General features: G+C 40.6%; 1 non-coding gene and 2 pseudogenes across 1 annotated transcript; 1 reads left to right on the top strand and 2 right to left on the bottom strand.

The window, feature by feature from the left end:
• Window positions 1–37,368: 37,368 nt before the first annotated feature.
• Window positions 37,369–39,089, bottom strand: LOC120295666 (annotated as a pseudogene).
• A 1,970-nt stretch (window positions 39,090–41,059) lies between these two features.
• Window positions 41,060–41,152, top strand: LOC120289069. The gene has a single exon (XR_005547018.1). It is a non-coding gene; the product is annotated as a small nucleolar RNA snoR117 (small nucleolar RNA).
• Window positions 41,153–60,508: 19,356 nt separating this feature from the next.
• On the bottom strand, window positions 60,509–61,942 carry LOC120295665 (annotated as a pseudogene).
• Window positions 61,943–72,089: the final 10,147 nt, after the last annotated feature.

Genomic DNA, 72,089 nt, shown 5'->3' with positions numbered 1-72,089 from the left:
AAAAATTTCTCCTTTTTAAAAAGGTGGAGCGGATCCGCGAAATAATTTTTGTTTGTCTTCCATTTTTTCCTAAATTCTAAGAGATCTTCACACTGTCATTTTCAAACATGTGATGCTCACCTTATATGTAATTGTTCTTCCCAAAAAGAACCTTCATATGTTTTCTAAACTATGTGAAACTCCACTTGAATAGATAAATTACTTATCGTCTTGTTTGGGATTGAGGCTAGTGTTGACAGGCGAGGATGGAGGAGTCCCCAGGGCTTGATGAATCCAGGTTGATTGGGGGGCCTTTGAGGATGAGGTTCTTGCAAGTGTGGTGGCCTCGGTATATGGTCCTGTAGACTGGCGGGTCATCCATCTCTTGGACCTGCTTGGTTGCTTGACATCCCTGGTCGATGTTGTGATCGCACCTGTAGGATTCACCGCAAGTGCCCCCAAACACAGCTTTAATCACAAGAAATAACACATTATTTGCTTAATTGTTCATCATGAGAGAAGCATAAATAATTTAGCCAAGTTGATAGATCAATGTGTTTCTTATTAAATTTGAAGACATAACTTACGGTAAAGATCCCCCATGATATTTGTTTTACACATCAAGCAAGAACTGATTTTTCTCTACTTTATCCAATATTTTTCTCAATATATGCATATATTCGAGATATTTTTTGAAAAAGGTATATTATTTTTGAAGTACCTGATGAATTCAGAGTTGAGAATCGTTTTTTGACCATATTTCCTCCATTGGTGCCCATCGTCAATCAAATTATGGTGTCCGTGTATCTAAAGTCTTTCTGTGCAAAAATGTGTAATTTTACATTTTATGTTAGAATTACATACACACACACACACACATATAATATTTAGCTCCATGTAAAATCATTTTGATGCTCTGCCCAATAACAAGATAAATGAAATAACAAATAAACGACTTATATTCTCTGCAAGTTAGACAAGCTCGTTATAATTCAATCATGATCTGTCAAGTTGTGTCCCAAAATCATATGAACTGTGAAACCATCTTTTCACGTCTTCTCATTATCCTAAATTCTAAGAGATCTTCACGCTATCATTTTCAAACATGTGATGCTCACCTTAAATGTGATCGTTCTTCCCAAAAAGAAACATGTAACGGTTCTTATTTCCTAATTCTCTCACCTTATCTCTCTCTCAATCGCCTTTCAGCTGAGCTCTCATCTGCAGCCCTCTATCACGGCATCACAGTCGCGGCATCAGCTCTGGCCCTCCCTCGCACTCACTGCCTCGTCAACCTGTTTGCCTTTCGCTTTCGGTTGCCTCCGGTTATGTAGTGATCGTTGTGTCCAATTTATGAACAGCAAAGCAATCTTTTCAAGTCTTTCTTCTTCCTAAGTTCTAAGAGATCTGTCCACTTACATGAAAAACACGAATTTCGGTGCTTAGTTACCTTTTATTGTAACATCCGCAGCGATCTCTGGGGACCGGGGTCTCGCTGCTCTCCTTAGAGTCCTCGGACTTGACGCAGGCCATGAGCGGGACCTGCGAGACCTCGTTGGGCTCGGCCTGGCTCAGCGGCAACAGGGTTTTGTTGAACGACTTGATGACATTGTTGAGCAGATCTTCGACGGACGCAGGGTGCCGGACGTCGCTGCCATCGCCAGCTTGAGAGAGGGCATTGAAGAGATCTTGGAGCTTCTTCGCAGATTTCTGGCCATGGAGGAGTTCTTTCATGGCATCCTTGCAGCTCGAGGGGTGGTTGTCAGGCCAAGAGGGACGATACATCGATGAGCGTGATTGTTGCAGTGATTCTGGTGTTATGTAGACCGATTTCGTGGGCCCATCCGGAAACTGAGAACTGCCCACTAAGGGCTGATTTCGGTTCCCGATCACCCCTAAGTGCACCTGCAGTAAGTTCCTGCTAATGCCCCAAACACAGCTTTAATCACATGCATTAACACATCATTAACTTAATTGTTCATCATGAGAAGCAAAATAATTTAGCCAAGTAGATAGAATGGACGTTTTTCTTACTAGTTTTGAAGACATAACTTATGGTAAAGATCCACGTAATATTTGTTTTAGACATTGAGCAAGAATTGATTTCTCTCTACTTTATAAAATATTTTTCTCAATATATGCATATACATGAAAGTTTATGAAAAGGTATATCATTTGTGAGTACCTAAGGAATCCAGGATCGAAAATCGAACTTTGACCATCTCCATGGATACCCGTCCACAATCAAATTCTAGTCCAAACTTGTCTTAGTATCCGAAGTCTTTTTGCGTAAAAATGAGTAATTTCCGTTTCATGTTAGAATTGCTTAGACCCATATGTATAATTTAGCTCTATCGAAAACCTATTTCATCCTTTGCCCAAAAACAAGATAAATAAAATAACAAAATAATAACTTATGTCAAACTTGTTAAAATGATTAATCAAATTGTGTCCCAAAATCATATGAACAGCGGAACAGTCTTTTCATGTCTTTTCTTTTCCTAAGAGATATTCACATCGTCATTTTCAAACTCACGATGCTCACATTACATGTAATTGTTCTTCCCAAAAGAAACTTCACGGGTTCTTTGAATAACGTAAAAATCCACTTAAAAAGATAAATTACTTTTCTTAAAAAGTGGGAAAAAAAAAAAAAAAAAAGAAGAATTTTGGCCCTTATTTACCTCGGGACTGGGGACTTGATGCTCTCACTTCCCCCCGGAGACCTCGGACCTGATACAGGCGTTGGTCGGGACCTGCAAGACCTCTTCGGACTGGGCGCTGCTCAATAGGGATAGGGTGCTGCCAAATGACCTGAGGACGTTGATGATCAGATCTTCCGCAAACAAGGGTTTTCCTGTGTTATCGCCAGTCTGAGAGTGAGCGTTGAAGAGATCTCCGGGCTTCTTCGTGGGATTCTGGGCACGAAGGAGCTCCTTGATCTCATGCTTGCGGCTTGAGGGAGGCTCTTAGGCCAAGTGGAACGCTCCATAAACGAGAGAGGCCTTGTGCTTGCTTCATGATGATGGAGTGAAGGTGGAGAGAGAGAGAGAGAGAGAGAGAGAGAGAGAGTTAAATTGGAGAGGGTAAAGCGAGAGAGATACAAGACAGACAGACAGAGTACAAAGCTCACCATCAATGCAAGAGGCCAGGAAGATACGTGGGAGGTGGTGCGAAAATACCATTTAGCCATCTAGCCACGAGGCACGTGGAAGTTTACAGTTAGGTTGATTGCAGATGATGTCATGATACATAGTAAATTCTTTTCTAATAAAAAAAAAACAAAGAATATCTTGTCTTATTAGTATTATTATTTTTATAATTTTTATTCCGTAATGATGGGAATTATGATTTCATTCTCTGAAATGTCATGTTATGCATGTAACTCAAGATTATAATTATGAAGCCTAAGGAGACCTTTATTTCATATTTGTTATTCTTTTTCTATTAATATTGTATAATTAAAAAATAATTAAGCGATTCTTCATAACTTTCATGATTCTCCACATTTTTTAGGATTGTGTATATATTTAACTATGCACACTTTATTTTTTACCTTAATTGATTGTAATTGATATTATAATATTATGTAATCTTAAATAGTCATATTGTAAACATGCTCTTCATTATTAAATATGCATAAATTACACAATCCTTTTTTCCACATATTTTTATCTTGGTATCAAAGCTCTTGTTGTCTAAGGAAGGTTCATTGAGTCTTTCTATATAGTGGTCATAGCCTAGGTAGCACTAACACGTGACACACGACACGATACGACACACAACACGTCATTTCTCAAAAAGTAGAGAATTCCAACACGTACCGACACGTTAAATATTAAATAAATATTTATATATATATACATGATTAATTAATTAATTCAAATTCATAAATAAATAAACAATTAAAAAGAGCCTATAATAAATCTATACTAATAACATTAATAAATTTATTCATAAAAAATTGGAAAGACATTTTTTTACTTTAACAAAAGTTATCAATGAAATAAATAACTAATGAAAGATTAGAGTCAAAATAAATTTATATTTTTCTACGATGATCAAAATTTATTATTATTTAATATCTAGTGCTTTTATTTTTCGAAGTAACTTTTTAACCCGTTTATTTATTTATTTTTTAGCCTTATCATGTATTAATAAAGTTATTTAATGTTCAATATTTATTTTTAGGGTTAAATGGGTCCCACCCATTTATTTCAGCACGCGTTTTCTTCCCCCACCCCCACTCATCCCTGCGCCTGTCACTTCCCTTGCACGAGGCTTTCTTTCCCGAGAAGCCATTGAGGCCTCGTCACTCTCCTTTCTCTTCTTCCTAAAACAGCCCAAAGGGCAAAAACCCTAGCAATCACCTTCTTTCTCCTCTCCCTTTGCTCGGTCTCCACCCCTCTCACCGCTACCTTGCCTCCGTTCTCCCCTTTGCCATCGTAGCCTCGTGTCCAGCCCTCCATCGCGGCATTGCGGTTTTCCATTTCAGCGTTGCAGTCGGCAGTCGCAGCTGACCAAGACGATCGAGAAGGCTTCTCGGCATAGTCGGTGGTCGCAGCCTTCTCCACATTGTAGTCGACATTGCAGTTGGCGGTCGCAGCCCTCCCTCGCCGTTGCTCACAGCATCACCTCGACTCCCTCACCCTTGCCTCCACCCTCCATCACCTTCTTCCCTTCGCACCTGCAGATCCACCCACAAACCTCCGGACACGCTCCGACGCGCGTGTCGGAAAGAGTTGACCACGTGTCGGAAACTCCGACATGTGTTGACCGGGTGTCCAAGCGTGTCCGACCGTGTCTGAGCGTGTCAGGGTGTTCGACACGACACGGAGGCCCTTTGAACATGTCCGTGCTTCCTTGGTCATAGGAAACCCTTGCTCTTGAGTGCTGTTCCGACACTTCTGATAACTTATTTTGAAAAACAAACCACCACCAATTCCCTGCCTTCAAATGAGTGAGATCTTGAAATTTCATCACAATCCACTGTCTCATGCATTTTCACACGCTACCACACAGCCTGACCTCTCGGATCCACGTGCCTAAACCTCCAGCACATTTATCATGAACGTCACCCATATGTCATCAACACATTGGCGTAAGTCAAGCCGTTTAGTCAGCGCACATGTCAGCCACCAAGCCAACGCCATGTAGCTGCCACATCATCGCCATCTCATATTGCCATGTCAGCGCCACGCCAGGTCAACTTTTGATGCATAGCCTGCATAGTCAGCCAGTTCTTCCTTTGCAGACCAAATTAATTCATCCTCCTAATTAGTTATTCAACTAGACTGCTCTCTTCCCTATTATTCGATTCAACCAGCTTTCAACCGATTCTTAATTCTAACGTGCTGAGTCTTTTTTATCTTTATTTTTTCTGTATCTGTCCTCTAAGGTGTCAGTTTTTTTCCATTTTCTTTATCATTTCTACCCTTTTCGCTAGTAAAGTGCACATAATGGATAAATTGGAAATTTCAGTATCCATTCATACTTGTGGCACCCCCGAATGCCCCCGATCCACTAAGGTGGCCACAGTCCACTTGCCTTTCTCTTGACTTGATAATATAATACTCTGATACCAAGGAATTTCATTATAATTCATAAATCTTGGGGGTTTAATATATTTTAAGTCGGTCTTTGTGCAGTTTATATAACGGAAGCGCATTCATCAACTTCCCTTCTTGTATTTAAAATGATGCACACGAACTAAACACATTTATAGGTAATATGCTGAACGCTTTTATTTACATAGACTTGATAGACATCATCAGTTACATAGACTTGATAGACATCATCAGTCGGTACACCAAGATGCCAAGGTTTTCTATACCCGGCTACATACCAAGAGATAACCGACTCCTTTTTCTTTTCTTTCCAAACAGTCATATACATAAGTCTATCAGTCGTGTCGGCGGTCCAAAAGTTCCTTCCTTTGCTATCCTCCTCCTCGCAATCATATCCAACCACTTGATCCATTTACTGGTGGCGGTGGCAGCAGAGGCATCTTATCTGGTCTAAAATGTTAGTCCCAACACGGGGTGAGTACAACTACTTAGCAGTAAAATATTCATTAAGTTATATCACGCAGTACCGGCAATATCTGGATTCATGCAAGATAGACAAAAATAAGTAATCCAGGAGTAAGTATGCATCAAAATCAAGAAATTCTTTAATGTGATGGCAAGTACAATTTCAAAACCCTCAAGATGCATCATGTCCAATTACACAAGTCTCGATCATAGGGCCAAACTGTAGTGACACGTCCCATTCCATGTTATACAATTTAGTCCTATAACCAGACCACACGCACACTTAGTAGAATCATCAGTTTTAATATTCAAAAGGGTTTCCATCCCCCAAAGGACCAACGTTTGCATCCTTCTGGGATTTCGCATCCACCTTGGCATTGCAAAAGCCTCCGGCATTCAGCCACATAGGGCCACCGGGCATCCAGAGCGTATGAAACCTCTAGGCATCTCGCACCCCACCTGGCATCACGAGGAAACCTCCGAGGCTCACCATGAGAATGGTTGCCCCGGCCCTCCGAATTTACTTACCAACTAGCATACAACCGGGCATCCCGAAGCTCCCGAGGAAAGACCTCCAACATTCAGCCACTTAGGGCCACTGGGCATCCACAAGGCATCGACTCACTCGATCCTTTGGGCATCCCAACTCCCAGGGCATCGTTGACCCGAGGGTCCAACGGCAACAATTAACATCTTAATTTCCAAAAATACTTTCAAATGCAATGACAAGATGTCCCAAGAATCCTTCATCAAATCTCAATATTGCATAATATTCCAATGCTAGTATTATCATGTCACATAACAATTCAAGATATATTCACCTTTGGGACAATTTGTGCAAATTCGAAACAAAACAGCTTGATCATTAAAATGCACAGTTCTGGTAAAAATTTCGGAATAATTCCCAAATGAACTCAGAAAATTATGAAATTTTGACATGTTATCAATAAGACCTAAAGGAAAAAGTTTCATGAATAACACAAAGTCAAATTCCTTATGTATCAAGAGTAATAATTTCCATATTCCTTGCTAACATTCTGTAATAACTTCCAGCTTTAGCATTTTCATAGAAAAATCGTGTCGGAAGTCATACCTTGTTAACTTATTCTAAATTTTTTATATGTTGTTCCTGAAGATGTGCCCTACAACTTTCATTAAGGATTTGAAGTCAAATTTTGGTTAGGATAATTACAGAAAAATCATGAAATCACTGAAGGTCATACTGTCTTTTGCAAAAACAGTTTACTGTCCTAAAGAGAACTATTCCTACTCTTTGAATCTCAGCATCCAACGTCCACAGCCAAGTGTTTACAAGTGTATTACACCACAATACAGCCTCTTCACTTACAAAAATCCACCATAGCTAGATCCTTGAGTTCTCATTTCAATTCAAAAACGAAATCCATCAACACATGCTCTGTTTTCTACTTAGTTTCTTGATCTAGTTCCATCTTATTTGTCCAAAATCAACATGCAGCTTTCAATTCCTCATTTTCTCACATCTACCAACCTCTCACTAGATAATAACAACAAGCAAAACATAGATCAATGAACTTCTACTTGCCTCAAGTCTTCCTACTTGGTTGCTAGCCAAAAACAGGGGCTCGGGGTCTCGGCTTGACTCAATCAGCGACGGGGACCGGCGGCGTCGACGGCGGCAGCTCGGACACGGCACAGGCAGAGGGTGGCCTTCCTTCTTTGCCCTCACATGCTCGGACCGCTCACTGCTCGCACTTCTCTCGCTCACAGCCCTCTCTCGACCACTCTCTCTCTCTACTCACAGCTCTACTCGGTTTACCCTCTCTCTGCTCCTCTATTCCGAATTTCCTTTTTGTTCTTTCATTAGTTAACTAATTAATTTTTGCATGCAGGTGACAAATGGCTTCAATGAAAGGACAAGTAGAAGGTGGCGTGGCCTTCCTTGTCCGGTTTCTCCCCCCCCCCCTTTTTTTTGGTCAACACATTACGGGCTTCATGGGCTGTTTGGGCCTGAAAAATTTGTGGCCAAAGGTCCAAATTAAATGGCCCATGATCTTCAAATTTAAGCCCATAATTTCTGTACAATTATTAAGCATTTGGTTTCCACATAAATCAATTTGATATCCCCATAGTCAATTTGCTTCATATACATGGATATAACCGAAATTCTTGCATGCAATCCAACTCCTCAAAATTTTATTCTTAAATTTCAGCATGCATGTTCCTCACACATGACCGAATTCCATCCTTTCGGTTCTAAAAAATAAAAATATTAATCAATCATAGTCCAAAGATTTTCTCTTGTTGCATGGTTGATCGATCCATTGTTAAACATACCATATCAATCCAACAAATAAACAAATATAGATGACTGCCCGTGTAATTGGTACCAATGCCATAGTTCGATGATACTTTTATCGATTGGTCATGACCGTCGGTGTCGGTTCAGAAATCAAGGTTCTTAATCGAATTTTGTGAAATTTTTTACGCAAAAGTCAAATTGGCATTAAAAGAAATATATTTATGCATTTTATTTATTTATTTATTATTATTTTTTTTTGTCAAAGGTTTGACCAAAAGTCAACCATTTAGTTTACCTTTCCTAAAAGGTTGATTTTTTGATCAAATCTTTGAATTTGAAAAAAATTGATTTGAAAAAAAATGAAATTAAAGCTAAGTGGAATTTTTGGGGTAAAAAGTCAATTTTTGACTCGGGGTTGACTTTTAGTTAAAGGATTGACCGAAAAGTCAGCCCAAAAGTCAATCATTTGACTTTTGGGTTTTTTTTTCTCTCGAAAACGAGCTAAAAACTACTTAAAACGACACTTTCTGGTTGAGAGATAAGGCTCCGTCGCGATCGTAAGCCTAAATCTTGATTTTTGTTACATTTTAATGATACGTCGACTAAAAATCAAATGTCAACAAATATTAATTTTTTAAAAAAATATAATTAAATCCAAAAACTTCTCAAATTTATGTGATCAAGCCCTTCATTAATTTCATCTATTTTGACGAAGGAAAAAGTACTGACCTAACTTTTTTTTTTTATCACTTTCTAAGGTATGTGCCTTGTTGGAAAACAAAAATTTAAGATTTAAAAAAAAGAATGATAAAAAGATAAAAAAAGAAAAAGAAATGATAAGAATTATAACAAAGTTATTTAAAAACGCTAAAAATATTAAAACCACCACTCTCGCCCACCGGCCACCGCCAGTTCTGGCCATGGCCACTCCAGGTTTCACTAAGCTCGTGGCCATGGTCGACATGGTGGCATGGCTGCTCGAGCATGGCTGCTCGAGTCTTCAAGCTCGGCTAAAGCCGCTTGAGTTTCGTCGAACTCGCCGGTATTAATCTCTAACCTGAGCGCCTCCAGGTCTGGGTCTGAAATGGCTGCACCATCTTTTTTCAACTCTCCGCGTTAACTCTCGTTTTTGCTTCTGCTTCAATTTATTTATTTATTTATTGCTTTTTTTATTATTTATAATCTGTCTTGGGAGGAGGGATCATCGGAAAAAAAGTCCAATCGGGGCTTGTTAATGCGATTGATGATTGAGATTCTCCTGGCCTTTTCTTTTCCTGAAATTTTTCCCTTTTGATGTCAGTGTGGGTTTTCCTTCAAAGAATCTGATAACACAGACTGGAGTTGATGAGAGATAAAGTAGAAAATGACATCAATCATCCATAAATTTTGACTCAATATATAACGTGGCTCTTTTAATTTATTCAATATAATTCATAAAATTGAACTCAATTGCAACGTGATTCCTAAATTTTTTCATCGGTGACAAATGGAGATGGGCATTCAAAATCTCCCCCCTCCTTTCCTCGAGAGTTCTCTCCTCGGTCTCTGTTTTTTTTTTTTTTTTTTTTCCTGTTTTTGTTCTTCGCGCTTCCCACTAGTTCACCCGTCCCCACTCTAACTACTCCGTATCTTTTTTTATTCTTTTCATTTCCCATTGTTTCTTTTACTAGTCCAATGTTCTCCTGATGCAAATGCCAACACATCCAGAGAAACAGAGGAGAAACATCGCTTGGCAGGGAGTTGCTAGGTAGCCTAGGTGGAAGGAAACTGAGGGGGAAAAGACGAAAGACTACGCGCACTTCAGCCGGACAAAACTGGATGGAGACATTCTTACTTGCTCCTAATTTATGGGGTAAGATGGGAAAAGTCCTCCAATCCCAGCCTGAAGCAAAGATCTTTGCCAATGAACAACAAAATATTCGGATGGCAGAGTTCTCTCAACAACAGAAACGAACCTGATCACCAAAATTGCTCAAAATATTGCATTGACAACAACAAATAGTAAGCGAGAGAACAAAATGAGTCTAGTCGAGCATTGATGAGGACCCCGCTTGGCACATCATAAAAATCCAAATTGAGGCACATGAAAACGCCAAAACGAGCATATGTACGAGCGAGCAACAAAACTGAGCCTAGTTTAGTACCCGTGGCTTGGGAACGCACTTAGCGAGCTAATATGGTGATGAACATAAACTTAGACACAAGTGCGATAGTGAGGTAAATATCTTGACATATCACTACAAAGCACTCGGCCTAGTAAGGAAAAGTTCTATTCAAAACAAGCGGCTGGCCTCATTGAGCGTTTATGTATACCAATCATCGCGACAGGCTTGAGTGAACCGGTGGACCAGAGTAGCAAGTTTGCAAGGCCTGGAAGGGTGAGACAAACTTGTGAAGTCCGAATTCAAACTCCGGCTTCACGCTCAGTCGCGTGATGAAGGAGCCAAAAAAGGTGATAAATGAAGCGCAAAGTCCTACCTTGAATGAAGAGTGAAGGCAGATAAACACCTCCTCTGCTCTTCCGATCTCACACCCGTGACGCACTCACCTCAACTCACGGTTCTCTCTGTTTTTTTCACTCTAATATTTCACAACTTGCTTTCTCTCTCCTCTCTCTCTCTCTCTCTCTCTGCGCAAGCTCACTGCCTCGAGGGAGATGAAGTGCAGTCCAAAAAGGACCCCCCCTTCGTTCATAAAATTTGATCAGTTGTAAAATTTATGCGACCATGGATAACCTTCACATTTAGTTCTAATAATAAAGAACGTTATTTTTGTTAAGAGTATAACACAAGATATGGGTGCTGATAGAAACAGAGGAAAGAAGAAAGAAGACTTCAAGAACAGAGGAAAGGAAGAAGGTGAAAGTGAGTTCAGTAGCAGCAATAAGAAAGCTGATGAAAACAGAGAAGTTAACAACAGAGATTACAGAATTCGTGAAATTGATTTACCTTTGAGAAATCGGTTTTCAATTTTCAATTTGTAAAGTCAAACTCTGTTCTTTAATTCAGTTAGTTTGTTAGTACTGTTAAGCTAGTTAGTTTTCATTCGGTTTAGAGCACTTCAGCAGATATAAAAGCTGATAAGAGAAAGGCAAGAGGATGTACCTTCTTATTCATTGAAAACAGAGCACTCAGTTGAATATAGACAATTTTTACTCTCTGGATCATCTTTCCTTCTTGCTTCCATTCATTGTTCTGTTCATCAAAATCCTTCATGGTATCAGAGCCATCTACCTGAGAGTATGAATCCACCTTCTTCTCAATGAAAAGATGATGAATCTACAGCAGATTGAAGCTTCATCGATTGCTGTCTTCTGGTGTTGATGGTGGTATGTACTCGTCATTTGAGGATCTGGAAATCGGTTTTCAATACTAAAGAAGAACAGTGAGTTGTTTCTTCTTCTAAATCAAGTTCTTATCATCATCGGTAATAGAATCACAACTCTGTTCTCTGTTCTGCAAAATCAGTAGGGGATTAGTTTCAGTAATAAAGAATCCTCAAGAATGAGTGTGAAAATGGCAGCAAGGGTGCAGAAGTATCCATTCCCTATTCATGTTAACATCTCAAACTTTGTTACCATCAAATTAGCCGAAGAAAATTTTCTTCTTTGGCAAGCTCAGTTTCATAGGTTTTTAAGAAGTCAAGATCTGTTCGGTTTTGTTAGTGGAGAAAGTCCACCACCTGCCAAATCATTGCAAATTGAAGGAGAAGAACAGGGTACTGAAATTATAAACCCTGATTACAATGATTGGATTAAGACAGATCAACTTGTGTCGTCATGGATTAGTGGTGCTGTCTCAGAGAACATACTTAGCCTAATAATTGGTTTAGATACTGCGTTTGAAGTTTGGCAGACACTACTTAACCGATTCACACAAAAGTCTGTGGCCAGAGAATTTGAGTTAAGAGGGAAGTTGCAAGGATGTCAGAAACGTGATCGAACTTTGGCTATATATCTTAGGGAATACAAGTCTATCTGTGATCAACTCAAGGCCATAGGAAACTCAAGATGAAATAACAAAATTGTTTGGAGTTTTGGAAGGTTTAGGGTCTGAGTATGAAAGTTTTAAGACCACAATATATTGCTTAAAACCACAACCTGAATATGATGAGGTGATATCACATTTGGAGAGATTTGAAGCGAGATTACAGAACTACTCGTCAAATCGTTCGGTCCTAATCTAGCCTATTATGGCCAAAGGAAAACTGAACTTCTACAAAGAGAAGTTTTTGACAGAGAACCAGCACAAAATGTCAGTTTTGGAGGACCAAGAGGATATATTCGTGGAGGCAGGAGTTATGGAAGAGGACGTCCATTTAATAATCGATATCGCAGCTATGGATATTCTGGTAGAAGTATAAGCTACAGACAGAATAATCCAAGTTATGATCAAGGGGAACAACAGTTCAAGCAATTCAACACTATCCCGGCATTGGTTCTGGTCAAGGTTTTAGACCGTATGCTGGTTCCACACAAAGAAATCCAGATATCAAGACATATCCCTCTAACTCATCAAATCTAACCCTTCATAAAAATCTGCAGGAAAATAGAGTGACAGAAAACACTCGATTAGAGTGTCAGATCTGCAAACGTCCTGGACATGATGCTCTTCACTGTTGGTATAGATTCGACAACTCTTATCAAGCTGAGGAAATACCAACAGCACTAGCAGCAATGCATCTTGAAGAACCAGGTGGCAGTGAATGGTATCCAGACACTGGCGCAACAGCTCACATCACTGCTAATGCTGGTATTCTTCACAATTCCTTTAAACACATTGGTAATGATACTGTTATGATTGGTAATGGCTTATGCTTACCTATTACTCATATTGGTGATGCCTTACTACCTACTACAAGTGGATACTTTACCTTTGAATGATGTGTTAATTGTTCCAAATTAAGAAAAATCTTACCTCGGTCCCAAAATTAACTGATGATTATCCTTGCTCATTTGTCTTTGACAAAATCGGTGTATATATAAAGGATCACTCATCCAGCAGAGTCAAGATGCTCGGAAGGAAAGTTAATGGACTCTACCGAGTAGACCCTCGTGTTACAGAAGTCCTCTTTACTCAAAAACACAGGACAGTTGGAGAAGATGTGTGGCACCAACGTTTAGCCCACACGAACTTGAAGGTCTTGGAGTACATGAAGAATCAGCAGTTAATTCACTGCAATACAAAGCTGCAGTCTATATGCAGGAGTTGTAAAATAGCTAAGAGCACTGCTTTACCCTTCCCATTATCAGACTCTGTAGCTTTTAGACCCTTAGAACAAATTCATTGTGACATATGGGGACCTTCTCCAGTTAATTCATTTCAGCACTTCAAGTATTATGTGATTTTTGTGGACAACTTCTCTCGATTTAGCCGGCTTTATCCGCTGAAACTAAAGTCAGATTTCTATAATGTCTTTCTCATGTTTCAGAAGTTAGTAGAAAATCAGTTTGATTGTAGAATCAAGGTCTTCCAATGTGATGGTGGAGGAGAATTCATCAGCCACAAATTCAAGTCTCATCTACAGAATTGTGGAATTCAACAACGTCTCGTCTGTCCTTACACACCAACGAGGAATGGCATATCCGAAAGAAAACATCGACACATTATTGAGATTGGTCTGCTATGCTTTATCATGCAAGACTTCCTTTAAAGTTTTGGGTTGATGCATTTATAACAGCAAACTACTTGGTTAATCTACTTCCCACTCCAAAGTTACAAATGAAGTCGCCCTACACTATGCTATATCAGCAACAACCAAGTTATGATCATCTCAGGATCTTTGGGTGTGCATGCTATCCATGTCTCGAACCCTATGCACAAAACAAGTTTCATCCAAGATCTCTTACTTGTGTATTCTTAGGTTACAAGGTGATCGCCATAAGGGATATCGGTGTCTTATTCCCACCACGGTCATATATACATTAGTCGCCATGTTGTATTTGATGAAAGTTTCTTTCCATTTACTCGAAACCGACAGAGACTATCCTCATCATACAAAACTATATCAATCAGTGGACAAAGGAAGCTCAATTCTTCAACTCTCCAAATGAAGAAGGCAAACAATCCACATTATCTGAACATACAAACCATTTACAGAACAACAACATCATCACTGCAGCTCACTTACAGGACTCTCCTAGTTCAGAATCACATTCAGCCTTGTCTTCATCTCCATTGCCCATAACATCTGATGATTCTTTAAATTCAGCATCCTCCTCAACCTCTTCTTTGGATCATTTGTCTCGAACTAACTCGCGAATCGAGAACTCCTATCTCCACCACTTTGAATCACCAGGTGATCCTACATTTGCTCGAACTTCTTCTTCCCAAATTATCTCATCACACATATCATCTACTCATCCTATGCAAACTAGATCCAAATCGGCATTGTAAAGATCAATCCTCGATATGCCCGCTTAGCTGAATATCAAGTGCCTCCCCGAGCCACGCTCACTTAAATCTGCACTAGCGAGATCAAGGCTGGTATAGAGCCATGAAAGATGAAATGGATGCATTAGATGAAAATCAGACTTGGATACTAGTTCCTCGCACTAGCCGGATGAATGTTATTGGCTGCAAGTGGGTATACAAGACAAAACTTGCACCAGATGGCAGTCTTGATCGTTTAAAGGCTCGGTTAGTAGCCAAGGGCTTTCATCAGGAAGAAGGAGTGGATTTTACAGAAACATTTAGCCCTGTTGTCAAGCATGCCACTATCCGCATTGTGCTCTCGGTTGCAATAGTACGAAATGGCGAGATCCATCAACTTGATGTGAAAAATGCATTTCTTCATGGCAACTTGAATGAAACAGTCTATATGCAGCCTCCTCGGCTTTGTTCATCCACACAAATCTCAGCATGTCTGTCTTCTTAAGAAGTCCCTTTATGGGCTTCGCCAAGCACCACGTGCCTGGTTTGATAAGTTCAGCAACTTCCTCCTTGAAGTTGGTTTCTTCTGTAGTACCACGATCCATCTCTCTTTATATTGAGAAATGGCCAAGAGATAGTCCTGCTGCTATTATATGTGGACGACATTATCTTGACCGGCAATCTCGGACACATTACTACATAGTCCGATTCGGTCTCTCGCCTTCACTTTCATATGAAAGATCTTGGCCATCTTCACTACTTCTTAGGAATTGAAGCAAAACGTACCACTACGTAACTGTTTTTGTGTCAAACTAAATATGCTCTTGACCTACTCAAACGAGCACACATGGTCGATCGTAAACCAATCTCCACTCCCTTGTCCACGCAACCAGTTATCCTCAAAATCGATCACACCCTTCTCTCCAATCCAGTTGAATATCGAAGTTTAGTTGGTGGATTACAATATTTGACTATAACACGTCCCGATCTTGCTTTTGCCACAAATCTATTATGCCGTAAAATGCAACAGCCTACTTGTAGGCAATCTTCATCGATTAAAAAGGGTTCTTCGGTATGTTAAAGGCACAATTCATCTTGGCCTCTTCATTCGTTCCCACAGCTCTATGCATTTATATGGCTTCTCGATGCGGACCGGGCTGGCTGTATAGAGACCGGACGATCAACAACCGGTTACTTGTACCTTTCTTGGATCAAATCTCATTTCATGGGCAGCTAAGAAACAATCTCTGTCTCTCGCTCCTCCACTGAAGCCGAATACGAGCACTTGCCTCGGCTACGGCTGATCTAACTTGGATTAGTTTTGTTCTCCGTGATATTGGCCAACCTTTGCATTCTCCAACTCTTCTCTTACGTGACAATCGATCCGCTATCTCACTCACAGCAAATCCTGTTCTCCATGCTCGCACCAAACATATTGAAGTCGACTTCCACTTTGTCCGTGAGAAAGTTTCTTCGGTTCTCTTCGAGTTCAATATGTTCCGAGCAAATGTCAACTTGCTGACATTTTCACTAAAGCCTTAACACGGCTCACACATTCTACTCTACGGATCAAATTGGGTATCGGTATACTACCTCCTACGAATTTGAGGGGAGATGTTAAGAGTATAACACAAGATATGGGTGCTGATAGAAACAGAGGAAAGAAGAAAGAAGACTTCAAGAACAGAGGAAAGGAAGAAGGTGAAAGTGAGTTCGGTAGCAGCAATAAGAAAGCTGATGAAAACAGAGAAGTTAACAACAGAGATTACAGAATTCGTGAAATTGATTTACCTTTGAGAAATCGGTTTTCAATTTTCAATTTGTAAAGTCAAACTCTGTTCTTTAATTCAGTTAGTTTGTTAGTACTTGTTAAGCTAGTTATTTTTCATTCAGTTTAGAGCACTTCAGCAGATATAAAAGCTGATAAGAGAAAGGCAAGAGGATGTACCTTCTTATTCATTGAAAACAGAGCACTCAGTTGAATATAGACGATTTTTACTCTCTGAATCATCTTTCCTTCTTGCTTCCATTCATTGTTCTGTTCATCAAAATCCTTCAATTTTGACCTTTTAACTATTACTAAGTGGTAAGAGCTATTTCTAATTGTACATTTAATCATACTAGAAGGCAAGGATGTTATCTGCTGTTATTATGTGAATACATGGTCCTAAACTTATGTGATGATCATTTCTTTAGAAAAAGTTCAGAATCGAGATCATTTCTTATTCCAAATTTGATGATTGAAAAAAAAATAATGATATGAAGGTCTCCCCCCTGGTCTCGTCGTGGTATTAGGAGCTGTTGAAGGTGGGATCGCGGACTGGGGAGCTTGAAGTCCTTCGCTGCCACCATGGAAGAAGAATGCATTGGAACGCGAAGCGAAGGGCTTTGTTGAAGTAGTCGGGGACGGAAGCATCCACAGTGACGATCGAATCACCCAAGCAAGCCAAAGCTACGAAGAACCCTAACCGAGGCTTAACTCTACAAGATTCTCTCTCTTCTATTTCCTTCTCTCTATCTCTCTTTCTTTGAGTAGAATGAGCTTTGACAAGGGAACTAACTCGAAACTGAGATGCTTCCATTTTCAATTTTAATTTTGAAAAATAGGGAATTTCTACATTCAATGTTGGATTATTGGACAAAAACAATCCAACTTACAATTTCATTAACTAAAGTTACAATGAGCAAAGAATATTTTCTGACACTAGAACGAACATTTTACTTGTAATATCATAAAAAAGACTGTTATTAACTTAGGTAGATTACTAATTTTCGTGAAAAATTACGAACCATATGACCCACAAAACTTACAGCTATCGAAAAAAAATTAGGCCTTCTGAAGAAAAGTTGTAGAAGAACATTTTATAGCTACATTTACAATTAATGAAATCAACTATGTACGTCAGAAGAAGTTAGCATTCATTAGGTAATTTACTCATAATAGGAAAAGAAAAATACTATCAACTTAGGTGGATGGCTATTTTTTGGGTGAATTATTACGAATAATAGGAACCATAGAATGTACGAAGACATAAAGTAAATTACGTTCTGATGAAGAAAAGTTACAAAATGATAAAAGTAACTGGCAAATAAATATTAATAAAAAATTACAAATTTCAAAGAAAGATTAGCATCAATTAGGCGGGGTCGTTCTCGTTTTTACTCTTGCGGAACTGTTTAGAAGTATCCTTGAAATGATATATCTACGTCCACGTTTAAGAAAGTAGATTTTTGTCGAAGCTTAATTCCGATAACTAAAAGAATGAATTTAAAACACATCGTTTTCAGCTTACTTTTAATATAATGTTCTGCGATCATGATATTTGCCAAAGCCTAGTTAATATTATGATAATATGCCGAATTTTTTATTTATTAAACTGATCGGGGACTAAACAGAATATAAAATCCAATTATTAATTCGATAATTGCCTAATTTATTTTTGGTCGGTGATAATTGCCTAATTGGGATTATGTTACATCGACATGGACACTCTTGTAATTTCGTTCTCTACTTTGCGTGGAATGGAAGCCCACTGAGTCTACGATGGGCATTTTGCTACATATCCACTTACGACAAGCAAACTTGACTTAGGCTGTGTTGTATTTTAACTTATAATTTTGATATTTTTAGTCATAACAAGTCAACAACTACTTAGGTATCACTAGACTTGCACATTCCTTCAATTTAATGTTTATGGGGCTGGAATTAGCCCTATAATAAGAATTAGTTAGATGCTCAAACAGCTCTGAACACATTATTTTAATTTGTCGGCATAAAAAAGTACAAAGTGTATTGATTCTATCATGTTCAGTTTAGTCAAATTTGGATCGCCAACGTTCGATGTTAGCATCTATATTTGCACGAGGTCGGTTGAAAATATTTGCATTTATTTATGAATACAAAATCAACCTAGCTAGCGTGGAACATTGGAGACAAGTCAAGCATTGTGATTTCTGGCCTTTCTAAATCCATCGATTTGCATCCTTTAGGCAAGTTGACGCACCAACATGTGACGGGTCAAGCATCGTGATTCCATGTTGTTTTCGTCAAATTAGGAGGATTGAAGCTGATATTGTTTAAAGAAAACAGAAGGATAAATTGCTTTATGGTGGGTTGTTCATTTCCTGGCTTGCAATTCTGTGATGATCATAGTGAATCCAAATCTCACCTATTTTTTTAGCGCGGTTGTTCTCATCGGATTTGGGTTCGCATTTTGCAGACGTGTTTCGTTCATCGAAGCATCAGCAATTGGAATGTTGAACTGTCTTGGTTGAAGCAGACCGCTAAAATAATTTAATTTTGTTTAAGTTGAACACTACTTCGACGGATGTAGGGACTGTCGAAGTCGAGTCACCTCTGAGTTGCATTTGATATTACCCGCTATAGAGAAGAGGATTGGTGGAGGAGAGCTCCCTCATATTTATGGACCTCTAGATCAGTGGTGTTAATTATGCAGGAACTATGAGAAAAGTGTAAAAAAAAAGTCCCTATTGATGTCAATTTAGTCCTAAACCTTTTGATCACATATCAATTCAGTCATTCCAGCTAATTTTGATCAAATTTTGCTGACGTGGATGCCGGGTTGCTATCGTGGTACAACCAACGCTGACTCCAATCTTTTTTACTATGGTTCTTCTTCTTGGTAAAGGTTGTAGCATCTCCTTTTACCTACTTGAATCTACAGACTTTGGCAAAGTGACCTACTTTGCCACAAATGTAGCACCGTTTGCTACGCCTTTTGCCGTCCTTGTCACAATCTTGATGTGCCCCCCTGGTTGAGTGCTTCTCGCTACTGGTCGCCTCCGCCATTCACTATAACTTTTCCACTGTTTGCCATTCCTAGTGCCAGCATTATTTCTCCATTGGCTCTTGAAACCTCTTTTATTTCTAAAGAGGGTACGTGCATCATCCATGGTACATGCTAGCACCACATCTTTGTCATCATTGGCAGGATGTGAATGTTCCATCACCTCTGCTTGACATTCGAATTTGTAATGTCCAAATTTATTACACTTGAAACATTTGACTTTTGATTTGTCACGATTTTATATCTTCTGATGAAATTTGAATTTCTAGCTCTACCGCGGGTACCTCCGCAACCTTGTTCACCTTGATAATCAACTCGATTTGACTTAACAACCCGACTCTGCAATGCTTGCTTGGGATACGAACCGATTGACTTCTAATTCATTCTTTGCTCATGCAAGCATAATGAACCCATCAACCATTCCTACGTCGAACGTCATGGTTGATATGTCTTGGCCTTCTTCAATTGCCGCAACAACGTAGTCAAACCTTTTAGTCAAAGACCTCAAGATTTTTTCTTCATGTACATCCTAAAGTTCTTCACCATTAACCCTCAGTTAGTTAACGATGGTTTGTACACAATCAAAGTACGCCAAGATAGATTCAGAGTGATTCATGAGTAAATACTTAAAATCTCCTCGAAGTGTCTAGAGTTGCACCCATCTGACACGACCATCGCCTTTGTAGGATTTTTGCAATATATCCCACGCTACTTTGCGGTCTCCACGCTCGATTTTTTTTCAAATATCGATCCCTCTACGGCTTGAAATATCGTAAATAATGCTTTCTGATCTTTCTTCCGAGTTTCCACCAATAAGTCTTTCTCCGCCTTTCTTAAAGCATTGAATGCTTTAGAATCAGCCACTTTGGTGTAGCCGTTCTCTACTAGATTCCACAAATCTTGGGATTTGAAAAGAACCTTTATTTGGACGGACTAGTTGGTGAAATTCTTTCCATTCAATTTCGGAAGTTGCAATTGAATGGAGCTGGTAGAAGCCATTGCTAGCTTTGAGTTCATGATCCTTGATCGACTGCTCTAGGTTCTCGATCTCCAGCCACTGGTTTTGATACTCTGGTTCCTGACCTCCTAGGCTCTGACACTTTGATCCCCAGCCTGCTAACTCTAATATGGTCCCTAGTCTACTAGCTCCGATATCAATTGTAGGGTATGCAACCGTTTGCTCTGATACTAATTGTAGAGTGCACAGCTTTTGCTATGATACCCCTTTTAAGGATATGTGGAAGCGTTGTGATGGTTACACGAGAGAATTGTAATAGATGACTCAAGACACTAGTCATACTAAAACTATAGTACAAGTATAACACTTAGAATAATTACTCAAATACAAGTTTTACAATGTACTCTTTCTCACACCACATACTCAAAATACTCACACCCAAACTAGTTGATACATGCACATACATAGCTATTCTGTCTTCCCTTCTTGATCATGGAGGGATAACTTGTTTACACAGAACTACTAAGACTACAGTGCCTCTCACTTGAAGTTCACCTTTGCACCTGGTGATAGGGGTGATCGGGTTCAGGGTGAGTAGGGTCCAGACCTGGACCCTGTACCCGACCCTATTATAACCGGTTCTCTTTTTTTGGACCTTGTACCCGACCCTGTTTGCATTGGATCCTGTACCCGATCCATCATGTTTTTTTAGTCCGGGAACCAGGTTAATCCTATTTATATTGGAACCTGTTGTGCATAAAAATTGCTGTACAGCAACCTCACAACCTGTTTTGCATCTTTTAGTTTGTAGATCATACCAAAACCAAAAGTAGAAGTACAACAGAGAGAAACATTACATTCCCTTTGGGATAAACATCCGGTTGTAGTTGAATTTGACATCATCCGGGGTCAGCTTACAACCTTCAAGCAGGTTCACAATATCAATCTTCAAGGTGTGCCTTGACATTCCAAATAACTTTGCATAAACAGGACCTGAGGGAGGGAGCACTGAGTATTAGTAGAATGAACCAAAAACACCAATTGGAAGCATTCGTACGTCCAAAGTCTGATGACACGTTGCACGGATGAGAGGAGCAATGAGCTTAAACATTCAACATCCATTTTCTTCCAGAGATTCAGAGACAACATGACGGAAAGAAGAAATTGATTTTCAATAAACAAGCCAAATCTAGGAAAGGCTCGGTGCGTCCGCACTACCCTCATTAATCCAACTTTTCCCTTCTAAAGACCAAGGAACCAAAACCACCACCAATTTCAATGTGAAAACTCGTCGAACCGATCAATACAAATCCAAGGAGCCCATTATCAAACCGCTGTCCAGATAGATCAAAAGGCAAAATGGAAATCAGACGAACATAACTTTGACCACTCCATCTCATTGCTTCTAAGAAAGCTAACAATTTGCTCAAATGTGCTCTGTTTCTATTCCTTTCTCCATTCAAAACTAAACATGCCCGCACTTGCCACTCGTCGCAACAGAGGCATAAACCCTAACGCTGACGCGAGAGCAGAGTAGGCAGAATCAACCATGACGGCGAATGATCGAGACGTAATCGAAGATAAAGAGCACGTGAAGCGACCAGTGTTTGGAGGCCGAAGGAATAGATCGGCGGACGAGTCCTCTGGCTGGGCCGGCTGCTCCAGCTCCATCGAGAAAGGCCGTGGCGCGTCCCAGAGGAGTGACGGGAGGACTCGAGCGGTGGCGCCCCTGCTCTGGAGAGTGAAGGTGGACCTGATTGCACTCTGGAGCTGGTTCATGCTCGACGCTTCGGGGGAAAAGGCCGTGAAGTCTGCGAGTGTGAGAGGTAAAGATAGAAACAGGGAACGAATTAGGGTTTTTTGGGTTGGCTTACAAATCAGTTCTCAAACCGGTTCTCGAACCGGTCCGGTCGATCCGGTTCCCGGGTGGGTAATCTCTCGGAATCAGTTCCTGAACCCGTTCAAACCGGTTCTGACTTTTGGGAACCAGTTCCCGGACAGGTTTCAACATGAAACAGTTCCCGACCCTGTTTTCCGGGTGGGCCGGTGCGGGAACCGGGTTTACCCGGTCCGGTTGCACACCCTTACCTGGTGACTTGAGGCCCTCTCTAGCTTGAGAATCACACCTTGGTTTCTCTCTCATGAGACTCTCTTTCTCTCTTAATCTCCTCTTCTCTCAACTCGTGTGTTCTACCCTGCGTTTGCACTCCCAAGCCTTATCTATTGGCTAAAACTTCACTGCCTTCGGTTGCCGACTTAAGTATGAACTGGGAGTTGCTGCCAACTTTTTATTCTCTACTCTTGTCATGGGGGATCTAGCCATCTCCACGCGCTAAGTGGGAGGTTGTGCGAAGGTTCCTTGTCTTACGGGATCTTGCCAAGTTACCAGCAGTTAGGTCGATCGCAAATGATATTATGATACATAGTAAATTCCTTTTTAGAAAAAAATGAATGTTTTGTCTTATTAGTATTATTATTGGGGCAAGTTTTAAAGTGAAAGCATTTAATATATTAAAGTAAACATTATCTCAAATAATAATTTGAAGTGACAAATTTAATGTCAAATAAGGCGTCAAACTTATTAATAAGATCTTAATATAGCCAACGATATTTTCGTCCAAAATCCTTTTTCTTTTTTTGATTTCTTTTTCTTTCTCAAGAATAACTATCTTACATGGGTATCAATAGAGGTTTTTGACAATGTCCAAAAACTAATTTGAAGTAATAATGTCATAACTATATTACACATGTATTAGTATGTTTGGACCAGTTTCTGAGTTTGAGAGAGAGAGAGAGACCGCATCTTTAACAAAAGGAAAACCTTCAAACAGAGATTGACGAGTGTTTGCACCAAAGAGATGTATAATCAGAGACTACAACACCGTCCGTCTCCAATCCAGTAACGATATGCACAAAGTTCAGGCAATATATTTTGTGCGAACGCATGTGTTGGTGTCTATAGAGTAGGTAGTTGGCACATTAAAAAAAGAAGAAGAAGGGAAAGCAGGCACACCAAGAGGTACAAATATGATGCTTACATTATATGAACCATCAAATAGAAAGAACATCAGCGTAATTTAGAGGCAGCGAAGCATAAAAAAAAAATCACTCTTTACTCGGATTTCAATAGAGAAAAAGCTTTTTTCCTTAGACAACTCGACATACAATCGACCTATAAAACAGTTCTTCCACAGCAAGCAACAATCCAGGGGGGACTACAACTGCCATTTCCATCATAACCTTGTAACGAATCATCGACTTCTCGGACCTCCAGCGAAAGCTCTACTCAATCAATAATGCAAAGTAAAACAAATAAATTCCAGCACCCCATCTAAGATTACCCAAAAAAAAAAGAAAAAGAAAAAAAGAACGAGTAAATGGCACCTTTAAGTCCTAGACGTTATGTAAGGTACACAATCTAGCCCCACACCTTGACTACAAAGTGCAAACGATTCCTAAAATTCCCACTCAAGCCCTAAAACTTACATCGAAACATGGAAAATCCTCTGGCCAACCTGCGGAGGACTTCGATTGAATTCCCTGTAGATATACGTATAAACCGCATAGAATTCAAGCAAGTTCAAACAATCACGTTGCTCCAGCACAACGTTCGGGAAACGGAACGGAAGACGCGGGGCAATCCATTCGGGACGCTAGCAAGCTTCCCAGAGCGACAAGACAAGGCCCACCTGAAACCACCGAAACGAAGGAATCCGTACCTGATGAAGGACTTCCCCTTGGGGCCGGTTGTGATGTTGGGAGATGACGTCGTGGAGGAGGAAGGCAGGATCGCAGAGCGAGGGGCGCGGAGGCCCTTGCTGCCGCCGTGTAAGAAGAAAGCATTGGAACGTGAGGTGAAGGCCTCGTTGAAGTAGTCGTGGACGGCAGTGTCGACGGCAGTGATCGAAACCAGAACCCCGACGAGGAAGAAGAACCCTAACTGACGCTGAGCTCTGCACGATTCTCTCACTTCCATCTCCTTCCTCTCTCTCTCTCTGTTTCCCTCTCTTCCTAAGCAGAATGAGCTTTGACAAGGGAACTAAAACTTGGAACTGAACTGAGATGCTTTCCATCTTCCTTATTTTAATTTCCGAAAAAATAAGGGGAATTTTCCCTACTTTCCCAATGAGTAAATTTGGATTATTTGGATAAAAAATGATCAAACTTCCAATTTCCATTTTCTTATTTTAACTAAAGTTAGGATGAGTAAAGAATATTTCACTACTGATAGCATAAAAAATTTGTTATCAACTTGAGTAGGTTCTTAATTTTCGTAGAAAATTACGAGCCATATGATAGAAAGAATTTATGATCATCAAAAGGAAAATTACACCCATATTATATAAAATTTATGACCCATTATGTAATTTATTAATAATAGAAAAAGAGATGTACTATTAGCTTAGGCAGCTTGCTATTTTTTTGTGGACAAATAGAAATCATGGGATTTATATTACTTGTGACGACAAAAAGGGAAATTATGTTCCATAAGGAAGGTTACAAAATGATATGTGACATGTAAGTTGCTATTATCAACAAAAAATGTGAATTTTAAAGGAAGACTACTATTGATTAGCCAATATCCCTTCTCGTTTTTTTTTTTTTGTACATCATTGTATAGGAGAATTTTGAAAAGATTTCTTTGTAGTTTCACATCAAAATTGAAAATAATTAAGTTGTTTATACAAATGATACTGGTCTTTTCTGGTACATTTATGAAAGTAGATATAAGCAAAAATACTAATTTCAATACAATATGAATCTAAAAAACTCCTTTTTGCCGGCTTGATTTAATGGTAATTATAATTTTTGGAGACAATGATTTGACATGGGTTTACAATCTTAATTAGACACAGGAGAGTCAATTCTAACCCTTGTTAATATGATGCATTCAGAGATTTTAATATTTATGATATGTCGAAATTTGTTATCAAACTAGTGGGGAATACATGGAATATAAAATATTTTTTTATTGGTTTGATAATTGCATAACCTGGACTTCTGCACATTGACATTGACACTCTTCTAATCTCGTTCTCTACTTTGCTTTGATGGAACTCCACGAGCTGAGCTACGATGGACTTTGACTAGAGATAACTTAGCCCTTGTTGGATTTTTGACTTCTAATTTTGATATTTTAGTCATAACAAGTCAACAACTACTTAGCTATACGTAAACTTGCACATTCTTTCAATGTAATGTTTTTGCAAGGCCGTAACTAGCGCACCGATATAAATCAAAGGAAAATTACCAAAATAGTCCTTTTTTTTTTTGTCAATTCCGTCCTAAAACTTTTACAATTACGTCAATTCAATTCATCTTATCAATTTTGAGAGGCGAGCACTAACGTGAAGGCTAGCTAGTGTCGGCCGTTTTGGCGACATTGACGTAAAATTTTTTAAATAATATTTTATTTTTATTAATTTTTCATTTTTTCTTTTCCTTTTTTTCTTTGACAAACTAAATTAGCACAAATGCAAAAGTTTTAAGACTGAATTGATAAAAAAAAAGGTTTAGGACGGAATATGAAAAATTGTAATAGATTTAGGTCGTTTTTTGGTAATTTTCCTTATGAATCGATTAGATGCTCAAAGAGCTCTAAGTATATTATTTTAACTTGTCAGCATAAAAAATGAAAAATTGTATGATTCTATCATGTTTGGTTTAGTTGAATTTGAATCGACAAGATCCATTAGCATCTAAATTTGCATGAGGTCAGTGAAAATATTTACATTTATTTGGTGAATACAAAGTCAACCTAGCTAGCGTGAAACATTGGAGACAGGTCAAATGTGTGATGGGTCAGGCACTGTAATTCTAGGTATTTTCATCAAATAAAAAGGACTGGAGCTAACATTGTTAGAAGCAGAAGGAAGGATAAATTGCTTAGAAGTAGGTTGTTCATTTCCAGGCTTTCTGTTTCATGATGATTATAGTGAATCTAGACCTCACCTATTCTTCGAGCGCGGTTGTTCTCATTAGATCTGGGTTCGCACATTGTAGATATGTTTCGTTCATCGAAGCATTGGCAATTGGAAAGTTGGGACTATCTTGTTTGAAGTAGGACCCACTAAAAGAAGTAAATTTCGCAAGTGTTTGTTGCATCCATCAATGGAAAGCTAGCAACTCCAAGCTGCATTCAATCTTTTCCTCTACCTCTTGTTGATGTTGTGATTCAAACTGTTGAGATTCACAGTCAAACACAGCTTCGATATATATAGGGACTCTCAAGGTTACAATCGCCTCTTAGCTGCATTTGAGATTACATGCCGTGGAGGAGAGCTCCCTCATATTATGGACCTCTAGAGCGGTTGCATCCCTCATTTGAGGCTTTTTGTTTCTTGGCCCTCGATGGAATCGGTTCATGTTAATTAATAGAAAGTTAGTTAGGGAAAATAAAACAGCCAATGGATAATTCTCTCAATAATGGGAAGGATCCCTCTCCTGATGCTGACTAATGAGGGCTGCTCCATCTTTAGTGTACTTGGTGACAATTTCGTTTTGCTTTTTTTTTTTTTTTTTACTGTAGATTCATCCTCTTGTTCTTTTGTTAATCAAAGAGGTCTCTAATTTTGGAGTTTTTGCCTGAGCAAATCATGTACTCATTATGGTGATCTTTATGGAATCATGTCCTTGTCCATATGACTAGGAGAGTATAGTGTAAGCTCACCAAATCATCTTCCTTTTGACAGGCAAAGCATGGCGTCTTTCAGTTGCAAAACTAAGTAAATGCTTAATTGCAGTATGGTTTTATTGCCCAGATTGCTACACATTGAAATCTTGTGTGAATTCAAACCTCACAAGATTTGGAAGGTTCGATTCTCTCTAGCTACATTCAAACAAAAATCTGCGACAACCAATAAGTCATTGCTCTTTGGTAATTGATGTGTAACATACTATGATTTAAGAATTAAGATAAACTATCTCATGCAACTCCTCACTTGTTTTCTGCACAGAAAGTTTACTGATTTCCTGGGGGCAAACAAATATCCACGACCTGGATTTAGGCCTAGCTATTATCCGGGCACATAGTGTAGTTAAGAACAGCTCCCATCCCCAGACGGCTATGATCTTCACTTGCTTGTCTGAAAAGTTTAAACATGTCTGAGCTCAAACCTAATTAATTCCACCCGCCCCCACCCCAATTGACATTTGCAATGCATTCGGTGAAGCCAAAGTGATATTGAATACATTCATCGCTGAAGACTTCTGACGAAACTTGCAAAGATCAAACACATGCAGGGAAGATCAGGTGACTCATATTCTTGCGCTGAGTTGTCATGTTGATCGCTTGCTGGTGGGCACAGAAACCATCAGCACCATACAGCTTTAACCTTTCCTATACGCATCAAAGGAAATTAACAAAGATGGTTTAAAGGATATGGGTAAAAGATGAACAAAACAAAGCCACACCCGCGACAACTTACAGAGAAAATAAATATAGTCACGAAGCTTTTGCATAAAGATGCACGCCCACCAGCGGGAGACATAGACTTCTCAAGTGTAGTGATATTCAACAATGAGGAAGACAAAGTCTCATCGGTCTTTGCCAAAGATGACATGGTTTTGCTATGTGATTCCTGATAGAAAGCAAAAGAATCATGTACATAATTAGGTCCTCCAACTTCAAGGAGAAAAGTGTTTTCTTCATACATCAGGGCAAATAATGGATTGCCTCTATTGAGAAGAAAAAAGGATATGATTTAACATTATTGGAAGAAAAGGGAACAAAACAAAACACATTACCTCTAGACTCTTAGCATAATTGCATAAAGCCTTCATAGCAAGCTCAGCTCACTGTAGAAGCGACATAAAATCTGTTGGGAATGACTGATCCCCGAAAAACCGGATTCGACACTAAATCAAACCCCTAAATCAATGCGGAAAACGAGCCCGGGAAAAACAACACGTATCACCGATCCTAAAGCACACCACGGATTCGAGCGTACCTTTTAGCCACAGATTAAACACCAACGCCGTTAGAGGAAGAGAAACTTGGTCATGTTCGATCCGGTGAAGCAAATTGGCCTTCGCGCTTCATTGTTTTGCTTTTGGAGAAAATGACAGAGAGGGAGAGTACGTACGTCCTTTTTCTTTTAAACAAAACGTTGTTATTTTCTCTCTTTCTCCTCCCTTTTATACCTCTCTCCTTCCACGGGCCCTATTCCCGTGGGCCGGGCTTTCTCGGCCCAACTTGGGCAGACGGGCCTTAAGCCCAATACTAATAAAGCCTTCATCTCCCACTCGCACATGGTGGGCCGAACAGGATTCTCTTTACCTCTTTTCAACATTCATACCGGTGAATAATCCGTGCGACCAGCATACTTTGAGCTCGTTGCTATACATTTGTTAGGAATATATAGCAGCTCATAATGGGCGTCACACTCGAGTAGATTTAGTATGCAGTACCCTAGATCGATCGATCACATTTTATATTTCTCTTGATCTCTTTCAAACATGATATATATATTATATTCACAATTACAGTTATCACAAAGACAATCATAATTGGTCGACCAGTGAATACAAAAACTACAATGTGATTCTCCAAAATCGATCTTCCTCTTTCCTTCAAACTCTCAATTTCAGTTCACCTTGCTTTTCTAGAAATGTCCCATTAGATCGAATCAACTCATGACCATTGGCAATCCTAAGATAGCAAACACTAAATAGAAACCTTGAGAATAAGTAAAAGTCATGAGGGCACTTAAATTGAGGAACTCTTTTCCTCAAGAGTCTCACACGTTATAAAAGTTGAGATCAAAACTTTTTGCCACTCTTTCTTGGTCGACTCATGCATGCGTAGTATGAAATACGTATTACGATATTAACTCCTTTTCCCATGGAGCGTATGTCTACACCTTTCAATACCGTACAGATGATAGTTCAGACATACTGAATGTCTAACTTGAGTTCACATATCTACTCATTTACAAAATTCATCAGAACTCACATCTGGCATCTTAGATAGATAAAGTAAAACATGTGGGGTATTTTACTTTTGGACATAGTAAGTATTATGTCCTCATCTTAACACTCAGTTAAGGCGACATTCGTATCTTAAGCTTGAGCTCTCGATTATCACCTAGATAATAAGCTTAAAAAAACAGTCTCATCTCTATTTATCACACAGTAAATAGAGGCGATTACCCGTGTGAGTGGGCTAATCTTTTATCTGTCCGACATACTTTCTTAACATAAAGTAATGCACTGAGCATTAAGATGCATAAAGATCAAACAAAGATTCATAGGCATTAATAATGAAACAACACTAGTTCATAAATGTGAACAACTCAGGGAAATTACAATCCAAGTACATCGAGACTCTACGCAATCCTAGAGATTTTACATGACCACAAAACACATCTCTAGGTATTGGCTTTGTCATAGGATCTGCTACCATTCTATGCGTAGATATGTACTGTAAGTTCACATCCTTTCGTGCAACCATATCTTTTACAAAGTTATACTTTGTATCTATATGTTTGGTCTTGCCATGATACTTTGGATTTTTGGTGTATGCTATAGCTGCCTGGCTATCACAGTTAACCAATAATTGATTTGCAGCTTTCTCAATAACACCTAAATGATCCAAGAATCTCTTAAGCCAAACTGCTTCTTGTACTGCTGCTGATAATGCCACGAACTCAGCTTCCATCGTGGATAAGGCTATGCACGTTTTTTCTTACTACTCCATGATATGGCGCCATTGCTCGCAATAAAGCAAATCCCGAGGTAGATTTTCTTTCATCTAAATCTCCTCCCCAATCAGCATCTGAATAGCCTTCAAGTCGCAGATCCTTTCCTTGGTAATTCAACTTGTAATCAGCAGTTCCCTTCAGATACCTCAGTATTCTCTTAACGGCCTTCCATGTGCTGGACCTGGATTGGATTGGTATCTACTCACCATTCCAACTGCAAAACATATGTCGGGTTTTGTACACATCATAGCGTACATCAAGCTCCCAACAGCACTTGCATAAGGAACATGTTTCATTTGTTCCTTCTCTTGTGGAGTCCTTGGACACGCCTATGGCTCAATCCTTCACCTTTTGCAATAGGAGTGTCTATGGGTTTACAATCTTGCATACGAAATCGTTCAAGAACCTTATTTATATAGGTTTCTTGCGAAAGAGACAACGATCTCTTCGAACGATCTCTTGAAATCTTAACTCCAAGAATGTATACAGCCTCACCCATGTCCTTCATCTCAAAGTTGGAAGACAACCAACTCTTGATAGTCTTAACAAACTCCATATTGCTTCCAGCAATTAGTAGATCATCAACATATAATGATATGATCACAAATTGATCCTTGGATCTTTTGATATATACACACTGATCCTCATCAATCATCGTAAAATCATATTCCATTATGGCATTATGAAAACGTATATACCATTGTCTTGATGACTGCTTAAGACCATATATCGACCTCAAAAGTCGACATACTTTTTCTTCTTGGCCTTTCACTATGAAACCAGCAGGTTGTTCCATATATATTTCTTCATCTAATTCTCCATTGAGGAAAGCAGTCTTTACATCCATTTGATGTAACTCAAGATCCAGACTAGCCACTATTGCCAGAATAATGCGAATCGGGGTAAATCTTACTACAGGAGAAAACGTATCTTCATAATCAATTCCTTCCTGTTGATTATACCCCTTCGCCACAAGGCGAGCCTTATGCCTTTCTATCGAGCCATCAGCCTTTCGCTTTATTTTGAGAACCCATTTGTTCCCAATAGCTCGCGTCCTTTTGCGATCAACCAGGTTCCCGACTTGGTTTAATTTCATCGACTCCATTTCCTCTTCCATTGCATTAATCCATTTTTCCTTACTAGGGCAATTCGAGCCTCATTTATATTTCTTGGCTCATCCTCATCTTGTGGAGCAACCATAAAAGTTTCCCCTTCAATGTCAAAACGTCGACGGGGAATACTTTGGCGACTTGTTCGCCGTATGGGAGATTGTACACTTAGCACATCATCCCCATCATGCTCCCACTTGGATTAGGTAATGATGATGTCGTCTCATCATGTGGTTGCAATTGAGAATTAGTTGAATTCAATTCATCACTTCTCATATTACTCCCACTTGGACGAACTCCACTAACATCATTATCCTGATCCAAGGTCTCAAATAGGGAACAATATTCCCCTATTTCGCCATTCTTAGGAAATTCATCCTCTAAGAATAGGACATCTCGTGATTCAAACTCAGTTATACTCCCACTTTCCTGCTCACCTATGAACACATATCTTTTCGAGTGTTCTGAGTACCTTATGAAAATACTCTTCTTTCCTCTAGGACCCAATTTCCCAAATTTGTGAGAGGACTCATGTGTATAGACAGCACAACCCTATGACTTAAGAAAACTTAAGTCCGGTTTTTCTACCTGTCCATAACTCATATGGAGTGGAAGTAATGGATTTAGAAGGCACACGGTTAAGTATATAGGCAGCAGTTAACAACGCATCACTCCAAAAGGTAATAGGTAAGTTAGCATGCGCCATCATGGACCTAACCATTTCCAGTAGGGTTCTGTTTCTTCTCTCCAACACCATTTTGTTGAGGAGTATATGGAATAGACAACTGTCTTTCTATTCCTTTTTCATCACATAATTTTCTAAACTCATCAGATAAATATTCTCGACCTCGATCGAATCTCAATGATTTTATTTTCTTGTCTAATTGATTCTCTACCAGGTTCATAAACCTTTTAAAACAACTTATTGCTTCAGATTTATGAGAAATCAAATAGACATATCCGGATCGAGTATAATCATCAATAAAAGTGATGAAATAAACAGCTCCATGCCTTCCTTTCACATTCATTGGACCACAGACATCAGAATGGATTAAATGCAGAGGAAATTAAGCTCTCTTTCCTTTTCCAAATGGTTTCCTTGTCGTTTTCCCTTCTAGGCAATGCTTACATATGGACAAATCGACTTTTTCAATATTGCCCAACAAACCCTCTTTGGCTAGTCTATTCATACGCTGTTGGCCAATGTGACCAAGTCTAGCATGCCACACATTCACATCATTATCATATTTATTAGGAGACGTGAGAAGGGAATAACAAACATTAGCATTAACATAATAAATATCTAATACAATAAAACCATCCAGAAAATAACCACGACCATAGTAATTTGTATCTAAAAACAAATCCACACCTCTATTACAGAAGTTCATATTAAAACCTAGTCTAACCAACACTAAAACAGACACTAAATTCCGACGAATCTCCGGAGCATACAGCACATCATGAAGGAACAAAGTGCGTCCACCACGCATATTTAGTTGGCATGTGCCAATTCCTTTCACTTCAGCTCTGGAGTTGTTTCCCACATAGATCCACTTAGTTCCAATTGGTACTTGTCGGAATTCCACGAAGGATCCTCTATCCTTCGCTACATGGTCCGTCGCTCCTGAATCCACAGTCCACAAAGGATTAGACTCAGTTAAGAACACAAAACTCGACACATAAGTAAAGTTCTGAAAAGTACAAGGGGTGCATACCTTCTTTGGCTCACGACAGTCGCGAGCATAGTGACCCTTCTTGTCACAGTTGTAGCATTTCACCCTTGCAAGCTTCTTCATGCGAGGACGCTTTCCTCTTTCATGTTGGTTAAACTTGGGTTTCTTCCCTGAAGGACCTGCTTCTTCCTTGCCTTTCCCCTTATCAAACCGGTTAGGCGCTTGCGCTTGGAGCTCGAAGCTCCATTTGAGCTAGAACTTGCATGATAGAGTTCAGCATCCGGCTTAGCCACCAACATGCGGTCCTCTTCCAGCTCAAGATGACGCATTGCATTCTCAAAGGTTTTGATATTTTCATTATGAGTCAGGTGCACCTTCATATGCTCCCAACTCTGAGGCAAGGAACGAATCAGTGCTTGCACTTGCTGCTCATCTGCGAGGACATGGCCAGCATCTTTCATCTCGGTTATCATGTTTGACATCTTTCTAAGATGTTGCTTCATGGTCTGACCATGAGGCTTCTTATAAGAGTCAAACCTGATAGTAAGCTGCCTCAGTCTAGTCACCGAAGTATGACCAAATCTAGCTGCCATTGCCTCCCACATTTCCTTGGCATTGTCAAAACGCTGAAACTCTCGCATGACGTCATTTTCCATGCTGCTCAGCAACGTGATGCGAGCTAGAGAGTTCTTTCTTTTCCACGCAGAAAAAGCTTCTTTGTCTCTTTTGTCTTTGTGCGGTGGTTCCCTCTTCAGGTTCTACCATGGTCGGGTTAAGAGACTCAAGTGCTTCTTGCTCTTCCAAAGACATACCTCTTTTGGATTTTCATTTGCCAAATTTCATAGTTGTCACCATTGAGCTTTTCACCTTTGTTCAGCTCGGCAACTATGCTCTTTGTGGCTAAAGCCATTGATCCGAACAAATCGAGACAAATATGCACGAATTATTAATGCCTATCATTTATGCATCCCTATTTACATAGATCCATCATATTAATGAATAATTTCAAGTAAGGTTTCAAAATCAAAAGGTCACTATGTTTCCAATCATCCTCCAAAATCCTAACTTAAAACTATCATCAATATAATTGTCTTATGCAAAATCAATTCTATGAAGCTACAAAAACTTCTAAAACTACCCACAGACTAATTACCCACAAAGAACCAGCAATAACAGAAAGCAACATATAATAGACATCCAATAAAAACAATAATGCTTTCAATTAACACAATTAGGTAGTAATCATTACATAATATGTACACAAATCACACTTAACATATATCAGCCAATACAACTAACACCAAGTCGGCACACGAACTAGGAAAGATCCTCTTTTGTTCAATTTCTTGATCTTTTCCTTGAAACAATACAGTAATATTCATTTACAAAATCCATCACAATTTTCCTATAGGAAGCGCTCCGTTGACATCCCATATGCGATTCAACACATCTTGCCATTCAGGTGGAAGAGTGTTTATGAAAAATCGCACCATCTCTAACTGTGACATAGGACGACCATTCCATATGACCTGTTGAATCTTCCCGTTGACTTCAAGGACATGATCAATTAAGTCACCTCTCTCCCATCGATGATCGATCGCTCGGCCATCAACTTAGACAAATTTATCCTTTTGTTCATCGGTAATTGCGCGAATAGGTGTGCGCAACCTCAGGGGCGGCATTGTTCCTGCAACAAATGCAGAACAAATAAGGGATCACATTATAATCCACATAGACTTAATTGAAAAAGAAACACATTCTTTTCCTCTTTTTTTTTTTTTTTTGGGGGTCAACGGTCAACGGTCGTCGGTCAACGGTCAACGGTCGTCAACGGTCGGACTGGTCGGGCCGGTGGGGCCGGCTAGGGTGAACCGACGGCACGTGCCGCGCGTGCGCGGGCGGCGACGTCACGCGACGTCAGCCGGCACGCGCCGCGCACGTGCTGGGTCTCCGCGGTCGAGTCAGGTTGGGTCGCCGGTCGGGTCACCGGCCGGTGGTCGCCCCGGCGAAACGTCGTCGTGCTGACGTCATCGATGACGTCACCCTAGCGGTTGCGGCCGTTGGGTGACGTCATGATGACGTCAGCACGCGTCGGTCCGTGGACCGTCGCATGCCGGTTCGTTGGCCGGCGGTGCGCACGCGCCGGTTCGCCGACCGGCGCGTGTGCCGCACACGCCCCAGGCGAGCCAAAGTGCTTCCGGGCGCGTCGCGCCCACGCGCAGCGGCTTTTGGCCGCGCGTGTGGGCGCGTGCGGCGTTGCCCGGCGGCGTATGACGTATCTCCAGACTCGTCTCGACGTCGCATTTCTGCCCATGTATTCAGAAAACGATTTCGACTTACGAAAACTCAGAAAAATGGCCGAAGAATGCTCGGGTGTCGGGATTTCTCGCTCCGATCTGTACGGCCGAATTGCTTTTGCGAAAAATCAATCAAAAATCGTCAAACAAGTCGGGAAAACGTGAACTAAGGCTCTGATACCAATGTTGGGAATGACTGATCCCTGAAAAACCGGATTCGACACTAAATCAAACCCCTAAATCAATGCGGAAAACGAGCCCGGGAAAAACAACACGTATCATCGATCCTAAAGCACACCACGGATTCGAGCGTACATTTTAGCCACAGATTAAACACCGACGCCGTTAGAGGAAGAGAAACTTTGTCCTGTTCGATCCGGTGAAGCAAATTGGCCTTCACGCTTCACTGTTTTGCTTTTGGAGAAAACGACAAAGAGGGAGAGTACGTACGTCCTTTTTCTTTTAAACAAAACGTTGTTATTTTCTCTCTTTCTCCTCCCTTTTATACCTCTCTCCTTCCACGGGCCCTATTCCCGTGGGGCAGGCTTTCTCGGCCCAACTTGGGCGGACGGGCCTTAAGCCCAATACTAATAAAGCCTTCAAAATCCAACGCTTGCCCAGCAACCATCACCCCTCCTATGCTTGGAGGAGGAGGGCCAACTGCCCCGATGCTTGCTGTAGGACCATAAGCCACTGCAGGAGGTGTATATGCAAACTTTCGTGGCTGCTGCACATTAAGCAAGAACGGTACTATTGTTACCAGTAATAGATACTTTGCTCGTGGTTCCATCATTCATTCTCTTCCCTAATCCTTTCCTAAACTGCTCCTCCTCCCCTATCTAGTCTTCATCGTCCTCAAGCTCAGTCTCTTTTCTCAACGGCACATGCACCGCCCTATTGTCAAAATTCATGAAAACACCTTTCTTTCCACCCTCAATCTTACATTGAACATGGCAATTCGCCCCTGAAACTCCAACTCCTGATCGCACAAGCCCTCAGTCGTGCCATGATTACGCCCTCCATCTAGCGAAGTATAGTCTGGCACAGCTGCCTGCGATTGCCTCAGCTGTTCTCTCTCAACTCTTATCGCATTTATCATTGCCTGATGGGGAAACAACAACTTGGATGAATCCCGCCCTTTCACAGTTCCAATCGCAGCCAACTGTGTCTTTGCATCATCTCTATACAAACCTTCCGTTTTCTCCTCAAACGCTTGTCCCTTTTCACCGTCTTCCTCATTAGAGCTCAATTCATCCACTTGCCTCAATGTTTGTTCGACTGTGGCATTGCATTTCACAAGACCCTTCAAAAGAATGAAGAATTTGGTGTTTAGGGATGGGCTTGGACTTCGATCCCACAGCATAGCAAGAGCCACTCGTTGAAGCAAGGGTCCTCATGTTTTTTTGGAGCTTGTGCAGGGCTTCTTGGGTGTAAGTGCGAGCTTGAGGAAGGACATTCAAAGGCAAAGCAATGGCGGACGAATAATATTGCTCCTCTATTAAATCAGAAAAGGAGATATCACCATCATGGATAAAAATTAAAGCATAAATATGAGCATCTTATGACGTTAAGTATCACTCATGTTGAAAACTAATTTCGACTTTCAATTTCATGAAAAAAGACAAATCAATGATAAAACTACTCGATCTCAAAAGGGAATGAAAATATAGGAATTTAAGTTAAAATATTATATCAGCTATTGAAAACAAAGGCTTAATCCTTAATGAAAAGGAGATACAAATAGCAGTTAAAACAATTCTCTACTTATTCCCAGCGTGAATCACTTGGAATGGATTAAAATGGACACAAATAGAATAATGCGTGACGTTCTCTCCCTCTCCCTCTCCCTCTCTTGAAAGATAGCGGAATTCGAGCTCGAGCTAAGCTACAAACTACTACGAACCTCCATAAATGCTATCAGAGGTGGAGCCCCATAGCAGCAATGGACGGAGAAGAAAGATTGCGCACAAGAATTCGATACACACCAAATGAAACAAATCGAATAACGCAAGAAATGAATGCAACACACGGGAATGTTTTTTCCCCTCAAATCCAAACACCTCTCTTTTTATTACTCAATTGCTTGGGTGGGGAAATGGGATTCTCTCCTTCTTTTTCCATATTCTCATGAAAAACACCTCGAAAACAATACATTATAGATATCACATCCCATTGCCGCACATGACATACACATACGTATGTCAGTTCGGTTAATGCCAAGCAGATGCGACGGTGAGAGTTTGCCCACGCCAGCCGAAGCAAAACCCGCCATTCTCTTCTTTCACCGTGAATCTCGGGTCCCAGGGCGAGGGCCAACAGTGAAGCAACTTCTTCATCGCGGCCAATTGTCGACCCAGTGGCTTCAACTCGAACCCAGCCATCCCCATGCGGGCCCTCCACTCCCCAAACACCTCGCATCTTTCAACCCGGTCCCTACCTTCGCAAGCAACCCAGTTCCCCAATTTCCGACTCAGCCCCTCCTCCGCCCCCCTCGCTTCGAGCTGTCCTCCAAAAATTCAGACTCGAACGACTCAAGCAGCGCCCCGTAGTACGCCAGCGCCTCCCCCACGCGCATCGGGAATGGCGCCGTGTTCCCGTTCATCTCCTGCTCCACCAGCGTCACCACCCGCGGCGCCAGACCCTTTACGCGCCGGAGGAGCTCGTCGCGCGGGTTCTCCACAGATACGCCCTCGTCCGGCATTCTGTGCAACTTGTACGCCAAGATCACCGCCAGCACCTCGTCGGGCTCGCAGCCCAGCGACTCGCGGCTCAACTCGCTCAGCTTCTGCTTCACGATGTTGAATACTAACCTAACTTTCACCTGGGCCGCGAGTTCACTCAGTCGATCCCCAATCATCCTTAGCCTCTTCTCACCGTTGAAGCTATCTGCGACCATCGTGATCTTGAGGGTGGATTGATTGCCCGCCTGATGCACGGACGCCGCGTAAAGGAGAATGAGGGGATTGAGGTACCGTCCTTCCCAACCAATATCGAAATCAATTACATGGAGCTTGTTAGTGGAGGGTTGCTCCGATGCAGCTTCCACAATCGCGAGATTGGCAGCCATGCAACCGAGCTTAAAACAAGGAGACAGACCGTAAAGTGACTGAAACGACAACAGATGTTCCTCGGTGAACAACTCCGTCAGGGGAGGGGGGTAATCGACGGGGCTCACGTGCGAATTAAGCTCAGACAACATGTATTCCATCAATTTCTGCTCTGAATAACCCATGGGTTTCGGCACGGCAGACAAGTGCCGCAGGATCTCCGAAGCCACGTCTACTTTGCCCTTAAATATCGCCGTTGCAGCCTCCACTAGCGACTGCTCCAACAAGATGGATCCCGGAGACCTCTGGAGTATCCAGGAGGGGGTGACGGGGGTCTTGACCCTCGCTACCGGAGACCTCTGGAGTCTCCGGACGTGGTCCATGACCCACGCTAGCCGAGACCTCTGGAGTCTCCGGACGGGGGTCTTGACGCTCTCTACCGGAGACCTCTGGACGGGTATCTTGAAGCTCTCACTTTCCTTAGAATCGTCGGATATGACACAGCTTTTGACGCTCTCTGCCGGAGACCTCTGGACGGGTATCTTGACGCTCTCACTTTCCTCAGAGTCCTCGGACATGACACAGGCATTGCTCGGGACCTGCAAGACCTCATAGGACTCAGACCCGCTCGATAGGGATTGGGTGTTGCTGAACGACCCGAGGACGCTGTCGATCAGATCTTCCGCAAACAAGGGTTGCCGTGGGTGATCGCCAGTTTGAGAGTGAGCGTCGAAGGCATCTCTGAGCTTCTTGGGATTTTGGCCACAGAGCTCCTGGATCGCGCGCTTGCGGCTGGAGGAGAGGTTCTTAGGCCAAGCGGAACGCTCCATTGATGAAAGAGGTCTTGTGCTTCGCTTTGTACTGATGAGGGAGTTGATGAGGGAGTGAATGAAAAGTAGAGAGAGAGAGAGAGAGATGGGCAGGAGGCAAGGAAGATGGGAGAATATATTGGGTGGTCCGGGACCGCCACGTCAGCGTGGTCCCGGACCACTCATGCGGGGCCACGTGTGAGGGAGGGAGACAGAGAAGAGAAAGAGGAGAGAGAGCGTCAGAGAGATGGGACAGGGGCAGGTCCTTTGATTCCCTCCCCTCACACGTGGCGCCGCGTGAGTACGATTCCACCCCTTGCCGGATCCAGCGATGCCCACGCGCGGCGCGTACAAGTTACAGTTCGATTTCATGATACATAGCAAATTCTTTTCTAGAAAAAAATCAATATATTGTGTTATTAGTTTTATTATTGTTATAATTGTTATCATATATCGATGGGAGTGATTATTTAATTCGCTCAAATGTCATGTTATGCATATGACTCAAAATTATATTCATGAAGCCTAAGGAATCTATTATTTCATATTTGTTATTTTGTTTTATTAATATTATTTAAAATAGCTGAAATATAACTATGCAATTTCTTTTAACTTTCATGAGTCCTCGTATTTCTTAATTTGATTGTGCCTATTCTTTATTTATTTGATTGATTGTAATTGATTTTACAATATCATGTCACCTTAAATAATTATCTTGTAAAGGTTATAAATAGGCCAATGTATTTTGCATTATTAAATACAGAAAAATTAATTCTCTCTTCCGCATCAAGATGATGCTGACCATGAAATGAGCCCAACTACGTATTCTCATTTGAGGGGTTATAGTAATCTCGCCCATGCCAGCCCCTTTCCTTAAAACATTAGCTAAGCAGCTCGGTTGAACTACTTCTCCGACAAACTCCCTCCAGTCAAAACCATCTCAGCCTTCCTCATCATCAATTCGCACCAAACCAAATGATTCCCTAGAAGATCGTTCGCCAGAGATGCTTGGGTTTGTTAAGGGAATCTCTGCAGCTATCGTGTAACGAGAAAAACGAAATGGACTAGCAGAGAATCGACTCGGAAATACTGTTGAAAAGTTGACAGGGCCAGCGTGTAGTGGTGGGGAAACTAAGGCGATGAAACAATGCCAAATGGACTTGTTAATTAAAACTAAAAGCAGATGGAAATAACTAAAAATAATAGAGAAGGATTACGGATGATCGAGAGGAATGGGGGACCACGATCATGGAGGTAGCTGAAAGAAAACATCATTGTGATGCTGGGAAAGCTCCCAAGGAAGAGAAGCTCTCACAGAGGAGAAAGAACCATATCCATGCCTATCTTCCTGAACAAAACTTGATATCTCATTCTTTTTAGCACATAAACACTAGCTAGCAAGCTAATATAAAAAGAAGTCTCGAACCTTCCAAAACAAATATAATTAAGTCCTAAAATTTCTCAAATTGATGTAATCAAGTGTTTCGTTGACTCCATTCACATAATTAACAAAAAATACTTTTTAATTATTTTTTTAAGATAGGTATTTTTTAAAAATAGGTGCAGCATTGAAAGAAAAAATTAAGAGAAGGATAAAAAAATAAAAAATAAATAAATAAAGAAAGGACAAGAATGATAAAAAGGTTACTTAAAAAAAAAAAAAAAGACAAACATTATAAAAACCACCACTCTTGGCCACCAGCCACAGTTGCTTCCGGCCATGGCCGACATGGGTGCTCAGTCATCACGTTTGGCCATAGCCGCTCGAGTTTCGTCGAGCTTGCCCTATTAATCACGGACCCGAGCGCCTTCAGGTCTGGGTCTGAACTTTCAACAGCCTCACTGCACCGTCTTTTTTGTACTCCCCGTGTTAACTCTCAGATCTTTCACCACTAGGCTAAAAAGCTTCCCATTCATCATCTTCTCTCACAGAGTGGAAGATCTATTATCTTCCGTTTGGCTCACCAGTTTCAAGCTCAGATGGCTGTGCTGGTAGCGGTGATGCTGGAAATTGTCCGTACCATTCGAGACGAACGTCTTCTCTCCTGATCAACGCTTCATCATCTCTAGCTTTTCTGAGGCCTTCGTCGCTTGGCCGTGATTATTCTCGTTATTGCTTCTGGTTTGATTTATTTATTTCTCTTAGCATTCTTTTTCCTGAAATTTTACCCTTTGGTTTTTCTTCAAAGAATATGAGAACGCATAGATTGGAGTGATGAGAGATAAAAGGAAAAATGACACAAATGATCTATAAACTTTGATCAAGTATGCAACGTGGTCTCTAAACTTTTAATTTGTCTAACGTGGTCTATGAACTTTTAGTACATATTCGATTTTGTTCCTAGACTATATGAAAATATTTAATATTGTCCATGAACTTGAATTAATAAAATAAAAATATTGAACATTTTCACATGATTCGTGATTAAATCAAATATGTATCAAAAGTTTATGGACTACATTAAATAAATTAAAAATTCAAGTATTGCACTGTACATTGGGATAAAGTTCCAAGATCACATTGACTAAATTGAAAGTTCATGGACCATATTGTTCATTAGATTAAAGTTGAGGAACCATTTGAGTCAATATTATGCTTTGCTTTGATGGCACATCTATCACTAAAGTTTGCTGAGATTGACGAAACATTGTTCGAAAGCCCAAGTTCCCATGGCAGAACTTGACAAAACTCAAGCAGCGATGACCGCTAGCTCAACCATGGCCTCAAGCTCCGGAAGTGGTGGCAGCTTGCGGCGAGGTGGGCAAGGCTTTGTGCTGGTAGATTTTAGTTTATTACTTTTATTTGAATTATTATCTTTTTCCTTTTTCATAAAAAAAATTCCTTTTTTCTTTTTTACATTTTCAAGTTTTTTTATGTGCCATGTACTAAGTGTTACGACCCTCCCCTCAAGAAGGGGAGCAAGGCATCTGTTAGGACGAAAGATTGCCAAATGATATCTTTGAGGGCCTTGCAAGAATACTAAATGTGACTTCGAATCAATAGAGTAATCAAATTGAACTTTGAGGCATGATATCACTTTCTTTAAATATTTATTTGCCCCACAAAATTGCTAATGTTCACTGGTTAATATCCTTGAGGATATAACAAAGTCTAAAATGAAATTACTAGATAGCAATTTTAATATTTTTCCAAAGCCTCTCTAAGAGACAATTGAAAAATGGCTATAGTTTTGGAAAAAATACTTGAAAAATAATCTCTCACTCGTTAATTCAAAAAAACTGACATATATATTTAAATTGGTCTTAAAGAAGATAGGCAACTCTTTGTGAAAGGTTGTAAATTGAACAAAGATTTCATTTTGTTTGGAAGGAGCTGCAAAATGAACAAACGCAACCCTTTGGGAATTGTTGCAAATTGAACAAGTGTAATTTCCAAATGTTGCTTTGAATAAACATATATAAAAAATTCGTAATAATAATATAATAAAATTCCTAATATTCATAATTTCTAAAATACTTAATAAACAAAAAACAACCTTTGAAATAATAAAGGTTAATAAAATAACCGTATGTGAACAAGTGTAATTTCCAAAGGTTGTTTTGAAAAAACACATATAAAAAATTCAAAATAATAAATATAATAAAATAATGATTTTTTAATAAATAAAATTCCTAATTTTCATAATTTCTAAAATACTTAATAAACAAAAACAACCTTAGCGAGCTAGCTTATACGGTGATGAATATCCTCGTGAATAAAGAATTGAAACGTTTGTATAGCTAATTGGAAGTAGCTAGGTCGAAGGAAACTAAGGGGAAAGACGCAAGACTACGCGCACACTGAAGGGAGACATTCTCTACTTGCTTCTAATTTATGGGTAAGCTGAGAAAGTCCTCCAGTCCCCGCCTAAAGCAAATGTCTCTGCCAATGAACAACAAAAATATTCGGATGGCAAAGTTCTCTCAACAAGGGAAACCAACTCTAATCACCAAAATTGCTCAAAACATTCCATTGGCGACAACATAGTAAGCGAGAGAACAAAATGAGTCTAATGAGGACCCTGCTGAGCACATCATAAAAATCCAAATCGAGGTACATGAAAACACCGCAGCGAGCTTAAGCATGAGCAAGCAACAAAACTGAGACTAGTTTAGTGCCCATGACGTGGGAACGCACTTAGCGAGCTTGCTAATACGGTGATGAATATAAAGTTGGACGTGACTACAATAGCGAGGTAAATATTTTGACATGTGTGAATAATAACCATTCTGATCAAAAATTGATTTTTAGAACATAAATAAATTTTTCTATTTCTATTTCTAGATGAATTTCTGAACGAAAATACACATTTGATAGCGACACAAAATTGTTGTTCTTGGAATAGAAATTCATTTGTTAATAATACCAAATTTCTTCCTCTCGGGCGACAATGGACGATGGTAGTAGCAACCGATAGGAGGCGACCGGCAATCAATGGCTACAGGGGGTGATGGACATGACGAGCAACGTTTGGTGGCTAGCGGCCAACGAACACAGGTGAGTGGCGGCAGTGAGCGGTGAATGGTGGGTGGCAGGAACAGGCGATGGCGGGTGGTGATTGGCTAGTAACGAGGACGAGCGATGAAAAGAGTTTCTATTTTTCATTTCTGTTTCACTTCTCATTTATGTTTCAAACCTATTTTTGGAATAAAAATTCATTTTAGAAATAGAAAAATGAAATTGCGTTGCCAAACGGATCTCTGTTTAAACAAAAATATAATTCTAGAAAAAAAAATAGAATGGTTATCATACACGCGTCCTAAGAAGCTATTGGCCTAGTAAGAAAAAGTTTGAATTTGAAATGAGAGGCTGGCCTCATTGAGCGTATATGTATAGGCTCCTGGCCATACGAATCCCTCTGGCATCCCGAGAAAACGGAGAATGACTCAAAAAAGAGGCAACTATTCTCACTCATTGCGTCAGCCACCCAAGTGTATATATCACAAGAAACATCGACTTAACACCTCTGCGATGCTAAACCTTTGCAAATGTCTCTCGACTTGAAGAGGCATGACCGCACTCTGAAGAACAAGGCAAAATTTGTCTAAGGGTGCGCAAACACTTCTTAGTCAGAGAACAGTTTCTTTTCAGAAATAGTTATAGTCTATTTTTACTCTGGGAAATAATTTTTGAGTAAAATAAGGTGTTTGGTAACTACACAAAATTTCTATTATTAAAATAGAAAAAGAATATAAATGCATTTGGCACAATTTTTTATTTTTTGTATTTATTTTTTTTTATTCTTGCTTACGGACCGTCGACCACCGCCCACTACCGTTGCCCGTTGCCCATTGCCCGTCATCGCCACCCGCCGCCCGTCGCCGCCGCTTGCCGCTGTAGGACTACCGATCGCCGACCGTCGCCGCCGACCGCCATCGCACGATCACGCCCACAGCCCACGGCCGCCGCCGACCGCCGATGGGTTGTGGGCCGCGATCGTGCGATGGCGGTTGGCGCGATAGGTGGGGCGACGGGCGGCGAGCGACGGGGTGGCGACGACGGGCGACCAGCGGTCTGCGGTGGTGGCCGGTGGTTAGCGTCGGCAACAATGGTGGTGGCGGCCGGTGGGCTGTGGGTAGCGCGACGACGATCGACAGTGGCGGCAATGATGGTCGCTACTGGTGGGGCGACGGCCAGCAGTCGGTGACAGCCGTCATTCGGTCGACAATGGCCGTGGCCGGCCAAAGGTGGCTGGCGGTTGGTAAGAGGCCACTCAAGGCCGCAGCAAGCAAGAAAAAAAAAATTGGCTTATTTTTAGAAATTATTCCTAAGAACAAGAAATTACTTTCTTTTTTTGTTTTTTTGCTTGTTTTTGTTCCCTAGAACAAAAGTTTTACCAAACGGATTTTTATTTTTTATTTTTTGTTCCGGGGAATAAAAGAATAGAAATTGGGAGAAACAAAGATGTTACCATGCAAGCCCTAAGGGTGCGCATGACAATGCTTCTTGGTTGGGGAAGAGTTTTTTTTTTTTTTTTAGAAATAGTTATTTTCTATTTCTATTAAAGGGGAACAATTTCGAGTAAAAGAACCCGTTTGGTAACTACATAAAATTTCTACTCTTGGAATAGAAAATGAATAGAAAGGCATTTGGTAATGTAACAGTTTCTTTTTTGTATTTATTCGTTTTTATTCTTGCTCACGGATCGTCGACCGCCAACCACCGCCGCTCGCTGCCGCCGCCGCCCCGCCCGTTGCCCCCACCCGCCGCCGCCGCCGCCCGTTGCTGCCCGCCCGCCGCCGCCGCACGCCGGCCACCGGCCGTCACCGCCCGACTATCGCCGCACAGCCCATTGGCCCCCCCCTCCCGCGGCCACCCCTCCGTGGCCGGCGGCCGGAGGTGGAAGGGTGGCTGCGGGAGGGGCGGCCGATGGGCGTGCGGTGGCAATCGGCGGTGAAGGTCGGCGGCCAACGGTCGTGCGGCGTGGGCGGCGACAGGCAACAGCAGCGGCAGCGGCGGCAGCAGCCGGCGACGACGGCGGCGGCGACGGTCGTCGGCGGCCGATGGGCTGCGGCGGCGAGTAGCAGCCGGCGACGGTGGCAACCGGCGATCGGCGGTGGCTCCGAGCATTAAAGGTGGCCGTGGCAAGAGAGAAGAATAAAATAAAAATTTTAAAAAAAATTACTTATTTCTAGAAATTGGTCCCGAACAAAGCAAATTTTTTTTTATTCTCGTTTTTGCTCCAAATCAATTTTCTGGGCTAACTTTCTATTTCCCGGAATAGAAAAATAACTTGGCGTTAACAAACAGGTTTCTGTTCTTTTTTATTCCGAAGAATAAAAGAATAGAAATTGGGAGAAACAAAAATTTTACCATGCACAGCCTAAAATGCTCGAGACTCAGCTTTAGCATCACCTAAAGTAAACATCAATCTGCAAAACAGTCTATTCGAAGCATGACCCATCATATTCAGGTCCTGGCAAGAGCATGCTAGTGCGTAGTGCCAAGGTAGATAGCAGGCAGGCAGAGTCTCCCGAGCACCATGCTAAAAAGAAATCTGGTACAATAGGAAAATCAGTTCATCAAAGTTGTCAATATTTTTCGTCACCTGTGATGACCTAAAATTCAAGCATTAAGAGGATGTCCTGTCTGACTGGAAGCTAAAAATTCAGTCGAAAGTTCACAACAGAGAGACCTACTCCTGTAGAGAGAACAAGGAAGGTTGGGGGAAAATGAGGAAGTGGACATCCACAAACTCACATGTCCATATTCCTCGTCTCCTGCTCGGGGCCTCCTTTTTATCCAACAAGCCATCACAAACACATAGAACAAAAACCAAGAATGAATTGCCGTCCTGCAAATGGATTGCCAAGAATCGTGGGAGCGAAACCTTGATGACAGCCTTCTTACATATTTAGTGGTAGGCCCAATACCTTCACCATAAGACCCACGCAGGCTTCTTGAACCCAGGTAGAGAGATCCCTCTCCGGGTTGCTGGCCACAGCGGTCTCTCTCCCCTTCATTTGAATATGCAGAGGCCTGGAAGTGGCCGTAATTTTGGTACTGGCTGTTCCCATTCACGTAGTCATGACCTCTGCGAGTTCCACACGCTAGCGACCTTCCTGCCATGTGACTACTAGATGAATTCCAGGTTTCAGAGGAATCGGGTGTCAAAGGTACAGAGCACGATGAACTGGCAGATAGGGAAGACAGAGCCAGACCAGAGTTTGTGCCCTTCTCTTCAGCTGCATCATTCGAAGCATTTGTTTCACTTTTCTTAGCAAAGCGGCCTCCGCTTCCACTGGCTCTTCTCATGGCAAATTTGAAAGTTTAGTACTAAATCGATATATGTACAATAAGTTTAGGACTGATTGAATAATTTCTCCATATATTTGGTGTTTCTTGGAGTGATAGAATCTTTAGAGGTTATATAAAATCCCATAATTACGAAATATTTTTTGACAAGGTAATATTGTTACACTAGCTACTGTACGCCTCCTTTTTTTTCCTAAACATACCACGGCATAGGAAAATTAGTTTCTAGGAAACTCATCTAGAAAACAGCTCTCCTATTAATCAAGTTTGACGCCCCCCGACGACCCCCGATCCGTTAGGGTCGCCACATCACTTCCTTGTCTTGGATGTCCTTTATTCCGATACCCTTGGATTTCGGCGAATCCGCAAGTCTGGGGGGTCTATCACATTTCTCATTGGTCCTTGTGCAATAATATGGCAAAAGCGAATCCAACAACTCCCTTCCTTAAACACTAAAATGATGCACACTAGATACACATTGATAATAATCAGACACTTTTTTTATTAACATAAACTTGGTAGACGTCTTTTGTCGATACAACAAAAGCCAAAGTTTCCTATACTTGGCTATATCAAAAACTAGACCGACATTTTCCATCAGCTATTCACAAGTCATCTATCAACAAGTGTCGATGTCCAAAATTTCGCTGCTGACTTCACATCCTTCGTCACTCCATTCCACTCGAGCCTCCGTCATTATCCTCTGGCGACAGCAACTTTATCACTCTGTAATATGTTAGTCCCCATGAGGGGTGAGTACAACTACTCAGCAGTCAAAATTCTACTAAACTATATTACGGAGCCTATTGTCACCCAATTCCACGCAACCCAAATTAGTACGCATAATAGTAGTAATAAACATGCATTAAATCAATAGAGTTTTCCAACGAAATGGCAAATGCAGTTTAAAAACCGGAACACATCATGTCAATCAAATGGGTCTCAATTATAAGGTCAAAATGACACGTCCCATACCATGCCACACAATTTTGTCTCATAATCAAGCGCAACTATCAAAATGGTGTAGCTCAGCAGAATAATCAACTTTAAAACTCAATAGATATTTTATTCAATAACACTATCTCCCAGAGGACTAGTGTTTGCATCCCTCCAGGCATTCGAACCCAACCTGGCGTCATGAAAGCCTCCAATTCCATATTTCAGTCACCAGGCATCCAAAGCATGTCATGTTTCACCTCCAAGCATCTCGCACCTAACCTAGCATCACGAGGAATCGCCAAGGCTCACTATGTTACTAGTGTCCCCTACCCTCCGGAATGTGTATCGTCATACATCCGGGCATCCCAAAATCTCCCAAGGAAACTCTGGGGCTCACCACGACAATGGTGTCCCACAGGCATCCAGAGGCATCGCAATCACGATCTTCCAGGCAACCCGTCTCCCGAGGCTTCGTCGTCCCGAGGGTCTGACGGTAGAAAATAACACATCAACCATGATGTAGCAGTTAAATCATTTCAATGCCAAAACATTTTCAAATCATCAATATGGAGAATCCTTTGGGTTATCGAAAATCCCACTTTATGATATCAAGTAATGCAAAATAGGGATTTCAAAGACATGGCAATACAACAACAACAGTCTTTAAAAATAGGTCAATCTTATATCGATGAAATCAATTCACGAAATCAAAATCCATAGAATCCATTTTCACAGTTAACCCTCAAATGTATTTTGAAATCCACATGTATAGCCTAGAGTCGCACTTGCACATCACGGCTTGAAATAAAACAATTGATCAAAACCATAAGTAATTTGAAATCGGCACATTGGCGGTCGATAATCTCAATTTTGACCCTAAAGTTTTCAAAGTAGTTCACACACATAAAATCTTAGAGTTTCGAAATATTGGAAATCGGCACATCCGTGGCCTCCAATTCGGACTCGACCACAATAGTTAAAAAATCCTTTCCCATATAGCTCAGAATCAACTCGATAACCTCCAAGTTCACAATTCAGCGCAAGTATACCAAAATAATCTTAATATACGAGACAGTTTCACCAAGCAATGATAGCATTCGCGTCTTATAGGTTAGTAGATATCGACTTGCCTTTGGTTTGGGGCGTCAATGACAAGGCGAATCCGGGAGCTTGCAAGTCACGAGTGCAGCTAAGGCGAGTTGGACGGCGCAAATGGTAGAGCGGGAACACAGCTGGTGGCGTCGACGGCAAATGGACCATGAGTTGCTGCACGATCGAGATGAGCTAGATAGCGACAAAGGAGGTTGGTGGCTAGTGGTGGTGTGGCAGCTACGGGCACGGCTAAGGCGGCTAAATTGGCTCAGCGGTGGACGAAGATGAAATGAGAGAGAGAGAGAGAGAGAGAAAATTTCTATGGAGGTGTTGCACAAATTGAGAGAATGGTGTTCAAGAATGAGCGCAGCTCCTTCTGCCGTTGTCTTCACCATTTTTTTTTTTTTGTGACCGAGGACTCCGTCACATGTCCCCCGTGCCCGAAAGGCTCCTGAAAACTAGGCCCCTATATCTCGGGGAAGACTAGTACAGCAACCCACCACTATAATCCCCCCACTTAAATCGTTAGCAACACACAGTTTCGAACTCTTGACTTCAGTGATGAAAGAGGATTCTCAACCAATTGCGCTGTCTTCACCATTTGTTGACTTCATGAGTCAACAATACAAAGTTTCGGTGGCAGCCGAATAAGAAGACAAGCAAGAGATCCGGCGCTGGCAATGGGACAGCTTGCATGCACATGCAAGGGACGTGTCCGACTCCTTGCTCTTGCACTCGGTACGCTGACCGAATAAGGAGAGGGCGCTCGCACGTCAACAGTTGGAGAAAGGACGTGTCTTCCGCATGCAGGGGTCTTGAGATTTGCTGGCAGCCGAGCGAGAAGCAACGTGGCCGTTGCTGGCCACACTTCGGTCAACAATCCTCCTTTGTTGACCCCCAGATGGACGTGAGCGTGGCCTTCTTCGCCAGCATTGTCGAAGCCTTTATTTCCCTTTTTGCCGTTCAGCTGTGGAGAACCGACCCTGATTTTGCATGGTCTTGCATGGGAATGCATGTTCTAATGTAGCTGAAACTCCGGAAGTCTACGTCTTCGCGTGAATAAAAAGGTCACTTGGTAAGGTATCGATGCCGAAGATGTTAGCCTTGTGGCAACGTCGCGTGAAGAAATTTCTAGATGAGGTACTATTGCAAGAACGTGACGAAACGTGACGTTTCGATATGGTAAGTGTGGTGATGAAACGGCATCCACAAGTGGTGCCAACGACGTAGTCCGACAACAAATTCGTCGACCCATCTCAGACAGTTACATATTTGAGGTCCGGTGAAATCCGGATGTCACATCAACAAACCTACACCAAAATCAACATTGAAAAAGGTCCCGCAGATCATCAAAACAGTCAGGCCACAACATATCCCCTTGATCACGACACATCTCCCCGTCATATTTGAATACAGCATAGTAATCGGATGACGTAGATTGATTGTTGTTGCTATTGTCGCAATGGCTGGGGCCGTGAGGGTTCAGATCATCCTCACTGGGCAACTTTTGCTCATGATTCACCGATAGAAAGTCTGAAGAAAATGGGGTTGTCGTCGCCATCTTCTTGTTCGGCAATGAGGTTAGTGTTGAAACTTGGGGGGATGGAGTCGTCCCTACATCTGTCTGTCTACCGATGATGCACCTTCCATGTTGGCCAATGGTGATCTCGAACCATCCTTCGTCCTCTCTTCGTCGTCCCTACATCTTATCCGCCTCACCGTGGCCGATACCAGGCTGAGATCAAGAAACTGCCTTGGGAGCATGGTTTGATTCTTCTTGATTGTACCCTGCAATTTCCAACGCAAGCGGACCCGGAAACACTTTTTGGTTTCGTAATGACCTTCTCCTTTCAAATTCACCCTCGAATACCAAGAGCTAACATTTAAATTTTGATTAAATATTTATTATTAAATTGTAAGGAAAATTATGGACTAATTTAGCACTAACAAGAAATGATTTTCACATCACAAAGGCATTGGTATTATTCGCATCAACTAATTTTTATTTTATATATAAGGGGAAAAAAAGGCGCCAGAAAGGGGGCTGGGCTTGGCCCCAGCCCCTTTTCTTTTTCCACTGGACTATGCCCATCCTTTATTTCTTCTCCAGCCCGGCCTGGCCCGTCTTGCCCCAGCACATCTCCTGGCCCGGCCTCCTCTCCTCTTCCTCTTCTCGCTCCCACAAGCAAGGACACAAAGCGCAGAGCAAAGCCGGCGGAGGTGATGAGCAAGGTGCCACTGATTCGGCAAAAGGGGAAGCTAGTTGGCACCCTGAAGATCGGTGGCCGAAGTGCCTTCGCCGACCGGCCCCCTCGGCCTATAAATAGGGCCTCGGGCAAAAGGGGAGAGGGGACCCAGGCGAGAGAGAGAAAGAGAGAGAGAGAGAGAGAGAGAGAGAGAGAGAGCAACGGTGGAGGTCGAGAGAGTGTGTTTGGTGTCCACCGTGCCTCGATCGTGGCCGGTGACCCGCCGAAGGTCCCTTTCCCGCGCCAAGGCTATGGTGGGGTTCGAGGGGGTCTCTCATTGATCTTCTTGATTTGGAGTTGGCTTCCCGAGGATCCCAGCTCGGAGACGCGCGTGGCGAACGGACGTAACCCAATCTATCGAGCTCATCCACTGTCCAATGCTGCCAAGCCGGGTAGGGTGCGCACACCGACCACCTCTATTCTGCCCTCTTCCCACGCCTTGTTTCGAGCTCGCCAAACCGAGCTGTTTTGTCCATTTTATGCGAGTCTTTGACCTCGTTGGCGTGTGTGCTGTGATTGTTGGGCGTTGCTTGTTTGTTGCTTTGAACCCCGGCTCGAGCTTGGACTCGGTTGTCCCCGTTTCTCACCATTCTCTTTGCATATATCCAGTGTTCGATATAATGCCTAAATTAGATCGTTTTTCATTCTTTTGAGAGTTTTTCAAGTATTTTGAAAGGAAGACAAAAGTGATGACATAATTCTTATTCTTTAATTCAAGATATTGGGTTTGATTTATATTTTTATTTCTTATTCTACTATGTTCTAATTTTCTTTTGTTAGGGCTACGATGTAGCATAACCATAATGATGTGAATTTCATGATTTTTATGTTTTACAATTGATTTCATTCATGTGAGTTATATATTATTGTGCTTAATGCTTTTGAGTGACTGGCCACCACTTGAATGATCTAATGTGCATGTTTGAGACTGAAAAGTGATAATATGTAATTGCTCATTATAATATATGACCATGAATTAAACGTAGATAGAGATATACTGCGTTATTTGTCATGCCCAGAACCTCGAGCGCGCCAACATCCCACCATGGTCATTCAAATGCGACATTCCCAGGTAGTGTCGCCGACCCCATTCATTTATTATTGCACAAGCGGAACGTATTATAAAACCCCTGACAATAAAATACGGGATAGACAAGCAGGAAGCAAAACCACAACATAACACTTTCATAATTCAACAGAATTACAAACAGAGGTCTACGGCCAAAAGTCTACAAAAGACCAGCTCTTAAAAAGGAATTGTCCTACGACCTACAAGTCGGACACGTTCTCCAATCTTATGACTTCACCTCTGCAACTCCTCAAGGCCAACCAAAGCTATCTGGTCGCTCCATTCACCAGGGACCTGAAATTTTAATCCCACAACCAGGATGAGACGATGTCTCAGGAAATTCAACCCCCTAAACCCCTATTAGAAAGAAAATAACCCTGGGTGGCCTAGCCACATCACACAGAAGACTTACCTCGCCTCAGTTCCTTCCTGCAGGTTAGCGCAATTCAAATCACTCAACCACAGATAGTAATATGAACTTAAACAACCGGAACGTATTCACTTTCATATAACCAACAACCGCGAGGGTCCTGATTATAAGACTAAATCATTATGACACATCCCATTCCATGCCACACAATTCCGTCCCATAATCCGACACATCAACAACACTCAACATTCATTCCAATTGTTATTCACTGCCACACAAGGGCATAGCCTACTCGCAGATCGGCTATCTACTAACATTACGGCATTTCTAGAAGAATAAAGGTCCAGTCGGTCTCGCCACTACTGCGACCAAGCCACGTCATTCTCTTGACGGCATTTCTAGAAGAATAAAGGTCCAGTCGGTCTCGCCACTACTGCGACCAAGCCACGTCATTCTCTTGACGGCATTTCTAGAAGAATAAAGGTCCGGTCGGTCTCGCCACTCTTTGCGACCAAGCCACGTCATTCTCTTGACGGCATTTCTAGAAGAATAAAGGTCCAGTCGGCCTAGCCACTACTGCGACCCGAGCCACGTCACTCTCTTGACGGCATTTCTAGCAGAATAAGGATCCAGTCGGCCTAGCCACTACTGCGACCCGAGCCACGTCACTCTTTTGACGGCATTTCTAGCAAAATAAGGATCCAGTCGGCCTAGCCACTACTGCGACCCGAGCCACGTCACTCTTTTGACGACATTTCTAGCAGAATAAGGATCCAGTCGGCCTAGCCACTACTGCGACCCGAGTCTTTCAACTAGCACACGACAATTCGATACCGATCCCTAGATACTTTACATTTCACTCACATAATCCAATTACGATATTAACCATTAACAATCCAATTTCAATGCCAAACTCGACACTTGAAATTTTCTAAATAAAATCCATACTTTTCACAATCCACACTCAATTTATAATAGCCAATCATCAATTTCAAAATCTGACTACACCGGACAGCGACCAAACACGAAATTCTGAGAATTTAGGGTCTTGACAAAATTTTCAGAATTTAATAATTAATTAAATTTATTCCGAAAATAATTAAATAATAATATTTTAATAATTTCGAATAATATAATATTATTAAATTATTAAACAATTTCGAAATATTTAAATAAATCAAAAGTAAATTCCTTTTATGTCACGTCACAGTTTATATTAATATAACCACTCACTTAACCTTAAATTAAACACAATTTAAGTTAATCAAACACCTTAATATAATCTACACTCAAATAAATTAAACTAACCACCTAATAACACTTAACATAAACTAAGCACCCATAAAGCATCATTAACCCTCTAATCAAGGTTTAGTGAGTTAAACTCACCGGATTAACGAGCCGAGCAAACCAAAACGACGAGGACGACGCGAGGATCGACTTTCCTCAAGGCGGGCCGAGCATCCGAGCTCGGGAAGACTGCCAAAACGGGCCAAATAGGTGCTGCCATACCCATTTTTGCAGCCACTGATTTGGGGCTGGAGGAGGCGGATCCGGTGCCGGAATGGGCAGAGGAATGGCGGAGAAGCTGCGGCTGCAGCTTGGCGGGACTCACGGTGGCCGGAGGTGACTGAATCGCGGCCTTAGCTGGCCGAACAGCCCCCGGGACGCACGAGCAGAGGCCACGAAGACGGCTGGGCGTCGGCCAAGCGCGGGCGGCGCGGGCGGACGGGTAGCGACGGCGAGCTCGCAAACGGGCGACGGCGACGACCATGGCTACGGCTTCTTCGACAAGCTCGGATCGATGGGTCTTCGAGCAAGAACCCGAGATGGAGGAGAGAGGGCGACGGTGAATGAACGCGCGGCTGCGCGCGCGCGAACGGCGGCGACAACGCGGCACCGGCGGCGGCGACGAGCGGTGAAGGAGGCGGACGGCGAAGGACTGCTTCCGGCTTCTTCCTCTGCAAATTTTCTGGTCTTTCGCACAAAGAAGATGGAGGAGAAACCAACGGAAGGGAGAGGGAGAAGAGAGAGAGGAGAGAGAAGGAGGGGGGGCCCTTTTTATTTTCTTTTTCTCTTTCTTTAATCCCACACAATGGCCCACCATGACATCATCAAGTGATGTCATACCCCACTATCTCCAAACCTCTCACAACCTTTTCCAATGGTTGCAATTTCATTTTCCTTGGGGTCCAATTCTTGTACACTAATTTCTCCAATTCCATTCAATTCTCTTCCAATTGAGTCCAATTGAAGTTCATAAAATTAATCCAATATCACCACACTTCAATTCACATCTTCACTTGTCCATAGAACCAACTTAAGTCCCAAAAACGTGACCAAAGAAGGGCCTACTAATTTCTCGAGCCAAATTAGCCATTCTCTAATTATTTTGCTGAAAAACTCGGCTTGCATGAAAAATCTTCCAAAGATTAGTCAATGTTCCTAAAATGATTTGTGACATACCCAGACTTCCAATTTCTGAATTCGATCTCAATTTCACGGTTAATTTCACTTTGGCACGATACTAGCACGGCCCAACCTACCAAGTAGCCTTTAGAAATTTTCATGCATCTGACCTGTGGTTGATCATCTCAAGCCACAATGTACATCTTTGAAACATTGGCGACTTTCGATTGTCGGGGTAATCTCAAGATTTCAAATACGAACACAGGGTACCCAATCGATAGAAAAGTTGGCCCAGTGTCGATCGACAATGATTATGCGATCTGGTGGAATCACCCACACTTGATCACATGCCTCTGTCGAGTCGACCTATCTCCGGTCTCTAATCGATTTTTTATTTGTGCCGTAATGACCCTTGCAGATTAGCTCGGTCGAAAGGTCGCTTCCTGGCCAAATTCTCGAGTCCGATGCATTATAATTTCTTAATGACTTCACCCGATAGACTAGCTTTCACATGAGTGGCCGACTCAAGGAAAAGAACTATATCCGTGCCAACGAAATGCCCGTCTCAATTTATTGAAAATAGAATTGGAAAATCGGGATGTCACATTATTTGTGTAACTTTCGGTGATAAGGTGATCCAAAAGACTCATTATAAACTGGGAATATTCATAGTTTTTAATGCACTCATGTTTATTTTAATTCACATAGAGATATAGTGGATTACTAAGGGAAAATAGGTTTGCTATACCTAGAGATAGGATAGTAAATAGATTAAAAAATTCCGCTATCACATGTTTGATATCGTTCTTGTACCCACAACAATCTGAAATTCATATCTAGTGGTTATGGTGAAATCGGATGCTCTAACATATTTATCTAATTGATTTATTGCATTTAGTCTCTAAATTTTGTTTCTAATTTATTTTCAATTATATTTTAATTTGTTGATAAATTTTAGAATTAATCTATTTTAGTATTTAATTAGTTTATTTATCATCGATCTCTGTGGGATGATACTATTTCTTATCATTATATTACTTGTTCGATACGTTCACTTATGTTTAGAATTTTATGAACAAGTCTTTGGCGCTTAAAAGTTTGTGTTGAGAATCTCTTTTCTTGAACTTTGAGCGATCGTCTACTCATTGTTTGGGCGTTGCACGAAGGGTCGAGACCAGGAGAGATCTCGGCCGAGTGTGGGGGAAGCCGAGCTGGGTCTTGGCTGGTGGCAGCGGCCAGCCAGGCGGAGGCTTAGCCCTCAACCTTGGCTAGCCGAGGCATTGCTGGAAGGGGGCGTAGCCAGCCTGAGACGAACGGCGTCGTTCACTACGGCCATTCTCGTCGTGGCGAGGTCAGCAATGCGGCAAACGAAGGAGCAAGCACGCAAGTCGGGTCGGAGTCGGGTCCACGGGGTTGAGCGAGAGGTTTGCTAGGTTTTTAGGGTTAGGTCCTTGGGCCGGACACATTTTCTTATTAACATGTGGGCTTGTTTAAATTTAGCTTAGTCTTTTTGTTGGGTCTCATTTTAGGCCAGGCAGACTAGGCCTACCGTTAGACCCAGTTCAGTCCCGACCCAGGTCCCTATTTTCGGATTAAATCAATTAAAAATATTTTTTAATAAAAAATCAGAAAAAGCTTTAAAAAATAGTAAGAGTGAGCATAGTCCGGTTGGCCAGTTCCACCTTTGAAGCTGGAATAGCTTATTAATGATTGGTTGCGAAAAATTAGAATCAAGATCCACCTGTTAGTTTCATGGATTCACTCGAGAATCGGATCGCCATATCAGTCCGATTCCCCAGCCATTGATTTTAATTAAGGATTGAAAATTATAAGGCAAAACGAATTAGACAATACACGTTGAGTAAAAACTTAATTTTATTTTAAGGTTGTGATGTGATCTTCTTAAAGTTTCTCAACATCGGAAACATGTGGAGAATTAGACTCCATATTAAAAGTTCTATGCTCTATAGAAGTTCAAACATTGATCGCTTGATTCATTTTTTTTTCAACATCAATCTAATTTAATCATGGGAATGGCTAAGGAGAGATCCAATTATACTCTTAAAATGAGCCATTAGCTCTTATGGACATCTTTAATCGATTATCTCATTCCTTTTACGTTTGTTTATCTTGTTTTAGTTAAGAAAACAAGTAGATAGATTATTAGAATGAAAAAAGAAGTAGGGGGTTAATCTTATTACACATCCAAGAGACAAAATTAATTGATAATGTGTGTGTGTGTGTGTGTGTGTGTGTGTTTTTGGTAGAAAAATATAAAATAAATAAGTAATTGAGATATAATTTCTTTTCAAAAATATATATCCTAGGTGAGTGGGTGGATGGTTCCACGTCTAGAATCGAGAATCGAACCAGTACTCACTAATTTCACTTAATTGAAATTAGGAATCAAACCAACCTCCATGGAAATCGCCGGTTCCAATTCCAATCCGATCCGATTTCGAGCGGTTCCCCAGTCTTTTGCATGCCCTTGAAAATTAGTTTTTAGTGGTTTTTCCTTAAGATATGTGAAAATACTTAAAAGGTAAAAAAAAAAAAAAAGAAGAAGAAGAAGGAAATCGTGTAAAGGTCCTTGGAGATAAATGTCAAATTGTTGTTATTACATTTCCTTTATTCCAATTAAGCCCTTATAATGCATGGATTGCTATTTCCTTAATCTAGTTATGAATTGAATTTTAAGACTTGTGATTGGTATAAAATGCTACATAAATGTTTTACCTAATATTTAAATAAGATTAGGTATCAAAAGGATATTAACTAGTATAATAAAGTCCCGATTCAAATTTCTCGATTGCATAAGAATAAAAAGAAAAATCCCAATAATTTATTTGGATTTTTAATCGATTTGCCACAAATTAATTAGTGGGGACTCCAAAAATGAAAATGACTTGCAGATTAAAAGCACGAATGACAACATTTATGTTTATCTATTTATCTATTTTTCTGTTCCCTGGAAGAAGTTTGAAATATAAATCCGTTTGGTAACACAATTTTATTTTCTATTTCAGAACAGATTTCTATTCCGTAAATAGATTCGAAGCATAAATCGAAGTTAAAATTTTTAGCTTTTTTTTTTTGGAACAAAAATGAGAAATCAAAATTTTCCTTATCATTCACTCTCGTTACCGTTCGTCGCCCACTTGCCACTCGTCGGATGCCGGACACCCACCGGTCATTGGCCACTCATCACCAATCGTTGGATGCCAAAGGCTCACCACCAACTACCGGATGTTCGCCGTTGACCGTCGCCACTCACCATCGGCCGCCGAATGTCCACCGCCTACCACCCGTCGCTAGACTTTGACCACTTGGCCACCCACCGCCGGACTTCGGATGTCGAACATCGAATGTTGAACTCCGAACGTTGGACGTCGGTTGCTAGTCGTTGAACTACGGTGATGGACTTGAACTTTAGCCGCCCGCCGCTGGTCACCGGACTTTGGTCGCCCGCCGCTGGTCACCGGACTTTGGCCGCCCACCGCCGGTCCTTGAATGCTGAATGCCAATCACTGGACGTCAAACTCCAGCCACCGGAAGCCGATGGTTGCCACTCTTAGAAATATAAATTTTATTCTGTTATCAAACGAATTTTTATTTCAAAAATATAAATTTTGAATTGTTATCAAACACGTTTCTTTACTCAGAAACTCATCAATGAAATATAAATTGAGAAATTAATTTCTTGTTAGAAATTGATTTATGTTTAAGAAATTTTGTGATGCGTGCCCTAAGGTGACAAAACAATACCAAATAGACTTGTTAACTAAGATGGAAAGTAGATGAAAATAATTAATAATTATTAAATTATATTTCGAATTTAAAAACATCAAATAAATACTGTGCAAGTTAAATTGAGTAATTTTGGCAAACGTCTTTTGACTTTTGTTATCCGTGCATTGATTACTATGCACGTGTCTCGTTCAAGAATGAAGATTGTGGTCAGAAGGAAGCGTGCAGCCGCAAGAGGAAAGTCCAAAATTGCTGCCTCCATTTAATGCAAATAGAAGCTCTCTGTCTTTTGTTTTATTCGGCTGAAGTGTGAAGGGAACGTAGCGCTCAGGTTGGACTTCTTCAAGAAAGCTTGGGAGTCAGCGTGCATGAAGAAAAGTGCAATGATATGTCCTCCATTGTTGCCACTGGCGATCAAATTCTGATCTAGTCTTGTCCGTGTGTCTGAAGTCTTTCTGTGCAAAAATGAGTAATATTACGTTTCATGTTAGAATTACTTGGACCCATATTATAATTTAGCTTCATGTAAAACCTCTTTCATCCTTCTGCCCAAAAACAAGATAAATGAAATAACCAAAAAACAAATTCTATCCTTAGTAAGTTAGACAAGTTTGTTATAATCCAAACATGATCTGTCACGTCTCAAAATCATATAAACAGTGAAACTATCTTCTCATGTCTTCTCTTTTTACTAAATTTTAAGAGATCTTCACACCTTATATGCAATTGTTCTGCCAAAAAGAAACTTTACTTAATTTTTTAATTACGTGGAACACCACTTAATAGATAAATTACATTTCAATGAAAGTGAGAAGTAAAAGAACACGAATTTTGGCCCTTGATTACCTAGGGAGCGGGGTGTTGGTGCTCTCACTTCCCTCGGAGACCTCAGATTTGACACAGGCGTTGGTCTCGGGAGGGCCTGCAAGACCTTGCCGGACTCGGCGCTGCTTGATAGGGATTGGGTGTTGCTGAGCGAACCGAGGAAGCTGACGACCAGATGTTCCGAAAATAGGGCCGGCCCTGTTTTGTTGCCAGTTTGAGAGTGAGCGTCCAATAGATCTGTAAGCTTCTTCATGGGATTCTGGGCAGGGAGGAGATCCTGGATCGCATGCTTTCGGCTGGAGGAGAGGTTCTTAGGCCAAGCGGAACGCTCCATTGATGAGAGAGGTCTTGTGCTTGCTTCGTGATGAGGAGGAAAGCCAATAGAGAGGAAGGGGGGACATGTAGATGAGGACAAAAGAGCTCAGGGTCACCAGCACGAGGCAAGGAAGATGAGCGGGAGGTGGTGCGAAAATTCCCCGTCCTGTTGGATCTTAAAAAAAAAGGAGTATGAATATATGGTCTTATTAGTATTGCTGTTGCAATAATTGTCATCATATTCATATATCAACGGGAGTGGTTATTTAAGTCTCTTAAATGTTATATTATGCACGTGACCCAAAATAATATTTATAAAGCCTAAAGAAATCATTATTTCATATTTGTTATTCTGTGTTATTAATATTGTTAGAAACAACTGGAATATAATTAAGCGATTCCCCATAACTTTCATGATTTTATATATAACATGGGATAATAAAACTTTTCGGCTTTATTAACCACACAAATACAAATAAGTCGCCTCATCCACATGTATGGAGTGTAACCCCCTAGGCTAATATAATTGGAAGACGCTTTGATTTGGACATATAATTTTTTTATCCAAATCGAACGCTTAATCACTAAACCAATTCGACAAGAGGCTCTAGTAGAAAAACATAAATACATAATAAGTAGCCGACAAGTAGTCAATCTCTGAATAAACCACAATCAAGCTGGGAAGGCTTCAATGATGGACAACAAGGAAGGGGTTTGAAAGATATTGCAGCGAGGAAGCCTCCTTCCTCCAAAAGCTTCTTCCACTCTGGTTCGGTCCTCTCTTTACCTCCGGTTTGAGTGATCATGGTCAGATCGGAAGCTATCCCCGTGTCGTCGAAGAGGCCATCGCCCTCTGGTCGCAACACAACTTCCGCCAGGATCACCTTGCCATTCTTTTCCGCTACAGCTCTCCTGCAGTTCTTCAAAAGCCTTACAGAATCTTCATCATTCCAATCATGCAGGATCCACTGTACAAAGGAGGAAGATGAAAATTTTAGTTGTGAATCGATCATGACTTATTAAATCATGAATGTTCAATGCGTCGATTGTCATTTGCAGTTTGTGCATTAGAAGTTGAACAATCATATCCAAGAGTGACATTCTTCCGAAGGAGATGCAGCGATAGAGATCATGAGGAATTGATGCCCGGGGTTTCCCATTTATTGTTAGTATAAACTAGCTTTTTAAAATTCAGTTGAAGATTTTCAGTGCTTATGAAAATACTTATCGTTTACTAATTTTTTTTATTTAAAACTATATGACAAACATTAGCAAATGAATCGCTAAGCAGAGGAGCAAGTACTGAGTGCACTCAATTCATGTGAGTCCATAGAATAAGCGCCAAGTACACTTACCTTCATGAAAACAGCATCAGCACTTGGAATGGCCTCAAACATGTCTCCCCGACATGACTGACCCCGCCGTGCGCTGGCGCGGCAGCAACAATGTGAGGCTGGTCGAAGTTAATCCCCTTGATGTGCGGGTATGCGTTCACTATCTCGGCTACGGCACTGCCCGTCCCGCCTCCAACGTCCACCAGAGATCCCACGCGCTCGAACCCATCCTTGTACGCATCCACGATAGCTTTCATCATGAGCTTGTTCGAGCACGCCATCGCATCACGGAACGTGCGGCTGAATTCAGGGTTCTGGGACTCCAAGTCCCACATTTCGCAACCATAAGCCCTCTTTAACGGGAATGATCCCCCGTCTTTGATGTAGTCACTAAGGCTGTGCCACGGGGACACCATATACTGATGGCCCGCCAGCAGTACAAGTGGCGCGAGGTTGAGGTGCCCAGCCCCTTGTAAGAGCCATCTCGACGACGGGGTGAGGCCGTAGAGCGTCTCTCTGCCGTTGTAGTGCGCGGAGAAGATGTTCTTGCGGACCAGGGGCGTCATGATGCGGCCGAGGACGCAGGTTTTGACAGATGGGGAGGGGATGTGGGAGGCTATTTGAGCCAAGGTGACAGGCCCCCGCCCAGCGAGTGGATGATGTCAGGTATCCGGAGCTCCACCGCGCAGTTCAGTGCCATTGAGTCCACGTACGCATACATCAGCTTCCATACTTGGACTTGGCCACTTAACGTTTCATCGAGCGGTGCCATTCTCTCTCGCTGTCTCTCTCTGTACGCCCGCCTATTTGGTTTGGGACAGTGTTTGAGTTAAGAAGAAAGCGTCTGTTCGTATATATAGGGCAAGGTAATCATCGGGTTCAGCCGAATGTTAAAGTGTTTTCACTCGGTGCATCATCTCAATTATTTATTTATTCATTGAGTTGCAATAATCAGAAGAAACCTCCGTCCCATGTATAAACTAAACGGCTGTTATATTTTATTATTTCCAATATGATCCCAATTTTATATTTCCCAATTAATTATGATTTATTGCCCGATTTATTATCCGCATTTATTATATGATACTTGCCCGTTAATATGTTACCATAACGGTGTTGATGGAAGACATTGACAACGTAAGAAGCGGAAAGATCTGGTTATTCCATATTTCTATAACCCAATTTTATATTTCCCAATTAATTTTGTTGTAAAATATTGCGTTGCAAATATGTAATAAAAAGAATAAAGAGATTGAGAAGAGAAAATAGACAAACACCAAAGATAGTAGAGAAAGTCAGAGGAGAAGATTTTATTTCCAGTAACTATTATGTTTACAACAAAAACTAAGTTCCTATTTATAGGAAAACAAGAATGTACTTATCATTAATTTCAATGTATCGAATGATACATGTATTGGATAGAGAGATGAATGTTTATTGTATAAAGAGATGTACTTAGAATGTATGGTATAAATATACCATAATAAGTACATTAGATAAGATGAATATAATGAATATCCATTCATGTATTTCATTTATTCATGTATTTCATAACACTCCCATTTGAATATTCATTGTACTCATTACGAATGTGCATCGAATGATACTGCATCATTAAAAACCTTAAGTCGGAAAAACCTAATGGGACAAAAAACCGGACAAAAGGGAAAAAGAGTGTCGAGCAAAATTTTTATGATCTCTCAATTTTATGGATACATTAATTGCCTCGTTAAAAACTTTAAGCTATGGGTGGTGGGTCCTCACGCTTACGTGTCCCTCCAAGTTTACTCGGCGGTTTTGCCGGTTGTACGAGGTTCTGGGTCACAAAAAAAAAAAAAAAAAAAAAAAACCTATGGGAAAAAAAAACCGAACAAAAAGAAAAAAAAATGCAATGCATAGTTCATAATATCTCCCCCTCAATTGAGTTATATAGCCACTGTTGGGGCTAATCAATCTTGCATCTTGTGAACTCGCCGCATACTAATGCTGTAATGCATAGTTCATAATATCTCTCCCTCAATTGAGCCATATAACCACTTTTGGGGCTAATTAATTTTTGCATCTTAGTTATAGAGTCAAATAAATATTATATAAGTTTCATAAGCATTTCATAACCATATGGAAGAACAATAAAAAAGTAATACATTTAAAGCGAAACAACTAAAAAGAAATTATTAGAATCATAAAATTCGAAGTTCAAATTATCATCCGCCAATCGATGCCTCATCAAAGTAATCATAGTCCTTAAAGAAATCAGAGACATCCAGGGATGCATTTGCTACTTCAAGAGCAAGAGGGTGATAAATATTGTTGGTCTCAACAACGGTTATGGCCATAGGATTGATTTCAATGGTATGAGATTCACCATGCTTGCCCGTATTTTTGAAAGATACACTGTATAGGTCAACAAAGTGCTTTGGCATACGATAAGTACGTGACCAGTGCCCAATCATGCCACAACGATGACAAATATTTTCATTAATCACCTTTTTTGGTTTCTTTTCTTTGCCATGATTTAGGCCAAAGTTAGATTTCCTAGGGCGGTTAAATTTCTTGCCATCCCTTTTAGGATTATATTCTTGCCTGCATTTATAGCCTTTAAAATGACCAGTATTTTTTTCAAAGTTAGCATGTGCTTCAAGCAATGCTTTTGAACTAGATGGTCTAAGATCATGATTTTTTAGCAGCAATTCATTAGTTTGCTCGGTAGTGAGGAGCATAGAAATTAATTCATAATATGTGGCAAACTGATGTTGCCGATATTGCTGTTACAATACAATATTCAAAACATGGAAGGTAGAGAAAGTTTTCTCTAACAATTGCACATCAGCAAGTTTGATACCGCATAACTCAAGCCGAGAAATAATATCAAATAAAGCAGAATTATAGTCAAACACTAATTTAATATCTTGCCGTCTGAGATTTTGTTAGTCATATTGTGCTTGAGGGAGGATAACAGTCTTGGTATGATCATACCTATCATTCAACCTCCTCCACAGGATTCGAGGGTCTCGAACGAATAAATATTGAGTTTGTAGGCTCTCATGCAAATGACAGCGAATAAAAATCAGCACATTTGCTTTATCCTTTTCATTTGAGGTTCCATTTTCTGTAATTGCATTAGCAAGACCTTACTCTTGAAGATGCATTTCCTTATCAAGGCACCGGGATAGATAATTCTTTCCACTCACTTCCAAGATGTGGAATTTGGGCTTTTCAATATTTACCATAATCCTTACAAAAATAAATCCTTATTAATTAAAAAAATTTCCAAATATCCACCGCAACTTCAAGAGCAGAAGGATACTTTTAGATTTGAAATTTAGCTTCAGGCCAAGAAAAATAAAAAATGAAGAATCGATAGAAGAAGATGAAGTATAAGTTGATTAATAAAAAGAAAACACCTACCTTGCATAGTCGATAGATCTTCGTGCTGATAACGTGTTGTAAAATATTGTGTAGCAAATATGTAATAGAGAGACTAAAGAAATTGAGAAGAGAAAGTAGGTAAACACCAAAGATAGTAGAGAAAATCATAGGAAAAGATTTTATTTCCAGTGACTGTTATGTCTACAACAAAAACTAAGTTCCTATTTATAGGAAAACAATAATGCGCTTATCATTAATATCAATATATCGAATGATACATGTATTGGATAGGGAGATGAACCTTCATTGTATATGGAGATGTACTTATAATGTATGATACAAATGTACCATAATAATACATTAGACAAGATGAGTATAATGAATATTCATTCATGTATTTCATAAATAATTTCGATTTATTGCCCGATTTATTACCTACGTTTATTTTTATTTTTTTGGTAAAAGAAATAAAATATATTGAGTTATGGACAATATACAAAACGGCGCCAAACACTTGCACTCTAACTGCTATTGCAAAAGGAGTGGAAGGGAGTTGAAGAAAAGCCTCGAGGGCAACAGCACAAAAGGAGAAGGCGAAATAAGCCTAGACAAAACAAAGCCAACCTAAAACAAACTACCGAACCTCAGCCAGCAGAAAAGAAGAACGAAGAGTGGAGAGCCTAAGGAGGCAAAAGCAATAAAGCAAGACGAAGATAGCAAAGGAGGCAAAAGCTCTTAACCAAAAACTGAGGGATCAAAGCTCCAATTTCTCTAAAGTCTCTTGTCTCTTGAGGAAGGCGGAACATTGCTAAAAGTGATAACTTTATCTTTGACGACCTTGATGAGGTGATTCTTCAAAGCCGAGATCACCATAGCTTCACCTTGAAAGATAATACTATTTCTCTTCTTACAAATCAAATGGCATAGGGCACCGAACGAAAAAGCCGCGATACAGTGGAAGAAGTCCTTACTGGCTAGGAATTTCAGCGCCCAATTGAGAGTCTCCTTCCAAGGTCTAATTTGTCAAGGGAGGTTGCACCTGGTAGCCCATAAGTAAGCTAGTGTTGCTGAGGTTGCACTTTGAAAGAACAAATGATCAATAGAATCGAGTAAGGCATTGCAAAAAGCACAGACTGTATAATCAATTCTTCCATACGAATGGAGGAGCGCTTGAGTAGGGAGGCGTTTTTTAGTGATCAACCAAAGATTGAATTGGAAGCGAGGGGCTAGGAATTTCAACGCCCAATTGAGAGTCTCCTTCCAAGGTCTAATTTGCCAAGGGAGGTTGCACCTAGTAGCCCAGAAGTAAGCTAGTGTTGCTTTGAGGTTGGACATTGAAAGAACAAATGATCAATAGAATTAGGTAAGGCATTGCAAAAAGCACGGGCGTATAATCAATTCTTCCATATGAATGGAGGAGCGCCTGAGTAGGGAGGCGGTTTTTAGTGATCAACCAAAGATTGAATTGGAACCGAGGGGCTAGAAATTTCAATGCCCAATTGATAGTCTCCTTCCAAGGTCTAATTTGCCAAGGGAGGTTGCACCTGGTAGCCCAGAAGTAAGCTAGTGTTGCTGAGGTTGGACATTGAAAGAACAAATGATCAATAGAATTGGGTAAGGCATTGCAAAAAGCATAGACTGTATAATCAATTCTTCTATACGAATGGAGGAGCGCCTGAGTAGGGAGGAGGTTTTTAGTGATCAACCAAAGATTGAATTGGAACCGAGGGGCAATAGCATTATCCCAAACAAGAGACGCCCACAGAACACGGTCCTTTTTGGATCTGATGGTGTTCCAAGCAGAAGCCACCGAGAATGTACCGAAGAATCACCCCACCAGGTGAAACGATCACAGGTCATAGAAGGAGCAAGTAACATAAGACCCCACCTCTCTAGAAAATTTTTCAGCGTACATCCTGCGGGGAGAAAAGATCTGCCACCCTTTGCATAGCTAGGAAGGTTTATACTATCCAAGAAAGAGTTGGGTATATTACCCGCGTTTATTATGTGATACTTGCCCGTTAAAATGTTACCACGATGGTCTTACATAAGAAATAGAAAAATCTGGTGATTCCATATTTGCATATCTCAATTTTATATTACCCAATTAATTCTGATTTATTGCTCGATTTATTATCCGCATTTATTATGTGATACTTGCTCGTTAATAAGTTATCACAATAGTTGTGATGGAAGATGTTGACAAAGTAAGAAACAGAAAGATCTTGTTATTTTATATTTGTGGATTCTAATTTTATATTTCCTAATTAATTCTAATTTATTGATCGGTTTATTATCCGCGTTTATTATGTGATACTTGCCCGTTAATATATTACCACAACGGTTTTGATAGAAGACGTCAGCAATGTAAGAAACATAAAGATTTGGTGATTCCATATTTGCAAATCCCAATTTTATATTTCCCAATAATTTCGATTTATTGCCCGATTCATTTCCCGCGTTTATTATGTGATACTTACTTGTTAATATGTTATCACAACGGTCTTGATGGAAGACGTCACCAACGTAAAAAATGGAAAGATATGGTGATTCTATATTTACAGATCTAAGTTTTATATTTCTCAATCAATTCCAATTTATTACCCACGTTTATTACATGATACTTGCCCATTAATATGTTACCACAATGATCTTGATAGAAGACGTCGGCAACATAAGAAATTGCAAGATTTGGTGATTCTATATTTGTAAATCTCAATTTTATATTTCCCAACTAAATCCGATTTATTACCCGATTTATTATCGATACTTGTCTGTTAATATGTTATCACACTGATTTTGATAGAAGATGTATGCAACGTAATAAATGGAAAGATCTGGTGATTCCATATTTGCATATCCCAATTTTATATTTCCCAATTATTGCCGATTTATTATCCGCATTTATTACATGATACTTGCCCGTTAATATGTTATTACAACGGTCTTGATTCAATATTTGCATATCCCAATTTTATATTTCCAAAATTAATTAAAATTATGCATTATCTCCATTTAATCGTACAAATTCTTGATTTATCTTGATTGATTATAATTGATATTACATTTCAGGTTATATTGAATAGTCATCTTATAAAGATTATAAGTAGGCTAATGTATTCTTCATTATTAAGTAGAGAGAAATTATACATTCTCTCTTCCCATATATATATATTTTCTGGTAAGGGCTCTCTTCCCCATATTTTTATCATGGTGCCAATTAGGAAAGAGCCCAACTACATCTTCTCATTTGAGGACCCTTTCCTTAAAACACTAGCCAAGCAACTCGACTGAACTACTTCCCTGACAAACTGCTTCTCGTCAAAACCTTCGCAACTTCCTCATCATCAATTGCGCCAAACAAAATGACCCCCTAGAAGATCGTCCACTAGAGATGCTTAGGTTTGTTAAGGAACCTCCGCAGCCATCGTGTAATGAGAAAAAAGATAATGGAATGGCAGAGAATCAACTCGAAATATTGTCGAACAGTTGATAGGGGCAGTGTGTGGTGCTGGGGTAAGTGCTGGAGAAACTAAGGCAATGAAACAATGCCAAATAGACTTGTTAACTAACAGCGCATTTGGTAACTATTTGAATAGAAATAATTTTTTTTATTTCTATTCTTGAGAACAATTTTTAATATAAGAACGCGCTTGGTAACTGCAAAATTTTATATTCCAAGAATAGAAATACATTTAATAAACTTGTATAATTTTGTTATTTCTTTTAATTTTAAATATTTTTATTATATTTTTTTATTTTTCCTTCTTCCTCCTTTGTGGCCAATTGTCGGCCACGGCGACGTAGCGGCCCAGGCTGAGCGAGGTTTGGTAAGCTCGCTAAAGCCTTGCCAGGCCACCGTGAGAGCCGGCGAGCTTGTTGAAGCCTCGCTAGGCTACCGGCGATGCATGGCCGCGCCATGGGGCTAGGAGGCTCGGTGTCACCGGGGGTCGGCGAGGTTGCGGGCCATGGCCGAGGCGACGACCAACCAAAAGGAAGAAGAAGGAAAGAAAAGAGAAGAAGAAAAAATAATAGAGAAAAATTATTTATTGGAATTATTTTCAACAACAAAAAACTACTTTTTTTTTACTTCTTATTTCTATTTTAAATTTGTTTTCGAAAACAAAAGTTTTACCAAAAAAAACGTAAATTTTTTTTTTCGAGAAACAAAAACACATTTTTAACAAATATGCCCTAAGACCAAAAATAGATGAAAATGATTAATGATTGTTAAAATATGTGTCGAATCTAGTCCATAGAATAAATAGTGCAAGTTAAATCGAGTAATTTTGACCAAGTTCTTTTGACTTTGCTATCCGTGCAATAATTATTATGCACGTGTCTCGTTCGAGAATGAAGATTGTGGCCAGAAGGAAGCGTGCAGCCGCAAGAGGAACAGTCCAAAATTGCTGCCTCCATTTAATGCAAATGGAAGCTCTCTGTCTTTTGTTTTATTCGGCTGAAGTGTGAAGGAATATAGCGCTCAGGTTGGACTTGAAAGCTTGGGAGTTAGCGTACATGAAGAAAAGCGCAATGATGGGCATTCATTGCAAGGGGCAAAGAAAGAGGAAAGGAGGGTTCGTTCGTCCATTCTCTTCTCTCTTTTAATGCATGCACATGCATGCATGTCCATGAATTATGGTGGGCTTGCTTTGTCTTTTCCTTTATACGTAGAAGACTTCTGCGTGCTGAAAAGAGAGTACTAGACGTTGGACAAGAATTGCGCGCCAAGTTCTTTGCTGGCCGAGAAGGCACCAAGTTATTTCGGTGATTGAGAGAGAGGGCTTTGAGATCATAGAAGAGTGCAAAGAGTCCTTCTCGTGAGAGATTTGCACATTTAATTTCTTGAGTAAGGTTTCACTCAAAATTATGAGAAATTAAAACCGTGAGTTATTGGATATAATTGAGACTTAAAAAGTACTGAATGAATATTTGAGTGCTTGAGTGATTCTAATTTTTGTTGTCTCGCTTATTTTTATAGTGAAATTTTGTGCTACTTTCTCCGTGAACATAAGTTCCAATATTCAGACTGAACTATATAAACTCAGTGCCCAATTTCCTTTATCCTTCCTTTTGTAATTTTATCCGATTCGCTTATCTATATTTACAATAATGTTAATAGAGAAGGATTATGGATGATCGAGAAAAACGGGGACGACGATCATGGAGGTAGCTGAAAGAAAACATCATTGTGATGCTGGGAAACATCATTGTGATGCTGGGAAAGCTCCCAATCAAGAGAGAAGCTCTTATAGAGGAGAAAGAACGCTACCTATGCCTACCTTCCGAACAAAAAAACTTGATACCTCATTCTTTTTAGAATATAAACACCGGCTAGAAAGTTAATATATAAAGAAGTCTCGAACTTTTAAAAAAAGATATAATTTTTTTTTTTGGTGAAATAAAAAAAGATATAATTAAGTTCTACAATTTCTGAAATTGATGTAATCAAGTTTTTCGTTAATTTCGTGATTAACAAAAAAAAAACCTTTTTAATTACTTTTCAAATTAGGTGCCACACGGAAAAAGAAAAAACATAAAAAGAACAAGGATTTAAAAATAAAAATAAAAAGGCTAAAAATCTAAAGCCACTCCTCTTGGCCACCGGCCATCACCGCCTAGGGCCATGGTCACTCCAACTTCACTAAGCTTGTGGCCACGGCCAACATGGGGTGCTTGAGTCATCAAGCTTGGCTATGACCGCTCGAGATTGATTGAACTTACCACTATTAATATCTGACCTGAGCATCAACAGGCCTGCGTATGAACTTTCGACGGTCTCACTTCACCATCTCTCTTCGACTCCCCGCGTTTACTCTCAGATTTCCCACCACAAGGCTAAAAAGCTTCCTCTTAAACTGTCTTCTCTCGCAAAGGTCGCAAATCTATCATCTTCCGTTTGGGTCATCAGTTTCAAGCTCACATTACTGTGCTGGTATCTGTGGTCATTAGAAAACAAGTCTGATCAGGGTTTGTTAATGCGATTCACGATTGAGATTCTCTTAGCTTTTTGGTTTTCCTGAAATTTTCCCCCTTTTGATGTTGGTTTTGGTTTTCCTTCAAAGAATATGCGAACATATAGATTGGAGTTGATGAGAGATAAATGAGAAAATCACACAAATGATCTCTAAACTCTGATCTGACGTGTAATGTAGCCCTTAAATTTATAATTTATTTAATGCAATCCATGAAATTTAACATAATTTACAATATAATCCCTGAACTTTTAAATTATTCAATTTGATTAGTCAACTTTTCACATGGTTTAAGAACCAAATCGAACATTTTGTATCTGGTCAAAATCTTGGCTAATTTGTCAAAGTGGGTAGCTCGAGGAAACCATAGATCGTGGGGCAAATAGTTTCTGCCTCACTTTGAAAGTATTAAATATATATATTGTATTGGTCAAAATCTTGGCTAATTTGTCAAAGTGGGTAGCTCGAGGAAACCATAGATCGTGGGACAAATAGTTTCTGCCTCACTTTGAAAGTATTACATATATATAACCATATATATATATATATATATATATAGTTTTCAAAGTGCTGGGTTTCGAGTCTAGAGACTCCGAGGTTTCACATAGCATTTAACAATCAAACCAAAAATAAAAACACGCCTCATCTTCATCCGCGACAAATGGGGACGGTCATTCAAAATCCTCCCCACTCCTTTCCTCGCGAGTTCTCTCCTCGGTCTATCTCCGTTTTTTCTGTTTTTGTTTTCTCGCTTCCCACTAGTTCCCCCGTCCACACTCAACTACTCCCTATTTTCTTTTTTAATTCTTTTCATTTCCATCAGATGAAGTCAAAACAATATTACTTTTATTTCACTTATACCACGTGGACGCTACATCAACGTTGTTTGCTTTTCGACGTTCATGTAGACAGATTTTTTATGATTCTCATTAACAAAATCTTGATAGAGGATAAACACAACACATATGTATAAGTTTGAGATTTTTTGTATTACAGAAAAATTTATGATAAATATGTCATGGTGGGCATAGTTTGGGGTTTTTGATAACTTTTGCCCTAAAAAATGGCTATTAATTGAGATAGATCACTAATTTTCGTGGTAAATTACACCTTCTAAAGAAAAGTTGTAGAAGAATATTTTACAACTAAATTTACTATTAATGAGATCAACTGTGCGTGTCAAATGAAATTTACCATTGTTTAGATAATTTACTGGTAATAGAAAAAGAAAAATATTGTTAACTTCATTAGATGACTTTTTGGGGGGGTGGACTATTACGAATTATTGGATCTATAGAACTTACGACGACAAAAAGAAAATTACGTTCTGATAAAGAAAAGTTACAAAATGATATGTAATAGGTTAATTGATATTAATTTAAAAATCACAAAGTTCATGGAAAGCGTAGGCCACCATCAATTAACCGGAGTCGTTCCCCTTTTTCTCTTACCCAACCGTGTAGAAGTATCCTTCAAATGATATCTCTGATTCCACATTTATGAAAGTAGATATTTTGACAAAGCCTAATTCCGATAAGAAAAAATATGAATTTAAAAAACACATCAATGTTCTGC

The sequence above is a fragment of the Eucalyptus grandis genome, chromosome 1 (assembly GCF_016545825.1).
Source record: "Eucalyptus grandis isolate ANBG69807.140 chromosome 1, ASM1654582v1, whole genome shotgun sequence".
Lineage (NCBI taxonomy): Eukaryota > Viridiplantae > Streptophyta > Magnoliopsida > Myrtales > Myrtaceae > Eucalyptus > Eucalyptus grandis.
This window is presented reverse-complemented; position numbering and strand designations above follow the sequence as displayed.